The 52000-nt window shown below is 44.8% G+C and overlaps 1 protein-coding gene across 1 annotated transcript; it reads right to left on the reverse strand.

Annotated features, from left to right (window-relative positions):
- Positions 1-1384: 1384 nt before the first annotated feature.
- On the reverse strand, positions 1385-44297 carry LOC129701825 (solute carrier family 22 member 4-like). Its single transcript, XM_055643295.1, has 10 exons — positions 42672-44297; positions 37473-37576; positions 32326-32480; positions 26452-26623; positions 19214-19340; positions 13303-13403; positions 11010-11224; positions 9324-9506; positions 5266-5401; positions 1385-1772 (listed from the first exon to the last, which is right to left on the reverse strand). Exons 1-10 carry the CDS (start codon positions 43056-43058, stop codon positions 1697-1699), a joined length of 1656 nt encoding a protein of 551 aa, XP_055499270.1. The 5' UTR covers positions 43059-44297; the 3' UTR covers positions 1385-1696.
- Between the last annotated feature and the right edge of the window lie 7703 nt (positions 44298-52000).

A 52000-nucleotide genomic window follows, 5' to 3' on the forward strand; every position in this document is an offset into this window, starting at 1 on the left:
TCTGACTCGTCAACTATCCATGTTCTCTAGAGATGCTGCCTGGCCCGCTGAGCTACTCCAGCACTTTCTGTCATTTTAATTAGCTAATTAAGGAGTGAGAATTTTTGAATGTGAATTAGGAAGTGAACTTCTTTGTCTGTGTTATGTGTTGCTATTAGCACTATTTTGGGACTTGTCCAGCTTATAATAATAATAATAATAACTTTATTTATAAAGCACTTTAAACAACTGCAGTTGCCACAAAGTGCTGTACATGAGAACTCATGGACATAAGTTATTACAAACCATTAAAAACCGTAAAACAAAGGACTATAAAACAGTAAAAATTAAAAAATTAAAAGCACTAAAAACAGGAGCAATGTCTCAGCCAGTGTCGAAAGCCAGAGAATAAAAATGAGTTTTTAGTGTGGATTTGAAGATGGACAGTGAGGGGGCCTGTCTGATGTGCAACGGCAAGGTGTTCCAGAGTGCCGGAGCAGCAACAGAAAAGGCTCTATCCCCTCTGAGCTTCCGCTTAGACCTTGGTACCTCAAGGAGCAGCTGATCAGCTGACTTGAGGCACCGGGCAGGAGCGTATGGGTGGAGCAGCTCAGAGAGGTAAGGCGGGGCTTACTTGGAAAGTCTCATTTGCCTTTTCATTAATGTGCATTTTCGTTTTTCAAAAACTGCAAAGCCTTGGCTGCATTTCACTTTGGCTATTGCAGTTTACAAATCCCGACGCCAGATGGTTGTGTTGTCCCTAACATTAGGCTGTTGCAGATTGCTTGTACCGACAGCAGATGGCGGTGTTGTACATCAGCATGGACACTTGCAGTTTACTCACACTGACAGCAGATGGCGGTGTTGTACCTCCATATGGACACTTGCAGTTTACTCGCAGCGACAGCAGATGGCGGTGTTGTACCTATGTATGGACACTTGCAGCTTTCCACATCTACCACCAGAGGGTTGTATTTTACAGCACCAGTTTCCACGGCTATATGATGGTGATATTGGATAAATAAGGAACTGTAGATGCTGGTTTACACCAAAGATAGACATAAAGTGCTGGAGTAACTCAGTGGGACTGGCAGCATCTCTTGGGAGAAGGAATGGGTGATGTTTCAAGTCGAGACATCTCTTCAGACCCGCTGAGTTACTCCGGTGATTTGTATCTATCTTTGGAATAATCCAGCATCTGCAGTTCCTTCCTACATGTTTTGGGTTGGGACACTTATGAAAGGACCTTAAGTGAACATGTTAAGGGTTGGCTCATAGCATTTAATAAATTGCTCTACAAAGAGGAAAATATCCAAGGAATCGGATGTAAGAAAGACATAAAAAGTGTATTTATTTATTTATTTAATTGATTCTTTATTTCGAACAGAATAAAAAGCAAGTGTGAAACAGCATACAAAAACAAAACAAGAATATTTATAAAGTGTCATAAACAATATCTATAAATAAATGAAATTGTATGTGTCCGAAAAGGTGCAGGAAGAAGCCAAAGCTTATTAATTTACACTCCTTATTCAACTGCTTATAATTATCCTAGACAAATATAGCAGCTATATGTACACCAGCAGCTATTAGTACATCAAATCTGTCTCAGTTTCATTCTGTATCAACAGAAGAAGTTGCCACTCCTGAAGAGTTGGAGCCTGACCCAAACGGCAATGAATTCCTCAGTCGCTTGGCTGCTGGTGAAGATCTGTGCTCAAAGCATTTCCTCTTTTAAAATCACCACATTGTTTTCTCTGGTTTGAGTTGAATCAGAGTGAGAACATTTGCACCTGTATATGAAGAAAATAAGCCATGTACCATGGACACATGCGGAATCATTGTCTTGTAACACGCTACAGATGTATCATTTATTTCAAGTCAAGTTATTTTCAATTCAACAAAGTTCAGTGCCAGGGTTTATGATCATGGGCTGTGTGTTTGCAACAATGCATTGTTGTGACACAGATTGCTAGCATGTGGGGTCCCTGCACGCAGGTTTTTGCCAAACCATCCCGTGCATTACTTGAGAGAATTCTACATTCAAATAACTAAAAAAAGGTAAACAAGCAAACAATGAGACGCTCTGGTTTCTACATGTTTCTACATTGTGCACTTATAGTCATAGTGTCATATAGCATGGAAACGGGCTCTTCAGCTCAACTTGTCAACACTGACCAACATGCCCCATCTACACTAGCCCCACCTGCCTGCATTTGACCAATATCCCTCAAAGTCCATCCTATCCATATTCCGAAGACAGACACAAAAATCTGGAGTAACTCAGCAGGTCAGGCAGGATCACCGGACAAAAGTAGTAGGTGAACTTTTGGGTTCAGACCCTACTTCAGACTATCCATGTACCTGTCAAAATGTTTCTTAAATGTTGCGATAGGACCTGCCTCATCTGTTATAACATTCAAAACAGGTGCAAGTAGACGCATTACTGATAGGATAGGAAGGGGATTGAGGACTGGGCCAAATGTAGGCAAATGGAACTCTTCCAGTGTGCAAACTTGGAATTCAGTCCCCCCGTAAATAAACCTGAGACATTTTCTACATTCTTCATGCATACCAAATTAAAGGTGTTGTATTTGAATGCATGCAATATAAGAAATAAAGTGGATGAGCTTGTGACACAGTTAGACATTGGTAGGTATGATGGTGTGAGAATTACAGAGAAGCAAGAGGATCGGAGCTGAATCTTTAAGGTTATACATCCTATCGGAAAGACAGACAGGTGGGCAGAGGGGATGGGGTAACACTGTTGGTAAGGAATGAAATTCAGTCCTTGGCGAGAGGTGACATAGGATCACACGATGTAGAGTCATTGTGGATAGAGCTGAGAAATTATATGGGGACAAAGAACCTAATGGGAATTATTTACAGGACCCCCACATATTACAGGCCAGGATATAGGATACAACTTGCATCAGGAGATACAATTGGCCTGTAAGAAAAGCAATGATACGGCGGTCATGGGAGATTTTAATATGCAGGTAGACTGGGAAAATCAGATTGGTACTGGACCCCAAGAAAGATAAATTGTAGAGTGCCTCCGAGATGGATTCTTAGAGCAGCTTGTAGTGGGGCTCACTAGGGAAAAGGCAATTCTGGATTTACTGAACCAGATTTGATAAGGGATCTCAAGGTAAAGGAACCATTAGGAGGTTGCGACCACAACATGATACGTTGTAACCTGCAATTCGAGAGGGAGAAGGTGAAATCGGATGTGCCGTTATTGCAGCTGAACAAAGGGGACTACAGAGGCATGAGGGAGGAGCTGGCCAAAGTTGTCTGGAAAGGGACCCTAGCAGGGATGATGGTGGACCAGCAATGGCAGGAATATCTGTGAATAATTCGGTGGATGCAAACCTTTTCATTCCAAAGAGGAAGAAAAATTCCAGGGAGAGAAAGAGGCGACCGTGGCTGACAAGAAAAGTCAAGGACAGTATAAAACTAGAAGAGAAGGCATATAACATTGCCAAGATTTCTAGGAAGCCAGAGGATTGGGAAGCTTTAAAGAACGACAGAAGGCAGCTAAAGAGGCAATATGGGGAGAAAAGATGAAATACGAAGATAAGCTAGCTAATAATATCAAAGAGGATAGTATGAGTTTCTTCAGTTATATAGAGGGTAAGAAAGAGGCAAGAGTGGACATTGGACTGCTGTAAAATGATTCAGGAGAAGTGATAATGGAGAATAAAGAAATGACAGAGCAGTTGAATAAAATGTTTGCATCAGTCTTCACAGTGGACGACACCAGCAACATGCCTGAAATTCAAGAGAGTCGGGGGGTGGAAGTTAGTGGAGTGGCTGGTTGGGTCTGACTTTGATGGTTGGTAAGAATTTAGTGTCCATTATAAAGGATGAGGTTACGGAGTACTTAGAAGTTCACAATAAAATAGGCTGAAGTCAGCATGGCTTTGTCAAGAGGCGGGCTTTGTCAAGAGGCAGACTTACCTGACAAATTTGCTGGAATTATTTGAAGAAGTAAATAGCAGGACAGACAAAGGTGATTCAGTAGATGTTGTATACCTAGATTTTCAGAAAGCCTTTGATAAGTTGCCACATGGGAGGCTGCTAAGGAAGACGAGAGCCCATGGTATCAAAGGGCAGATACTGGCATGGATATCAGGTTGGCTGGATGGCAGAAGGCAAAGAGTGGCATTAAAGGGGGCTTTTTCTGGTTGGCTGCCAGTGACTAGTGGAGTTCCGCAGGGGTCGGAGCTGTGGCCGCTGCTCTTCACGTTGTATATTAATGATTTGGATGAGGGGATTGTAGGCCTTGTGGTAAAGTTTGCGGGATGATACAAAAATAGGTGGAGAGGCAGGTAGTGTGGAGAAAGCAGGGTCTCTGCAAAATGACTTGGACAGGTTCATGGAGTGGGCAGAGAAGTGGCCGATAGCATATAGTGTAGAAAAGTGCTGAGTCATGCATTTTGGTAGCAGGAATAAAGGCGTAGATTATTTTTATATTGGGGAGAGAATCCAGAAATCGGAGGTGCAAAGGGAATTGGGAGTGGGGTGCAGGATTCCCAAAAAGTTAATCGGCAAATCGAATCAGTAATAAAGAAAGCAAAGGCAATGCTAGCATTTATTTTGAGTGGGTTTATATACAAAAATAGGGATGCAATGCTGAGGCTCTATAAAGTGCTGATCATACCACATTTGGAATATTGTGAGCAATTTTGGGCACTATATCTGAGGAAGGATGTGCTGGCTCTGGAGAGGGCCCAGAGGAGGTTTACAAGAAAGATCTCAGGAATGAGTAGGTTAACATATGATGAGCGTTTGACGGCAGTGGGCCTGTACTCGCTGGAGTTTAGAAGAATGAGGGGGGACCTCATTAAAACTTATAGAATAGTGAAAGGTTTGGATAGAGTAGATGTGGAGTGTCTAGAACTAGAGTTCATAGCCTCAGAATTAAAGGACATTCTTCTAGGAAGGAGATAGGGAGAATTTCTTTAGTGAGAGGGTGGTGAATCTATGGAATTATTTGCCACAGAAGGCTGTGGAGGCCAAGCCAGTGGATATATTTAAGGCAGAGATAGACAGATTGTTGATTAGTACGGGTGTCAGAGGTTATGGGGAGAAGGCAGAAGAATGGGGTCAGGAGGGAGAAATAGATCAGCCATAATTGAATGGTGGAATAGACTTGATGGGCCGAATGGCTTAATTCTACTCCTATCACATGATCTGATGATCTACACTAAAGCTACTGTCATTTAGGGCATAAGTTATTTTTAAGAAAGGAAAAAAATGAAAAAGACCACATTGACTTACCATTTAATTTTTTGCATTTGGTCAATTGTATCTGGAAGAGGAATATTGAACGTTTCTGGCAGAAACAAGACCACAATTCCTGAGAACACCATCAACACCCCCATCACAATAAACGGCAGGATCTCTTGATAACTACCTGCAAAAAGAAAGCATACATTTACCTACAAGTGAAAATCAACAAATTAATATAAAAAGCCAAAGTATTTCATGTAACTGAGATCAATGTGAAATCAAATGTATATTTAAGACATTTGTCAGCATCCCTGGGTAGAAGGAATGGGTGACATTTCGGGTTGAGGCACTTCTTCAGACTGAGAGTCAGGGAAGAGCGAGACACAGAGGCAAGGAAAGTTAAGATGTGAAAATTAGACATCAAAGGAGAAATAAATCAAGGAACGTGTAGACTAGATCATAGTTAGCTAGGAGAAGGTGAGACCAAAGCACACAGAAACCAGGGCATCGGAGATGTCCTCATTATTTAGGGAACAGGGGTCCCCTCTTCTATTATAGATGAGGCTCTCACCAGGGTCTCCTCCATATCTCGCAGCTCTGCTCTTATTCTCCATCCCCTTCTCGTAACAAGGGCAGAGTCCCTCTTGTCCTCACCTTCCACCCCATCAGCCGCCGCATTCAACATATAATCCGCCGACATTTTCGCCGCTTCCAACAGGATCCCACCACTGGCCACATCTCCCCATCTCCTCCCCTGTCTGGTTCCACAGAGACCGCTCCCTCCGTAACTCCCTGGTCAATTCGTCCCTTCCCACCCAAACCACCCCCTCCCCAAATACCTTCCCTTGCAACCGCAGGAAATGCTACACTTGTCGCTTTACCTCCCCCCTTGACCCAAGCAGTCTTTCCAGGTGAGGCAGAGGTTCACCTGCACCTCCTCCAACCTCATCTACTACATCCGCTGTTCTAGGTGTCAACTTCTCTACATTGGTGAGACCAAGCGCAGGCTCGGTGATCGCTTCACCCAACACCTCCGCTCAGTTCCCACTAACCAAGCTGATCTCCCGGTGGCTCAGCACTTCAACTCCCCCTCCCATTCCGAATCCGACTTTTCTGTCCTGGGCCTCCTTCATTGCCAGAGTGAGGCCCAGCACAAATTGGAGGAACAGCACCTCATATTTCGCTTAGGTCGTTTACACCCCAGCGGTATGAACATTGACTCCTCCAATTTCAGATAGTCCTTGCTTTCTCCCTCCTTCCCCTCCCCTCCCCTCCCCAGCTCGCCTACAAGCCTACTGTCTCCACCTTTTTCTTTCTTTTTCCCTACCGCCCCCCACCCCCCGACATCAGTCTGAAGAAGGGTCTCGACCTGAAACGTCGCCTATTGCTTCTCCATAGATGCTGCCTCACCCACTGAGTTCCTCCAGTATTTTTGTCTACACAGAGATAAAATGTAATAGTGGACAGTCAGACTGGGCGGAGAACTGGGAAGGTGGAGGGATGGAGATAGAGGGAAAGCAAGGGTTACTTGAATTTAGAGTTGATAATCAAAGCATGCACAAGTCATTTCCATTTTCAGGTTTGGGTGATTTGCATTGTTCCTGATCTGGTTACTCTGATATGGCTTCTTGGTGGGGAGAAGGGAAACATGTTTTGAGTTTCAGTTGAATTAGATTTCAGTTGATTCAGATTTAAATTTTGACAGTCACATCAAATCAGTAACAAAATCGGCCTACTATCACCTCAAAAACGTAGCAAGATTAAGAGGACTCGTGTCAGCTCAAGACTTAGAAAAACTTGTACATGCCTTTATTAATAGCAGGCTAGATTATTGTAACGGTCTCCTTGCAGGTCTTCCTAAAAAAACTGTCAGGCAGCTACAGCTTGTTCAGAACGCTGTTGCTAGATTTCTAACAAAGACCAAAAAATGTGAACACATTACACCAATTCTTAAATCCTTACATTGGCTCCCTGTATGTCAGAGAATTGATTTTAAAATCCTGCTGCTCACCTATAAATCACTACATGGTTTAGGACCAAAGTATATCACTGACATGCTTCCACTATATAAGCCTTCTAGATCTTCTGAAACCAATCTGTTAGTGATTCCCAGAGTAAATACAAAACATGGGAAAGCAGGATTTAGTTACTATGCAACAAATAGCTGGAATAAACTTCCTGAAGATTTAAGACTTGCCTCAACTTTGACCACTTTTAAAACAAGACTGAAAACTTTTATGTTTACTTTAGCTTTCAGCTAAATCTTAACTACATTGCACTTTTAACTTTTGCACTTTTTATAATGCATTTTTAATTTTGCTTTTCTTTTCTTTTAGTTCTATTTTTTATTTTATTTTATTATTTCATTTTATTGTATGACATGTTTTTATGTGAAGCACTTTGAGTCTGCCTCGTGTATGAAATGGGCTATATAAATAAAGTTGCCTTGCCTTGCCTTGAAGTTTGAGTTGAGTTTATTGTCACGTGTATCTAGGTACTTTTGTTGCGCTTACCAGTCAGCGGAAAGACGATACATGATTAAGACAACACGTGATTGAGAGAATACATGATTGAGACAATACATGATGAATCATCTGTTTGAGATTGTATGTTTCAGGGGAAATATTACTGAGGGATAATAACTAGTAAATAGGCATGTGGATTGTGCTAATGTGGTGACAGGGAACCACAGACAAAGCCTAAAAAGTAGAGACATGGAATGCAGCAGTGATGACACCCAAGTTTCAAGAACTTCATTGATGATGTTATAGCGTTCACCTATCGTTATAACAGAAAATTGGATCTCCTGTCATCTAGGTTAGATTTGTGGATAATCATTTTATTCTGTAATCAAGACCTAGTTTGTTACTGTCTTTCAGTAACCTCCCTTCTGTAATTAAATGTTTAAGAAATAATTGCAGATGCTGGAAAAATCGAAAATAGACAAAATGTTGGAGAAACTCAGTGGGTGAAGCAGCATCTATGGAGCGAAGGAATAGGTGGGGTTTCGGGTCGAGACCTTTTTTCAGACTGATGTGGGGGTGGGAGGGTGGGGAAGAAGAAAGAAAGAGGCAAAGACAGTGGGTTTGGGAGAGCTGGGAAGGGGAGGGAAAAGAGGGAGAAAGCAAGGACTACCGGAAATTGGAGGTCAATGTTCATACTGCTGGGGTGTAAACTACCCAAGCCAAATATGAGGTGCTGCTCCTTCAATTTACGGTGGGACTCACTCTGGCCATGGAGGAGGCCCAGGACAGAAAGGTCAGATTTGGAATGGGAAGGGGAATTGAAGTGCTGAGCCACTGGGAGATCAGGTTGGTTATTGCGAACTGAGCAGAGGTGCTGGGCGAAGCGATCGCCAAGCCTGCGCTTGGTCTCACCGATGTAGGGCAGTTGACACCTAGAGCAGCGGATGCAATAGATGAGGTTGGAGGAGGTGCAGGTGAACCTCTGCCGCACCTGGAAAGACTGTTTAGGTCCTTGGATGGAGTCAAGGGGGGTTGTAAAGCGACAAGTGTAGTATTTCCTGCGGTTGCAAGGGAAAGTACTCGGGGAGAGAGTGGTTTGGGTGGGAAGGGACAAATTGACCAGGGAGTTACCGAAGGAACGGTCTCTGCGGAAAGCCGAAAGGGGAGGAGATGGGAAGAACTAGGGTGGGGGAGGGACGGAGAGAGAGGGCAAACAAAGGTTACTTGAAGTTAGAGAAATCATCTTTCTTTACTACCTAATCTACCTGTGATCTATGTTGAGATAGTGTAAAAAATCCTCATAACCTACAAGAATAGGGTGGCATGGTGGTGCAGCGGTAGAGTTTCTGACTTACAGCGCCAGAGACCCAGGTTAGAGCGCCATGGGTGCTATCTGTGTGGAGTTTGTATGTTCTCGCCGTGACTTGTGTGGGTTCTCTCTGAGATCTTTAACTTGCTCCCACACTCCAAAGACGTAAAGGTGGCTTTGGTAAATTGTAAATTGTCCCTAGTGTGTGTAGGATAGTGTTAATATATGGGGATCGCTGGTCGGTGCGGACTCGGTGGGCCGAAGGGCCTGTTCGCGTGGTGTATCAGTATATTAAAAAAACGAAACATCAAGAGATGTCATTGTTACCTTACCAAGTAAAACAATGTAAGGAGAAATAATACTGCCAATTCCGGAAGTCATTGAACTCACTCCAAAACCTGTGTTTCTAATGGGGGTTGGATATAGTTCGGAGGTGTAGACATAAAGCATGATTGCAGCACATGTGCTTCCCAGTTTTCCAATTAACACCAGCACTGTAGAAAGTGTTGAATGATCTAGAAAAAGCAGAAAGAGCTGTATTAATGCTATCGGTCTGCAAGCGGCAAGCTGTGTGGATCTGTCACAAACGTAACACAGAGCTTAGTTTTCACCAGTTCAGTTCAGTTTAGTTCATGGTCACTAGGTGCAATGAAAATCTTTTGTTGTGTGCTAGCTAGTCAGTGGAAAGACAATACATGATTACAATCGAGCCATTTACAGTGTACAGATACATGATAAGGGAATAATGTAGAGGAGATGAGTATAGAAACTGATGTAATGTTAAAAATTGTAGGAGGCATTGGTGAGACCAAATCTGGAGTATGGTGTACATTTTGGTCGCCCAATTGTAGGAAGGATGTCAACAAAATAGAGAGAGTACAGAGGAGATTTACTAGAATGTTGCCTGGGTTTCAACAACTAAGTTACAGAGATAGGTTGAATAAGTTAGGTCTTTATTCTCTGGAGCGCAGAAGGTTAAGGGGGGACCTGATAGAGGTCTTTAAAATGATGAGAGGGATAGACAGAGTTGATGTGGACAAGCTTTTCCCTTTGAGAATAGGGAAGATTCAAACAAGAGGACATGACTTCAGAATTAAGGGACAGAAGTTTAGGGGTAATATGAGGGGGAACTTCTTTACTCAGAGTGGTAGCGGTGTGGAATGAGCTTCCAGTGGAAGTGGTGGAGGGAGGTTCATTGGTATCATTTAAAAATAAATTGGATAGGCATATGGATGAGAAGGGAATGGAGGGTTATGGTATGAGTGCAGGCAGGTGGGACTAAGAGGAAAAAAAATTTGTTCGGCACGGACTTGTAGGGCCGAGATGGCCTGTTTCCGTGCTGTAATTGTTATATGGTTATATGGTTATATGAGATTAAGGAGATCATAGTTAATGTAAACAATGTTGTTGTAGGAGTAGAGATTTGAGAGTGTGGAGCGGGTGTAATATGTGATTGTAGATCTGTTTTTGTGGCTAGCATGCTAATAATCGTCTGGGATGGGTGCCATCTTGTGTGCTTCGGTTACATGTACATGTTAGCACCAATCATGTTAGCTCCAAAGAGTAAACATCGGGAAACTTTTGTGTCTTTTCTCTGCCTTTAAAATTGGTTTGTGTGGATTTAATTTTGAAATGAAGGAAGCAATGCAGTGTATTTTATCTTTACAGAACTGACAGGATCTTATGATGTGAATTTTGAAACATTGTTGTAAGAGATGGTTGGCCATTCAATGAAGCTTGTTAATTTGGTAGCTCAGACTGTTAATTGCTTCGATAAATGGCACAGCGGCACACTGGCATAGTGGTAGAGTTGCTGCCTTACAGAGCCAGAACCATGGGGGCTGCCCGTATGGAGTTTGTACGTCCTCCCTGTGACTCCAGTTACGGAGTGATCGCTGGCCGGCACGGACTCGCTGGGCCGTAGGCCCTGTTTCCACGCTGTATCTCTAAAGTAAAGTGCAGTCTAAAGGCTTGTTCACGATTGTCACACTAGGATGTAGAAGTAGTATAAAACTTACTAGATGGTATGAGGTTCATGAAGAGCAGAACACCTCCACTTAGAATAAGAATGCCCGAATGGCTGAGCCTGCGTGGAAATTTCCAGAGGAGAAACCAGGATGCGAAATTGGCCGGAATCTCAATGGCACCAAATAGGAAACAATTCAGATAGTCGTTGCCATGGAGATTGGGTACATTCAGAGACAGACCATAGTATCCAATTACTATAATCATCCTGCAAAATAAAAGGCAAAATACTACTTGTTAAATACTTTTGTTTTTAATGTTCTCCCAACCTGTTTTTGTTGTCTTGTAGAGTCTCATTGTCTGTAACTGATTTTCACCTAGCCCCCAGCCAACAATGGTTGCGTCATCATCGTTACTTCTTTGCATATCTTTCATTCATATCTCTCTACATCACCATCTATATTTCTCATTTTCCCTTCCCCAGATTCTCAGTCTGAAGAATGGTCTTGACCCGAATCGTCACCTATTCCTTTTCTCCAGAGATGCTGTCTGACCCGCTGAGTTACTTCAGCACTTTGTGTCTATCTTCGGTCTCATTTCTAAGATTTCTTCTTCCATTTGATTTCAGGTCGTTTGTAGAACCTGAACATTGTGGCCTTTGCAGCCTTGTTTTAACATCGAACAGTACAGCACAGGAACTAGTGTTGGATGTTTCCATCCTGGAACAAAGGTTCTGACTATCTACCCCTTCTATACCTCTCATAATTTTATATACTTCCATCTAGTCTCCCCTTAACCTCCGACATTCCAGACGAAACAATCCAAGTCTATCCAATCTCTCCCTTGAGCTAAACCCTCGTATCTAAGAAGCATTCTAGTAAACCTCCTCTGCACCCCTTCCAAAGCCTCCTCGTTTCCTGCAATGGGGCGACCAGAACTGTATGCAATGCTCCAAATGTGGCCTAACCAAAGTCCTATAGAGCTGTATCATGACTTCCTGACTCTAATACTCAAAGCCCCTCACAATGAAGGCAAGCAACACCATAACACCATCTTTACCACCCTATCTATGTGCTGCCATCTTCACTGAGCTATGAGCTTGGACTCCTGGATTCCTCTGTACATTAATATTGTTAGGGGTCTTGATATTAACTGTATACTTTTGCCTTCCTTTCATCCTCACAAAATGCAACGCCTCGCAGTTCCTCGGGCTAAACTCCAACTGGCATTTCTCTTCCAATTTCTGCAATTGATCTATATCCATTATATCTCTGACATCCTTCCTCACAGTCTGCAAAACCTCCAATATTGGTGTCATCAGTAAAATTATTCATCCATTCCTCTACATCTACATTCCATAAAAAGGCTGCCAACATCATCAAAGACCCACACCATCATGGCCACTCATCTCTCCACAGCCATCAGATAGAAGGTACAGGAGCCTGAAATCTGGTACATCCAGGTTCAGGAACAGCCTCTTCCCCACAGCCATCAGGCTATTAAACTCACCATCAAACAAACTCTGAACTATAACAGCCTATTGCACTTTATCTGTTTATTTATATGTGTATATATATGGTCTATGGTATATAGACACACTGAACTGTTCTGTATTTAAGTTTACAATATTCTGTTGTGCTGCAGCAAGCAAGAATTTCATTGTCCTATCTGGGACACATGATAATAAACTTTCTTGACTTGACTTGACATTTACGTCCAGGTAAATTATATAAAGCACAAACATCAGAGGTCCCTGCACAAATTATGGTTTGTAGGTTAATTGACCTCTGAAAATTGTCCCCAGTATGTAGGGAGTGGATGAGAAAGTGGATAATATAGAACTAGTGTGAACGGGTGATCAATGGTCAGCATGGATTTGATGGGCAGAAGGGCCTGTTTCCATGCTGTATTTCTAAACTAAAATAAATAATTAAAACCCGGTCAGTGGAAAATATTTAGAGAAATTCTAGTTTAGTTTAGTTTTGACTAGTTTAGAGATACAGTGTGGAAACAGGCCCTTCAGCCCACCAAGTCCGTGTCGACCAACAATCACCCGTCCACTAATTCTGTTAAGCCAGTTTTGCATCCTACGCACTAGGGGTGATTTTACAGAAGCCAATGAACTTACATACTGGCATTCTTCGGAATGTGGAAGAAAACCGGGGCACATGGAAGAAACCTATGCGGTCACATAAGAGAACGTACAAACACTGTACAGACAGCACCCGTAGTCAGGATTGAACTCCGTCTCTGGCGCTGTGAGGCAGCAACTCTACCGCTGTTGCACTGCGCCGATAAAAGAACATATTCCTCACAGATTATTTTTAATAAACAGGTCATACTTACCACACGAGTGCGCTAATGACTGTGATGACTAGGATATTGCAAGATTTTATCAATTGAGTAACTGGAACAGATTTTACTTGTTTATTCTGTATATGTTCAAGCTGGAAGAAAAACAGAAGATTCAACATTGCATCAGCTCAGCGGAAATTGTCAGTATTATTATCCACGTCTCCTGATTCATATTGGACATGGGATGGTCCAGAAACGGATTATTCACAGTTTGTTCTGTGAGCTTGTGAATGTATGAATGAATGATTGAATGAAACAAGTCACAGTGATATTCTTTGTTTTGCACACCAAAGGTATGCAAAGATTCGCCACATAAATACCGCTGAAAAAGTTACAAAGTATCCCAGCTTATATATAGAGGATTGAGCAATGTTGCACAAATTGCAAAGTAGCCTTAAACAACCTTGGCACAACCTCCTAAAGGGGCTGTCCCACTGCGGTGACCTAATCCGCAAGTTAAGAAGAGTGTCTTCGACCTTCAAGCTTGAGAGCACTCGCCTAGAAAACCATGAGCTGGATCGACCACACACACACACACACACACACACACACACACACACACACACACACACACACACACACACACACACACACACACACACACACACACACACACACACACACACACACACACACACACACACACACACACACACACACACACACACACACACACACACACACACACACACACACACACACACACACACACACACACACACACACACACACACACACACACACACACACACACACACACACACACACACACACACACGGCAGGGGCCAGGGAAAGCGGGTGAGCTCTGTCTGAAATTCACACCTATGATATAGGGGAAGGTTTAGAGATGGCTGCACAGTGTATGGTAAGTCCTTTAGAGAGCACAGGGGGGGGGGGGGGGGGGGGGGGGGGGGGGGGGGGGGGGGGGGGGGGGGGGGGGGAGAAGGAGTGGAGAGACTTTTAAGAAATACTAGACTAAGTGGGACCTGTTGGGTCCTAGCTTCACGCGGGAGGGCTGGTATCCCAACATAATATTCCACGTCTCCACCAATTCCAAGATTGCTGGCCGGTGTGGGGGGGAGGGGGGTTTTCTGGAGTGCAAGTATGGGTGTTTTGGGGCCGAAGGGACTGGTTTCCAGAGGGCTAGATGGACATTGTGCACTGAATGGATTCTTGGGCTGGCAGCTCAGTCACTCAGGCCTGGCAGCTCAGTAACTCAAGCCTGGCAGGCTGGCAGCTCTGAAACTGCCAGAAATTCTGCCGAAAACAGGTGAGAGTGTGAGAGATAAGGGGGAGAGGGTGGACAATCAATTTTAGACATTGTCTTTTTTTTTACAGTTGCAAAAGGCACACGCAGTTGCAAAAGGCACACACAGTTGCAAAAGGCACACGCAGTTGCAAACGGGAAGGTTTTTTTTAAATATACTCTTTTATTGGCATTCACAGCAAACACATTTACATAAAAAGGGTTTCAGGTATAATGCTATATGTATACATCATCCACTTAGGTTTGTCTTGAATTACCCCTATTTGAGATTTGTACAAAACAAATATAGAAACAAGAACACAGTAAAAACTACGAACACTTAGGGAGTGATCTTTTCTTTACCATATAATCCAAAATTTGTAAAAATAAAGCCTGGCCTATGAGGCATTACATAGTTAACCCAATGTTCCCAGTGTGTCACAAATAAATCCAGTTTAAAGTCTTGAACCCCTTTCTAGAGAAAAACTCTTTGATAAATATCCGTTAACTTCAATTCTAGCAGTGGGCTTATTATATAGTACCTGTCTGGTTTTAATAATAGTGACATGTAGGCCAAATCTATGCAGAACTCGATAGAGAAAGCTCCAGTTCACAGTCGAATGCCTTTTCAGCGTCCACACTTATCACTATTGCTTCAATTTTGTTTTGTTTAATGTAGTCCCCAATATGTAATGTCCGTCGTATATTGTCCTGTGTTTGACATTGTCGAATAAACCCTGTCTGGTCATTGTGTATTAATTTAGGCAAGAACTGTCCTACCGTTTGGCCATGATAGAAGTGAATAATGTATAAGCTACATTAAGAACTGATATTGGTCTAAATGACCCACACTCTGTTTTATATTTACATTCTTTTGGTATAGCAGAGATAATTGCCTCCCTCCAGCTCGGTGATGTTTGTGTCTTTTTAAAACCCAGTTTAATGTACGGAGTATAATAGGTGTTAACTCATCTTTAAATTCCTTATACCATTCTGTCTTATAACCATCAGATCCTGGTGGCTTGTTTAGCTTCAGCCTACTAATTGCAATTTTTAATTCACCCTCTGTTATGTCTCCAGTCATTATCTTGTTTTGTCCTTCAATTAATATAGGCAAATCTAAGGAATTCAGGTGTCTATTTGAGTTTGGTTACCTCCTGGAACATCAGAATACAGAGTTCTGTAGAATACTTCAAAGGCTTCCTGAATTTCACTTAATTTACTTTTCAATATTTTTGTTCTTGAGTCTTTGATTCTGTGAACTGTATTTTCAGCCATCTTTTTTTTCAGTTTCCACACCAATACGTTCATAGATTTAGAACCATTTTCATAGTGCCTCTGTTTAAGGAACATTAACTTTTTGTTTATTTCTTGTGCAGGCAGATTGTTGATTTCATTCCTAGTATTCCTCATTTCCTGCAATGTATTCCGCACCAGCGTCAATTTGTGTTTCCTTTCTAGTTCCTTCAGCTTATTTTGCAAATCATCAAATCTTTTATTCCTTATTTTTTTCATATATGAAGATATTGCTATAATTTTTCCTTTTAGAACAGCCTTCAAAGCATCCCACAAAATAGGGGAAGAGACCTCTCCGTTATCATTGAATTCTAAATAGAGACTTATCTCCTTTTTAATTTGTTCCTTAAAGTTAAGATCATTGAGTAGGCTCGAGTTCAGTTTCCATGCAGCATTTTTTGGACGTAGGTGCATGGTCACTTAAATCTATTGTTCCAATTCCACAGGTGTGTATTTTATCTTTATCCTTTCCAAATGTTATAAAATAGTCTATTCTTGTGTATAGAGAGTTTGGGGCCGAGTAATGGGTATAATCCCTTCTATTGGGGAAAAGGTCCCGCCATATATCAATTAAACCGACCTCTTTAAAAAGAGTTTTGACTTTCTTATGTAAAGGCTTTGTACCATGAGTTTTTCTACTGGACGAATCTACCTCTGTTTGTAAATGTATATTTAGGTCTCACCCACAACTAAGAAGGCCTTCCGTTTCCATTATCATGATATTAATAATTCTCTGGAAGAAATTAAAATGACTTCCAGGAGGTGCATATCCATTCAGCAACGTAACTTGATTCCCATCTATATTCCCCCTATCTAAAATAAATCTACCCTCCTTATCACTCATTTCAAATACTTTCTCAAAATGTAACTTGCTTGAGATGAGAGTAGCGACTCCTCTCCTACGTCCCAATATATATGAGGAGAAACAGAGGTTACTGAAACCCATTCTTTTAAGTTTTTCGAGTTCTTTGTCATTCAGGTGGGTCTCCTGTAGGTATATTATATGGGCTCGTTCTTTCTTCATTTTAGTTAGAATTTTGCTGCGTTTAATTGGGTTTAACAGTCCATTCACATTAAAAGAGATGAATTTTACCTTGCCAGTAGCCATTTGTATTTAACTTTCTGTGTATCAGTAACATGGTGAAATTAGACATAACAAATCTACTCCCTGAAGAGACAAAAACAAAAGAACATATGAAAAACCAAAGGCATGATTCCAAGGTAGGAGTCTCCTGTTGGATAGGGGGAAACAGTTGAAAGTAACAAATGAAGTAACGCACCGTCATCTTTTAAGTTCTTTTCAGCTCACCAACATTTTTAAAATTAGACATAACTTAAAGCTCGCAAATTAGGTCGCCGCAGTGGGACAGTCCCTTTAATCTTAGCATCATTCCTTTTCCCCAAACTACTAGCAAATGCGGCCTAGTGGAAATGAAATTTCAACACAATTAAATTTGTGGTTTTATAAAAATGTGCTGAATATTTTCCCACCTTTAAATTCCAATTAGATTCTGAAGTTACAAAATCTGAATCTTGATCAATAGTGCAAACCCCATAGATAGTGCTCTGAAATTTAATTAGAATTTTTGTAAAAATGGGCAGTTTTTAAACACATGTGGATACAAGGAACTGCAGATGCTGGTTTACAAACAAAGACACACAGTGCTGGAGCACTACAGTGGGCCAGGCAGCATCTCTGGAGATTTTTAACAAATAACTGTTTCAGTAGAGGAACTACTGTCCAGTATTGGTTAATGTTTGTGGAGATAACTTCTTACAACCAATCATTTCTAGATTGTGACATCTGTGTATTACACAAGGGGCGGCACAGTGCCACAGTGGTAGAGTTGCTGCCTTACAGTGCCAGGGACCTGGGTGCAATCCTGATTACTGGTGCTGTACGGTGTTTGTACGTTCTCCCTGTAACCATGTGGGTTTTCTCCGGCAGTGCTGGTTTCCTCCCACACTCCAAAGACAAAAAGGTTTGTAGGTTAATTGGCTTCAGTAAATTGTCCCTAGTGTGTAGGTGAGTGCTAGTGTATGGGGTGATCGCTGGTTGGCTTGGACGCAGTGGGCCGAAGGGCCTGTTTCCATGCTGTTTCTCAAAAGTCTAATATAAAGTCCAACTCAAAAGCAGAATATTTTTGTTTTCTCAATATTACAAGCAATAGACTAATTTTAGTTTTCCACTAATAAAGTGTTTATAGGATAAAGCGCATGGGAATCGGAGAGAGAATTAGTGAAACAATCTTGTTAATGATCTGAGAGTAATCCCATGTAATGTATATCAAGAACGGTGAGAACTACATTCTGCATTCTGTATCTTTCCCTTTGCTCCACCTATTGTGCTTGAATTTGGTTTTTGAGTGTATTATGTATAACATTATCCGATTTGAATGGAAAACATGCAAAATAAAAATATTCATTCTACTTCTGTCTACGTGACAATAATAAGCCTGAACCTGTCTTTTAATGGAATGAGGCAAATGTGATCTTATCTCCAAAAATAATTTTATCCAGTGAGAAGTTATGACACACTGTTCAAGTTGATCTGGTTTAGTTGAGTTTAGTTTAGGGAGACATCACGGAAACAGGCCCTTCGGCCCACCAAGTTTATGTCGACCAGCGATCCCCATACACTAACACTATCCTACACACCAGGGACAATTTATAATTTTACCAAGCCAATTAACCTACAAACCTGTACGTCTTTGGAGTGTGGGAGGAAACCGGAGCTCCTGGAGAAATCCCATCCAGGTCATGGGGAGAACATATGAACTCTGTACAGACAGCACCCATAGTCAGGATCGAACCCAGGTCTCTGCTGCTGTAAGGTAGCAATCTACCGCTGCGCCACCGCTGCCCTATTTGTGCAGTTGCTGTGGTACAGATGCATATTTGTCAGGATACTCATGCCTAATATTTCTGCAGTGAAGTCGGGTCGAAAATGTACATCCATTCTTTTTTGTGTGAAGTCAGGTTTGCAATATTAAAGTCTTAATGATCGAGTAGCTTGGTGAAGACTTATCATCTTAACACGTGGATAACAAAAACTAACACAAGTGGGACCAACGTCAGACCAAACAATATCAAGGAGTAGTGTAGGAAGGAACTGCAGGTGATGGTTTATACCAAAGATAGACACAAAACGCTGGAGTAACTCAGCGGGTCAGGCAGTATGTCTGGGGAAAAGGAATAGGGGACCTTTCGGGTCCGAACCCTTCTTCAGACTGAAAGATAGAGAAGGCTCAATATCAAGAGGTAATCACCTTCTGAATAAAAGATATATGAAAATAACTGAGCTCTGTGTTAAAGAGCTAAAAAACCACACAATGAAATAAATGGTCTTGCCCCAATACCTCATCGTCAGTGAAAAGTACTGCTGGTGGAGTAATGCCATTTTTCTTTGCCATGAATCGAATTATTGATTCAGCTTCCTTTACCCTTCCCTTGGACAGTAGCCAGCGTGGAGATTCAGGAATAAACCTAGAATTAAACAAGGTATTCTGTAACAGAGTTATTGAACCATCAAAGGATGTGAAATTACTACCATGATATTCTTTAATAATAAGAGTGGCACAGTGGTGCAGATGGTGGAGCTGCTGCCTCACAGCACCAAAGACTTGGGTTTGATCCTGACCTCAGGTGCTGTCTGTGTGGAGTTTGCATGTTCTCCCTGTGACCACGTGGGCTTCCCCTGGGTGCTCCTGTTTCCTTCCACATCCCAAAACACATGCGACTGTAGGTTAATTGGCCTTTGTAAATTGCCCCGAGTATCTAGAGAATGGATTCGAAAGTGGGATAGCACAGAACTGGTGTGAATGGGTGATTGATGGTCAGTGTTGCTTCAGTGGGCTGAAGGGCTATTTACATTTGATGGGCCTATTTACATTTGCACGTTCTCCCCGTGACCGCATGGGTTTTCTACGAGATCTTTATTTTCCTCCCACATTCCAAAGACATACATAGAAATTAGGTGCAGGAGTAGGCCATTCGGCCCTTCGAGCCTGCACCGCCATTCAATATGATCATGGCTGATCATCCAACTCAGTATCCCGTACCTGCCTTCTCTCCATACACTCTGATCCCCTTGGCCACAAGGGCCACATCTAACTCCCTCTTAAATATAGCCAATGAACTGGCCTCAACTACCCTCTGTGGCAGAGAGTTCCAGAGATTCACCACTCTCTGTGTGAAAAAAGTTCTCCTCATCTCGGTTTTAAAGGATTTCCCCCTTATCCTTAAGCTGTGACCCCTTGTCCTGGACTTCCCCAACATCGGGAACAATCTTCCTGCATCTAGCCTGTCCAACCCCTTAAGAATGTTGTAAGTTTCTATAAGATCCCCTCTCAATCTCCTAAATTCTAGAGAGTATAAACCAAGTCTATCCAGTCTTTCTTCATAAGACAGTCCTGACATCCCAGGAATCAGTCTGGTGAACCTTCTCTGCACTCCCTCTATGGCAATAATGTCCTTCCTCAGATTTGGAGACCAAACCTGCACGCAATACTCCAGGTGTGGTCTCACCAAGACCCTGTACAACTGCAGTAGAACCTCCCTGCTCCTATACTCAAATCCTCTTGCTATGAAAGCCAACATACCATTTGCTTTCTTTACTGCCTGCTGCACCTGCATGCCTACCTTCAATGACTGGTGTACCATGACACCCAGGTCTCGCTGCATCTCCCCCTTTCCCAATCGGCCACCATTTAGATAATAGTCTGCTTTCCCGTTTTTGCCACCAAAATGGATAACCTCACATTTATCCACATTATACTGCATCTGCCAAACATTTGCCCACTCACCCAGCCTATCCAAGTCACCTTGCAGTCTCCTAGCATCCTCCTCACACCTAACACTGCCCCCCAGCTTAGTGTCATCCGCAAACTTGGAGATATTGCCTTCAATTCCCTCATCCAGATAATTAATATATATTGTAAATAGCTGGGGTCCCAGTACTGAGCCTTGCGGTACCCCACTAGTCACTGCCTGCCATTGTGAAAAGGACCCGTTTACTCCTACTCTTTGCAATATATACTCTTTGCAAACATACAGGTTTGTAGGTTACACTTTGATTTTCCAGCATCTGCAGTTCCTTCTTAAACAGGTTTGTTGGTTAATTGGCTTTGTATAAATGTAAATTGCCCCTAGTATGTGTAGAATAGTAATAGAGTGCGGGGATCGCTGGTTGGCGTGGACTCGTTGGGCCGAAGGGCTTGTTTCCGTGCTGTAGCTCTAAACTAAAAAAAACAACCCAAAAAAACATTATCTAATTGTATTCAAATTTACTAGTGGATTTAGAAATGACAAAAACATGGGTAGCATGTGCGATGTTCAATGCAGATTTTCACTTTTGACATGTTATGTGAATTCTCAGATGGTGAACAACATTGGCAGATATCTATGACTTAGATACTCTCTCTAAGGCACTAACGAGAAGAAAAGAAAGAGATTAAAGAAACTCCCAAGGCTTTTTATTTCTACATTAACAACAAGTGGGTAACTGGGGTGCAGGTAGGTCAGCTTATGGATAAAGTAGGGAATTTGTGCTTGGGGTCAAGGGGTGTAGGTACGGTACTGAACAAGCTCTTTCCTCTGTTTTCACCAAGGAGAAGGACATGGAGGACAGTGAGATCAGTGTGGAGAATAATAATATGCAAGGACATTTTGAGATTAAAGAGGAGGAGGTGCTGGCGCTATTAAAGAGCATTAAAGTGGATAAATCCTCAGGACCTTTACTTTTAGTTTAGTTTTACTTTAGAGGTACAACATGGAAACAGACCCTACGGTCCATCGAGTCGATGCCGACCAGAGATGCCCGCACACTAACACCATCCAACACACACTAGGGACAATTTACAATTTTTACCAAGCCAATTAGAAAGTACAAACTCCATACCGACAGCACCCAAAGCCAGGATCGAGCCCGGGTCTCTGGTGCTGTAGGGCAGCAACTCTACCGCTGCACCACCATACTGCCCTGATGGCATCTATCCCAGGTTGTTGAGCGAGGCTGGAGAGGAGATTGCAGGAGCCTTGGTGAAGATTATTTTGCATTTTCTGTCGCCACAGGTTAGGTTCCAGAGGACTGGAGAGTAGCTATAGTTGTCGCCTCGCTGCACCAAAGCACCATCTCTAACAACTCCCTCCCATTTCTTGATTTATCTCCTTCCATCACAGTGGACAGACTACCTACTGACATCTACTGCAAACCTACCGACTTCCACAGTTAGCTGGATTAAAAATATTTGGACTTATCTGGACTTCTTCCCACCCTGTCCCTTTGCAAAGATGTTATCCCCGCCTCTCAATTTCTTCTTCTCCGCCGCATCTGCACCCAAAATGGGCATTCTAGGGCATTCGAGATATCCTTGTCCTTTAGTAAACATGGATTCCCCCACTTCTGTCAGGAATGGATCCCTCACACACGTCTCCTCTGTGTCCCATAGTTCTGTTCTCCCTCTCCCAGATGGAACAAGGATAGAGTTCCCCGGTCGTCACCTTTCACCCCGCCAACTTCCACATCTAACACATCATCCTCAAAAATCTCCGTCACCTCCAACGTGATCCCACCACAAGTCACATCTTCCTATCTCCACTACTTTCCGCCTGCAGCAGAGACCACTCCGTCCGCAACTCCTTGGTTCACTCATCTCTTCCCACCCAAACCATCCCCCTCCATATAGTCTCCCCTGCAACCGCAGGAGATGGAACACAAGTCCTTTTACCAAAATGTTCGGAAAGGACTTGCATTGTTGTTCTCTGATTGGAGCTTTTAACAGAAATTTTCAAAACTATCAAATCCATTTCAAATATTAAAGGATCATGTTGTTGCAGTCATTTATAAAATATTAAAAAAAAGACAAAGTGCTGGAGTAACTCAGCCGAAGATTTTCATTGTACCTCGTTACACGTGACAATAAACTAAACTTAATAGAACAGGTAGCATCTCTGGAGAACAGGGACAGGTGATGTTTCAAGTCAGGACTATACTTCAGACTGGTTGTAGAGAGGAAGGGGGAGAAGTGGCGTGCAAAAGTCAAAAGAGCGGAATTAGGCCATTTGGACCATCGAGTCTACATCATTCAATTGGGCTGATCTATGTTTCCCTCCCTAGCCCATTCCCCTGCCTTCTCTTGTAACCTTTGACACCCTTACTAATGAAGAATTTGTCAATCGCTACTTCAAAAATACCGATTGATGGTAAGACAAAGTGTGGCAGGTGATACGATGGAACTGTAGATGCTGGTTTACACCAAAGATAGACACTAAATGCTGGAGTAACTTAGCAGGACAGGCAAAATCTCTGGAGAGAAGGAATGGTAATGTTTCAGTTCGAGACCCTTCTTCAAACTGAGATACAGGTGAGGGGGTTTTTTTCAGTGTGTGGATATATTTTGGTTATCTTGGTCAAAATGAATCTCAGTGACACCAACATTGTAAGGTCATTATGAGAACCTGGATGTTGGCACTAAAAAACTCTGAAATAGGCAGGCAAAATTGCATAATAAAATTACAAAAAGGCATGAAAAAGGCATTTATTGACAAAAAAGGCATGTATTTCCACCACCAAAATATGGTTAAAAATGATAATATAATGATAATATAAAGGTATACTACCTTAAATGACCAAAGTTGCCTGGTTACACATAATTATTAACATTTATTTCAAATTATTTGGTGTTAAACTATGCCAGCTGTCAGACAGAATATGTTTCAGTTGTGAAAAACTTATTTCTACCCTCAGCTGAGGTCACTGGATTATACCCAAAACAAGCTACCGACTCTATATTACAACTGAGAATTGTAGCTATCTATATTACGAAAACTAAGATCTTGACCACTTTCTGACTCTGTTTCGTGATTTCTGAAAGAGCCTGCCACATACTGCCATCATTTTTGGCCACCTCGCTCAGTCCCTCTCCACCGCATTGGACCAGAGGATTTTTCCCATCGATGAAAAATCAGAGAGTTTTTAATGTTTAAAAAAAAATGTCGTCATTCTCTCTGCTGCCCCCACAAGAGACATAACAAGAAATAACTTAATAATTCTCATCTTTAACATTTAAATTGTTCTTATATTTTAAGAGGCATTCACATTTTAAACTTTAATAAATCCTTTTTCCACTTTGCCGCCTTATATGTTCTTCATCACAATGGAAACCTGTGGGAGAGTCACGAAGAGTGCATGGGGGGAGGTTATGGGGAGATGGACTGAATGCGTGCGGGGGAGGAGAATGGCAAGGAGCAGAGTGGGAGAGTGGAGGGAGCAGGGGTGACTGAGTGAACTGCCAGAGTACCAGGCATGAGTGACTGCACTGCCAGCCCACCAGCCGTCAGTGACTGAACTGCAAGCCCACCAGCCGTGAGTGACTGCACTGCCAGCCCACGAGCCGTAAGTGAACTGCCAGCCCACCAGCTGTAAGTGACTGAACTGCCAGCCCACCAGCCGTGAGTGACTGCACTGCCAGTCCACGAGCCACGAATAAGTGAACTGCCAGCCCACCAGCTATGAGTGACAGAACTACCAGCCGAATAATCCATTCAGTCCACCCTCTCCCCCTTCTCTCTCACAGAGTCACCTGTTTTGGGCAGAATTTCTGGCAGTTTCTCAGCTGCCAACCTGCCAGGTCTGAGTGACTGTACTGCCAGGCCTCAGTGCCTGTGCTGCCTGGCCTCAGTGACTGAGCTGCCAGCCCAAGAATCCATTCGGCTCACAATGTCCATACTAGCCCTCTGGAAACCAGTCCCTTGGGCCCACACACCCATACTAGAGCAACAAAGAAAGCCCCCCCCCCCCCCCCCCTCTGGCCAGCAATATTGGAATTGGTGGAGAGGTTGAATATTGCGTTGGGTGACCAGCCTTCCCGTGTGATGCTGGGACCCAACGGGTCCCACTTAGTCTAGTGTTTTGTATTTCGTCAAACCTTCGTTAGCTAAAATCACTCTCTCACATTTTCTTGTATATCTTTACCTACATCGCCAGGAATTTTACGGATATCGTCAGTTACTTTGTTGAAAACCTGCAAGTTATTCACTAATGTTTCGCCATGTTTCTCAAGGGAAGTGATAGCTTGTGGGAAGTTTGCAAAATTGGAAGCAATAAACACAAGATCGCGATGGAGGGACTTTTTCTGCATGATTTCATTGACGATCCTGACTGCAGCAGATTCTTCTTCTTCAAAACAGTTGATGATTTATTTTATCTTTTCAAAATTTGCAGCATAGTAGAGTACAGCAGAGAGCCATGTACCCCACCGAGTAAAAATAAGCTGAGGAGGTAGCGGAATCGCGCGTGCCATTTCCTTGAACAACTGCACATGTGACGGTGCTTTGAGGAAGATTCTCTTGACATTGGAAACTAGGCGATTGACATTTGGAAACAAGCTACGTATGTGCTTGGAAATTTTATGAAGTCCTTTAGCTAAGCATGTCAAATGCAACATTTTGGGGAATAAAATTTTAAGTCACAAATAGAAGAACATTCTTGTGTTTTATACCTTCTGGTCAAAGTACAGCAAGTGAAGATGTAAACAACTGAGCAATAGTAGAGCTGTTTGATTTCTCCAATACTTGCAATGTCAACAAATACTCCTTTGATGGTTGACCTGCCTCCAATGTACCGATGACCACATTGGCAACATATCTCCCCACAGCATTGGTCTCGTCTATTGAGATCCATATTGTGTTGCATGCAACTTCATCTCTAATTTTCTGCACTGCAATGTTGAAGTTGGTGTCAACATAATTTTTCTATAATGACGACTCGTTTGGTATATGTTCCTCTGTGTATTTCTCTAAAAAACTCTGAGAGATTTGTTTTCCAATTTCCACAGTAGAATTCCAGCATCAATGAATGCCTTGCACAGATCACTCAAAACAGATTTGCGACTGGAGCCAGCAGTAAATGAAGTGAGGAGAAAAGCTTGGGTATTTCACTTGAGTAGTCTACACCCCAGCAGTATCAACATTGACTTCTCTAATTTTAGATAGCACTTGTCTTCTCCCTCCTCACCCTCACCCTTCCCAGCTCCCTTTCTAGTCCCACTGTCTCCGCCTCTTCCTTTCTTTTTCCCACCCACCCCCTCCCCACATCAGTCTGAAGAAGGGTCTCCACCCGAAACATAACCTATTCCTTCTCTCCATAGATGCTGCCTCACCCGCTGAGTTTCTCCAGCATTTTTTGTCTACCTTTGATTATTCCAGCATCTGCAGTCTTTCTTAGGTAGATCTTGGAGAAGGCTGAACCAGCGGGCAGCGGCATGAATGAATGAATGACTGATGGTGGTGTCCCCGGTTTTGACCCAATGGTGGACATTTTCTTGTAAGTTATACTATGTTAACACGTTAATAATAAGATTAATATTAACGTGTTAACATAGAATACGTCATTGTAATCACGGTACAACTAGAGAAAATAGCACGACCTTTTAGAAAAACGGCATAAAATAGCTGATTTAGGCATCGTGAAAAAGGCATTATCTTGGTGAAATCATCAAAAAAGGCATGAAAAGGCATTTATGGCATTCCTGGCAAAATCCTGGCTCTAGTCATTACCTACTGATTGAATGGGTTGAAGGTTAAAGGGTCTACATACCACCACAAAGGAATGTACAGCAAACTGATCAGGCTCAGAGTTAATTTCAACATTCTCCATCCTCTCACGAAATAGGCAACAAAAGGCAGCAACATGTAACCCATGGCATAAAAACAGCCAATTCCAAGTGTAGAGTATGCAACACGAATGGATTTCTGTAGAAGTTCAGATCCTGCAAGAAATGTATAACAAGGTTCAGTGATTCATGAATTCATTTTCATTCAGTCACTCTGGAACTTTTAACTATCTATATTTTCTATACTATTACTAAAACTCTCATCTTGTCCTCCGGTTTGCGTTGTTTTTAAATTTTGCAAAAACGGTACCTTGTATCGCTAGGAATTTTTCGCCACCTTACTCACCGTTCTGCTCTGCTCCAAGTACACCGGGTTTTGTTCAGATGGGTGAAATATTACAAAAGTTATTTCCCAGGATGGCGAAGCCCCTTCCGGCACCCGCTGTCAATCACACTGAAGAAGCGTGTGGGCTGGGGTGAGCCGTGTTCATGGGCGGGGGCTGGGATGTGTTCGCAGGCGGGGGCTGGGCTGTGTTCGCGGGCTGGGGTGAGCCGTGTTCACGGGCGGGGGCTGGGTTGTGTTCCTGGGCGGGGGCTGGGCTGTGTTCGCGGGCGGGGGCTGGGCTGTGTTCACGGGCGGGGGCTGGGCTGTGTTCACGGGCAGGGGCGGGGGCTGGGATGTGTTCGCGGGCTGGCTGTGTTCACGGATGGGTTCTATGAGCGCGACATGCTGGGGACGGGAACCGTTGAGTGAATCCAGAGCCTGGTCCTGGAGCCGGTGAGTACGGTAGGAGCCGGGGCCAGGAACCGGTGAGCCCACAACCCTCATCCCTCACCCACCCCTCCCCCACAACCCCCATCCCCCACACCCCCTTCCCCAACACACACACACGCCCATCCACCACTCCCCCCATCTCCCACACCCCCCTCCCCCACACCACCCATCCCCTCCCACCACCCCCCTCCCCCACACACACACGCCCATCCACCACTCCCCCCATCCCCACCCCCCCTCCCCCCACCACCACCCTCCCCCACCCACCCATCCCCCACTCCCCCACACACACACGCCCATCCACCACTCCCCCATCTCCCCCCCCCCCCCCCTCCCCACACCCCCCCCCCACACCCCCATCCCCCACACCCCCTTCCCCAACACACACACGCCCCCCCCACTCCCCCCATCTCCCACACCCCCTCCCCCACACCACCCCTCCCCCACAACCCTCATCCCCCACACCCCCTTCCCCAACACACACACGCCCATCCACCACTCCCCCATCTCCCTCCCACACCCCCCCCTCCCCACACCACCCCTCCCCCACAACCCCCATCCCCCCACACCCCCTTCCCCCACACACACACCGCCATCCCCCACTCCCCCCATCTTTCCCATCCCCCACAACCCCTCCACCACCCCTCCCCCACCCCCCCATCCCCTACATCTCCCTCCCCTACACCACTCCCCTACACTGACCTGCTACCCTCCAGTATAGCCCCCACTACCCTACAAACCGCCCCCTCCCCTACACCGCCCCTCTTCCACACCACCCTCCCACACACCCCCTCCTCCACACACCTCTGACCCCACACCAGTGGGCTGAAGGGCCTATTTCCACACTGTATCTCTAAACTAAACTAAAACTAATGCTAAGGCATTATAAGGCACTGATCAGGCTGTACTTGGGATATTGTAAGATGTATGGCCCATATATGAGGAAGGATGTGCTGAAATTGGAGAGGATGCAGATGAGGTTTATGAGAATGGTCCCAGGACATATAATTAGCGTTTGGCAGCATTGGCATGTACTTGCTAGATTTTAGAAGGATGACTTTCTCGGGTTACTGGGATTTAGCTTTATACCAATCGCAACATAATAAGTGCCCAATACCAATGAAGCGCTTTGAAAGGTTGGTCCTCTCCCACATCAAATCCAGCATCCCTGCCTCACTGGACTCTCATCAATTTGCATACAGGGCAAAGATCAACAGAGGATGCCATCTCTCTGGCTCTTCACACTGTCCTGATTCACCTGGAAAGACAGGCACGTACGTGAGGATGGTCTTCATAGACTATAGCTCTGCATTCAATACGGTCATCCCCACCAAGCTTACCACCAAACTCCACCAGCTAGGCCTCAGCTCGCCGATATGCGATTGGACCCTGAATTATGTGACGGAGCGACCGCAGGCAGTGAGATTGGGCCCGCACCTGTCCTCCACTCTCACCCTGAGCACCGGCACACCACAGGGCTGTGTACTGAGCCCCATGCTCTACTCCCTCTTCACACACGACTGTGTTCCTGCATTCAACACCAACACCATCGTCAAGTTTGCAGATGACACAACAGTGATTGGGCTGATCACCAATGGTGATGAAACAAAATACAGAGCAGAGGTGCAGAACCTGGCGGACTGGTGCGCACGTAATAACTTAATGAACCTTCTCTGTACTCCCTCTAGGGCAAGAATGTCTTTGGGCATTGGGCATTGTGACATCACACGATGGAACGTTCACCAGAGGCTGGGGCTGGTGCAAAGGCATATGTAAATGGATCCATCCCGATTGTACATCTGCGAGCATTGGGCATTGTGACATCACACGATGGAAACGAATCAAAAGGCAGAAAGGCAGCCGGACGGATGGTCGGCGGCAGCCACAGAGTTTTAATATATAACTAGACCAAGTGCAGACCCGTTGGGTCTGCTCCCCCAATGGTGTGATCCCCCAACCCAATATTCCACCATGCACCCGTCTCCTCCATTGGAACTGAGCCCGTTCCCAAATGTAAGATTGCAGCCCTCCCCTGCCTGCTGCAGCAGTGAAAAGTTCAGTGTTCCTCTCTTGCAACTTTGTTTCGAAGTGTGTTGGAAGCTGACATGTAAATGGAGAAGCCTGTTTATTTTTGAAATACTTGGGGGTGAGTGGGGGGGGGGGGGGGGAGAAGGATTTGATTAAAAACATGTACTTCAACACGACGAAATGAAATGAGGAGCGGATACTTAGAAAGAAAAGCGAAATCTCTACCGAAATGGAAAATATCTCGGAGATTGAGCGTCTGGATTGGGCGTGGCAATGAATCAAAGGAAGAAATGCAGCCGGCATCCGTACATGCAAATGAATCCATTCCGATTGGACATCTGCGAGCATCGGCCATTCCGATTGGACATCTGCGAGTATCGGGCACGAATCGAAAGGCAGGAATGGATCCGTACTGCAGGCGGACGGACGGATTTGAGTTTTATATATATATATAGATAGATATAGATAGATAGATAGATAGATAGATAGATTTAAGTTATGACATTGGATGGAATCTGCATACCAAATCTCGTTGTGCTTATGTATTGTATTGTATTGTATATCTTTATTGTCATTTCCTGAGTATTCGCATACCCAGAGGAAACAAAAAAACGTTGCTCAACCAGTGTCCATTCAGTGTGCATGAAAAAATAAATAGAAATAAAAAATACATGTCATGAACAAATTTAACACTCTACTAAACATTCAACAGCCGTTCCGGCCGGCAGCGGCACAACAGTGGCTCTGCTGCAGTGTGGGGGTTTGTGCGCGATATTTGGCAGGGGGCAAAGTCCATTTAACAGTCTTATAGCCCGTGGGAAGAAGCTGAGGAGCATCCTGCTCGTTTTGCAGCTAATGCTCCTGTACCTCTTCCCAGATGGGAGGATGGAGAAAATGTCATGCGATGGGTGGTAAGGGTCTTTGATGATGGAGATGGCTCTGTTGATACATCTCTTCCTGTATATGTCCAGCAGGAAGGGGAGTGGAGCACCAATAATCCTGCTTGCGGTCTTCACTATCCTGTCCAGTTGGTGCCGTTCATACGCCTTGCAGCTCCCGAACCAGGAAGTGATGCCGTATGTCAGTGTGCTCTCGACAGTCCCCCTATAAAAAGTCCGTAGGTGTGTAGTGGGGAGGCCTGCTTTACGTAGTCTTCGGAGAGGGTGAAGTCGCTGCTGGGCTCTCTTGACCAGAGCTGTGGTGTTGGCCGTGGACGTCAGGTCATCAGACAGATGTAATCCTAAGAACTTCATGCTGCTGACCCTTTCCACATCAGCTCCGTCGATGTGCAGAGGTGTATGGTGTTGTTTCCCCGCCCTCCTGAAGTCAACCACCATCTCCTTGGTTTTTCCCACGTTAAGAATGAGGTTGTGGGATTTGCACCAACCTGTGAGCAGCTCCACCTCCATCCTGTACGCCGATTCATCATTGTCACTGATGAGACCCACCACTGTTGTGTCATCAGCGAACTTGTTGATGAAGTTGTTATTGAGTCTGGCAGTACAGTCGTGTGTCAGCAGACTAAACAGAAGGGGGCTTAGGACACAGCCTTGGGGTGAGCCAGTGCTCACGGCTATGGTTTTTGATGTCCTACTGCCCACCCTGACTGTCTGCTGCCGTTGCGACAGAAAGTTCAGGACCCAGTTGCATGTGCCAGCATCAACCCCCAATAGCTTCAACTTCTCCACCAGCTGCTGCGGAATGATTGTATTGAAAGCAGAGCTGAAGTCTATGAAGAGGATCCTGGCATAGGTATTTTTCCGATCGAGATGTGACAATACGAGGTTCAGTGTTGTTGAGACTGCGTCCTCTGTGGATCGGTTGGCTCTGTAGGCGAACTGCAGTGGGTCTAGGTCGGCAGGTAGACTATTTTTGATGTGGTGCATAACTAGTCGCTCAAAACACTTCATTACAATGGGTGTTAGGGCCACTGGTCGAAAGTCATTATGGCAGGCTGGGTTTGGTTTCTTCGGGACAGGGACGATGGTGGCACTCTTAAGACAGTTGGGCACTACTGCCTGACTGAGTGAGATGTTAAAAATGTCTGTGAAGACATCTTTCAGTTGCTCGGCACAGTCTCTTAGAACGCATCCAGGAATGTTGTCCGGCCCTGCAGCTTTGCGTGGATTGACGCTGGCAAAGGCCTTTTTAACTCTGGCTGCGGACAGCCTGAGCGACTGGTCACTGGGAGATGGCAGTAGTGCACGTGTCTGGGTGCTGTTTTTAACCTCAAACCGTGCGTAGAACTCGTTCAGTTCATCTGGTAGGGAGGGGTTGTTTTGGCATATCCGCAGCGGGGGGGGCTTGTAGTCAGTGATGGTCTGAAATCCCTGCCACAAGCGACGTGTGTCTTTGTCATTTGCGAAGTGGCTATTGAGTTTTTGTCCGTACAGCCTCTTCGCTTCCCTGATCCCCCGGGATAGGTTACCCCTTGCCAGTTTGTATGCTTCGTTGTCCCCAGATTTGAATGCCGCATTCCGGATTCTCAGTAGGGAACACACTTCCCCAGTTAGCCAAGGTTTCTGATTGGCACGCCTCCTGATGTTTTTTACCACCGTTACATCCTCAATACATTTATTGATGTATGCGATGACGGATTCTGTATATTCTTGGAGGTTGATGCCACTGTCATCTGTTGCTGCCTCTCTGAAAATGGCCCACTGTGTGGTTTTAAAACAGTCTTGTAGTGCTGCCGTAGCTCCCTGTGGCCATGTTCTGACTTCTTTGACCGTTGGCCTGTCCTGTTTCACCCTGGGTCTGTATGCAGGTGTGAGCATGACCGCTAAGTGGTCAGAGTTGCCGATATGGGGGAGGGGGGCTGCTTTATATACATCTTTAATGTTGGTGTACACCAGGTCTAGTTTGTTCTTCCCCCTGGTTGCAATGTTCACATGCTGGTAGAATTTAGGCAGAACAGATTTAAGACTTGCCTGGTTGAAATCCCCAGCTGCCATGGGATTTATGTGCAATGACAATAAAATATTATTAGTATTATTATATTATTATTATAAATAATTGTAGAAAAGGGCTAAGAAATAGCATGAATGAAACTTACCAAGCACAAAGGCAGTCAAGAAGTTTGAATCCTGACCGATGCCACTGAAGAAATAAATTAGGCAGAAGATTTCCCAGCTTGGTGACAATGTGATAATAAAACTGAATAAAACCTCTAGTGCCATCGTCACAAACAAAACAACCTTCCTCCCAAACCTGGAAAACAGAATAAACCTTTAAATTATATACAGCACTGCACACTTACTGATAAAAACACACATGTAAACATATGCATGATATTAAACACGGTACCCGGACGTGGCACCGACAGACAAGAAGCCGAAGCAAAGAAGCCGAAGCAAAGAAGCCGAATAGTAACGAGTGCGAAATGCCAATGAACCGAGAGAGTCCAAAGATGAAACACCTACTAACCGAAAGGATGGGACGCCTAAATGCAAACTAACCGAAATGGCAGGACGCCTAAACGCCTATGAACCGAAAGGCTACGTCGCCTAAAAGTAAACTTACCGAATGGCCACTCAGTCGAAACGTCACCTACCCAAAAGGCGGTGGCGCCTACAGGCCAAAGGACCGACTGCCGCTCAACAGAACAGTCCAATAACGGACTTGACGTTGCCGGGGGGCGGGACTTGTCCGCTCCACCTGACCCGCTGGTGGCTGTGGAAGAGTGGGGGCTGGCCCGAGGAATGCGCACCTCCAGCCGCTTTCAACTTGGTGTCGGGTTCAGATTGCTCAGTCACCTATGGCTTGAGTGGGAAAATGAACCCCACGCTCCCATCTCCCCCTTCTCTCTCCCCTCTTCTCTCTCTCCCTTCTCTCTCTCCCTTCTCTCTCTCCCTTCTCTCTCCCTTCTCTCTCTCCCTTATCTCTCTCCCTTCTCTCTCCTCCTCTCTCTCTCCTCTCTCTCCCCTCTTCTCTCTTTCATCTCTTTTCTCTCACCCCCTCTCTCTCCCTTCTCTCTCTCACCCTTCACTCTTTCTCCTCGGTGCACCGCCATCGAACCCCAACCTCCACACCAGGGTGATTCCTCACCCGTCCCCCGGTCTTTGACACCAACACCAGGGTGATTCACCCCGGCCACGGGGACAGACGGTTTATATATTACCGTCTCGGTGTTTGCGGAACGCACCCAAGCTCCCACGCACAAACCAGGCAGCATCTCTGGAGAGAAGGAATGAGACCATTCTTCAGAATGCATCTGAAGGGTCTCGACCCGAAACACCACCCATTCCTTCTCTCCAGAGATGCTGCCTCTTCGGCTGAGTTACTCCAACATTTTGTATTTATCTTTGGTGTGACAGTTGTGTCATTTCATCGACTTTGTGTATTGTGTGCCCAGGACAGAAGCTGGACATGCCGCTTGCATCTAATCAAGCAAGTGCGCTCAAATCACCCTGGTGTGGAGGTTGGGGTCCGCTAGCAGTGCATCGAGGTCAGTGACTGTGGGACCCTCCCGCGGGTGGAGACGGAGGAGAGAGAGAGGGGGAGAGGAGAGAGAGAGAGAGAGAGAGAGAGCGAGAGAGAGAGAGAGAGAGAGAGAGAGAGAAGGGGGGGAGAAAGAGGGGGTGAGAGAAAAGAGAGGAGAGAGAGAAGGGAGAGAGAGAAGGGGAGACGGGAGCGTGGGGTTCATTTTCCCACACAAGCCATAGGTGACTGGACAATAGGCGGGCTGCGGGTCGGGTGGAGCGGAGGTTTGGGACAATGTTCATGGCTTCACAGTGATGAGATGGACGCGGGGGTCTGGACCAATCGCTGGCATGTCTCGCACCCCGGCAACGTCAAGTCCATTATTGGACTCTTCTGTTGAGCGGCAGTCGGTCCGTTGGCCTGTAGGCGACGCCGCCTTTCGGGTAGGTGACGTTTCGACTGAGCGGCCATTCGGTAAGTTTGCTTTTAGGCGACGCAGCCTTTCGGTTCGTAGGCGTTTAGGCGTCCTGCCCTTTCAGTTCGTTTGCATTTAGGCGTCCCATCCTTTCGGTTAGTAGGCGTTTCGTCCTCAAACTCTTTCAGTTCATTGGTGTTTCGGCCTCGTTACTATTCGGTTCTTTGGCTTCGGCTTCTTGTCTGTCGGCGCCACATCCGCACACGATTAAACACAATCTAAATCACACATTTAGTTTAGTTTAGTTTAGCTTAGAGATACAGCAAGGAAACAAGCCCACTGGCTTATTTATTCCATGCCGACCTGTAAGGTTGAGGCTCTATAAGGCGCTGGTCAGGCCGCATTTGTAGTATCATGAGCAATTTTGGGCCCCATAATCTGAGGATGTGCTGGCTCTGGAGAAGGTCCAGAAGAGGTTTACGAGAATGATCCCAGAAATGAGTGGGTTAACATACGACGAGCATTTGACAGCACTGTGCCTATACTCGCTAGAGTTTAGAAGGATGGGGAGTAGACCTCATTGAACCTTACCGAATAGTCAAAGGCCTGGATAGAGTGGATGTGGAAAGGATATTTCCACTAGTGGAAGTCAAGGACCAGAAGTCATAACCTCAGAATTAAAGGATGTTCCTTTAGGAAGGAAATGAGGAGGAATTTATTTCCAGGATGCCTAATGAAGCCAATGGGGGAATCATAGGCTCTTCTGTGGACTGGGTGTGTAGGTTGTGAGGTTCACAACTACTTCCTCATCGAAGCATTGAAGCTCAACACCATCTGTAAAGCTGCTGCATCAGGGATCATGCTACCGAGTGGCTGAGTTGAACACTTGTTAAAGAGAATTCTAATGAGGACAATTTATCCTCCTAAAAAACGCGATAATTTTCACTTGATGAGTTAATGGTCGGTTTATTACTTGGTAAGAGGGTAAAACTATCCTGCAGTTATCTGAATGTGAGCAAATGTGTTCAGGCTTGAAGATGCATCTATTCCCAAAGACATGTAGGTTTATTCAACACTACTGTCCACTGACCACATTTCTTGTTTAGACTTTAGAAATACAGCGTGGAAACAGGACTTTCAGCCCAACACATCTGCGCTGACCAGCGATCACCCCGTACACTAGTACTATCCTACTCACCAGGGACATAGAAACATAGAAACATAGAAATTAGGTGCAGGAGTAGGCCATTCGGCCCTTCGAGCCTGCACCGCCATTTAATATGATCATGACTGATCATCCAACTCAGTATCCCGTACCTGCCTTCTCTCCATACCCTCTGATCCCCTTGGCCACAAGGGCCACATCTAACTCCCTCTTAAATATAGCCAATGAACTGGCCTCAACTACCCTCTGTGGCAGAGAGTTCCAGAGATTCACCACTCTCTGTGTGAAAAAAGTTCTCCTCATCTCGGTTTTAAAGGATTTCCCCCTTATCCTTAAGCTGTGACCCCTTGTCCTGGACTTCCCCAACATCGGGAACAATCTTCCTGCATCTAGCCTGTCCAACCCCTTAAGAATTTTGTAAGTTTCTATAAGATCCCCTCTCAATCTCCTAAATTCTAGAGAGTATAAACCAAGTCTATCCAGTCTTTCTTCATAAGAGTCCTGACATCCCAGGAATCAGTCTGGTGAACCTTCTCTGCACTCCCTCTATGGCAATAATGTCCTTCCTCAGATTTGGAGACCAAAACTGCACGCAATACTCCAGGTGTGGTCTCACCAAGACCCTGTACAACTGCAGTAGAACCTCCCTGCTCCTATACTCAAATCCTCTTGCTATGAAAGCCAACATGCCATTCGCTTTCTGTACTGCCTGCTGCACCTGCATGCCTACCTTCAATGACTGGTGTACCATGACACCCAGGTCTCGCTGCATCGCCCCCTTTCCCAATCGGCCACCGTTTAGATAATAATCTGCTTTCCCGTTTTTGCCACCAAAATGGATAACCTCACATTTATCCACAATTTACAATCTTACCCAAGCCAATTAACCTACAAACCTGTAGGTCTTTGGACAGGGCGGAAGCTGGAGCACCCAGGGACAACTCACACGGTCACATGGAGGATGTAAAAACTATATTCAGTTAGCATGTGTAGTCAGGATCGAAACAGGGTTTCTGGCGTGGTAAAGCAGCAACTCTACCGCTGTGCCACCGTGTAATCAGTCCTAAAAAATAATTTTTGGAGTCCAATAATAGTCAAGTAATTGCTCTGCAGCCACGGTCTAAATGGATGGATGATTTCTATCCACTTCTACTCTACTTGGTAGATGGGCTGAATATTAGAGATATTCAAATTACATGTATATCATTTGCATCTTGCTCTTATTCTTTGAAGTGATGCACAGGATAATTATTAAAGAGGTGAAATCTAACTTTCTGCTGGTAACATGTGGAGAGGAATACATCGTGAAAGGGCACTGAGCCCCTTGCCCAGAATAGGGGTATTGTGAACCAGAGGGCATAGGTTCGTGAGGGGTGAAAAGATTTAACAGGAACCGGAGGGGTAACCTTTTTCCACAAAGGGTGGCAGGTTAATGAAACAAGCTGCCGGAGGTGGTTGAGGCAGGTACTATCACAACATTTAAGAAACATTTAGATAGGTACATGGATAGGATAGGTTTAGAAGGGTATGATACGTGGGACTAAAGTAGATGGGACATGTTGGTTGGTGTGGGCACGTTGAGCCTAAGGGCCTGTTTCAACGCCGTATCACTCTATGCTTCCTTGACACAAAAGCATCTTAATGCTGTAAGCCTGTGTCTTGCCTTGGGGTACAAAAGTGATGGTGAAGATTTTTGATAAATATGCCTCTGTCTGCGAATAAAACTGTGAGGCGAATTGTGGACACAGCCCAGACTCACACAAACCAACCTTCCGTCTATTGACTCCATCTACACCTCACGCTGCCTCAGGAAGACCAGTAGCATAATCAGGGACATTGCACTCTGGCAACTCCCCTTTCCCATCAAGCAAAATGTATATAAGTGTGAAACCACCAGATTCAGGGCCAGTTTCGTCCCAGCTGCTATCAGGCAACTGAATCATCCAACCGCAACCAGAGAGCAGTGTTGAACTATATCTACCTCTTTGGTGACCCTCGGACTATTCGTGTTTGGACCATGATGGCTTTACCTTGCACGAAATGTTATTCCCTTATCATGTATCTATACACTGTAAATGGGTTGATTGTAATCATGTATTGTCTTTCCACTGACTGGTTAGCACGCAACAAATGATTTTCACTGTACAGGTACTTCGGTACATGTGACAATAAACTAAACTTAACAAAGGAGAGAGCTCACCTGTCTGATATTACCCCAGAACTTGCAGAACCTATCAATACTCCGAAGAAGTAAAGTGATGTCGTAAATGGCTCTTTCCATGTATCATCACACACTAAGTCCCACTGAAATGCAAAATAAAAACAAATTATCCAAATATATGCTCTTCTTATGTAAAGTTGCAAGCAACATTTAAAACAATTATTTTTACAATCTTCACCATGGAGAGCCTGTCTCTTTGCATGTGCATCGGGAAGATGTCAGGGCTCTGCATTTCTTAGCTCTCCATTTTGTGGTATGCTGCTCCTGTGCGATCTGGCAAATCAGGTTGCTTCCAGTCACCCTGACGACTATGTGTGCGGGAAGTGTGTCCAGCTGCAGCTCCTGGCAAGCCGCATGGCGTTGCTGGAGCTGTGCATGTATACACTTTGGTGCATCCGCGATGCTGAGGGTATGGTGGATAGCACGTTTAGTGCGTTGGTCACACCGCAGATGAAGGTTGCTCGGGCAGAGGGGGAATGGGTGACCACCAGGCGGCCCAAGGGAAGGCGGGTAGTGCAGGAATCCCCTGCGGCCATCTCCCTCCAAAACAGATATACCCTTGTGGATACTGTTGGGGGAGATCGCTTACCAGGGGAAGGCAGCAGCAGCCAAGTTCATGGCACCATGGGTGGCTCTGCTGCGCAGGAGGGCAGGAAAAAGAGTGGGAGAGCTAAAGTGATAGGGGATACCATTGTAAGGGGAATTGATAGGCGTTTCTGTGGTCGCAAAAGAGACTCCAGGATGGTGTGTTGCCTCCTTGGTGCAAGGGTCAAGGATGTCTCCAGGCGGCTGCAGGGCATTCTGGAGGGGGAGGGCGAACAGCCATTTGTTGCGGTGTACATAGGTACCAACGACATAGGATAAAAAACGGGATGAGGTCCGACAAAGCAAATTTAGGGAGTTAGGAGGTAAATTAAAAAGTGGGACCTCAAAGGTAATAATCTCTGGATTACTACCAGTGCCACATGCTAGTCAGAGTAAAAATGACAGGATATTTCGGATTAATACGTGGCTTGAGAGATGGTGCAAGGGGGAGGGGTCATATTCCTGGGGCATTGGAACCGGTTCTAGGAGAGGTGGGACCAGTACACACCGGACGGTCTTCACTTGGGTTGGACCGGAACTAATGTCCTCTGGGGAGTGTTTGCTAGTGCTGTTGGGAAGAGTTTAAACTAATATGGCAGGGGGGTGGGAACCAATACAGGGAGACAGAAGGCCGTAAAATGAGGGCAGAATCAAAAGGTAGAAGGAAGAAAAGTAAAAGTGGAAGGCAGAGAGATCAATGGTAAAAATCAAAAAGGCACACATTACATCATAATTCTATAAGGGCAAAGGATGTTGAAACAAACTTGAGAGCTTTATGCTTTAATGTGGGGAGCATATGTAGTTGGGATTACGGAGTCATGGCTCCAGGGGGACCAAGGCTGGGAGCTCAATATTCAGCTGGGGTATTCAATATTCAGGAAGGATAGACAGAAAGGAAGAGGAGGTGGGGTGGCATTGCTGGTTAAAGAGGATTTTAATGCCATAGTACTGAGGGTTGACAGTGGATATGCAATGGCAAAGATTTAAAGACCGCATGGATGAATTACAAAAATCGTTCATCCCTGTCTGACGTAAAAATAAAACAGGGAAGGCGGCTCAACGATGGCTAATGAGGGAAATTAGGGATAGTGTCAAATCCAAGGAAGAGGCATATAAAGTGGCCTGAGGAAGCAGCAAACCGGATGATTGGAAGAAATTTAGAAATCAACTGAGGAAGACAAAGGGGTTAATTAAGAGGACAAATTTGAAAGAAAGCTGTGGGGAATTTAAAAACTGACTGTAAAAGCTTCTGCAGATATGTGAAGAGTGAAAGATTAGTGAAGACAAATGTAGGTCCCTTATAGTCAGAAACAGGTGAATTTATAATGGGAAACAAGGAAATGGCAGACCAATTAAACCAGTACTTTGGGTCTATCTTATCTAAGGAAGCCATAATCTCTCAGAAATAATAGGGGACCTAATCCACATTATCCACATCTAAAATCTCCATTCGTCATGAAATTGTGTTGTGTAAACTGTTGTGGCTGAAGGCAGATAAATCCCCAGGACCTAATAGTCTGCATTCCAGAGTACTCAAGGAGAAAGCTCTCGAAATCGTGGTTGTATTGGTGATCATTTTCTAATGTTCTATTGATTGGATCAGTTCATGTGGACTGCAGGGTAGCTAATGCAACTCCAATTTATAAGAAAGGGGGGAGAGAGAAAATAGGGAATTATTGACCAGTTAGTGTGACATCGGTAGTGGGGAAGATACTTATGTCGATTATTAAAGATGTAATATCAGTGCATTTGGAAAGCAGTGACAGATTCGGTCAAAGTCAGCATGGATTTATGAAAGGGAAATCATGCTTGAATAATGTTTTGGAATTTTTTGAGGATGTAACAAGTAGAATGGATAAGATGAGAGCCAGTAGATGTGGTGTATCTGAACTTTCAAAAAGCCTTTGACAAGGTCCCACACAAGAGATTAATGTGCAAAATTAGAGCACATGGTATTGGGGGTAGGGTGTTGACATGGATAGAGAACTGGTGGCAGACAGGAAGTAAAGAGTAGGAATTAACCGGTCATATTGAGAATGGCAGGCAGTGACTAGTGGGGTGTTACAAGGCTCCGTGCTGGGACCCCAGTTATTCACAATATATATTAATGATTTAGGCAAAGGAATTAAATGTAACATCTCCAAATTTGCAGATGATACAAAGCTGGGTGGCAGTGTGAGCTGCGAGGAGAATGCTATGAGTCTGCAAGGTGACCTGGATAGGTTGGGTGAGTGGGCAGATGCATGGCAGATGCAGTATAATGTGGATACATGTGAGTTTATCCACTTTGGTGGCAAGAACTAGAAGGCATATTATAAATGAATGAATTAATAAGTTTATTGGCCAAGTATTTACATACAAGGAATTTGCCTTGGTGCTCTGCCCGCAATTGACAACATGACATACAGTGACAGTTAGGAATGACACATAAAACATTAATAATAAAACATTATCAATTAAACATGTGAATTAAATAAAATACCAGAGCGAAAGAAGGCTACAGATTTTTGGTTATTGAGTAGAGCTACTACTCGTGGAAAAAAAGCTGTTTTTATGTCTGGCTACGGCAGCTTTGACAGTTCAGAGTCACCTTCCAGAGGGAAGCGATTCACAGAGTTTGTGGGGTGAGAGGGGTCAGAGATAATCTTACCCGCTCACTTCCTAGCCCTTGCAGTGTACAGTTCATCAATGGAGGGAAGGTTGCAGCCAATAGCCTTCTCAGCTGATCAGACGATTCGCTGCAGCCTCCGGATGTGATGCTTGGTGGCTGAGCCAAACCAGACCACAATGGAGGTGAGGACATACTCTACGATGGCCGTATAGAATTGGACCATCATTGTATGTGGCAGATTGTACTTCCTCAGCTGCCGCAGGAAGTACATCCTCTGTTGTGCCTTTTTGGCTGTGGAGTCGATGGTGGCCCCCCATTTAAGGTCCTTGGAGATGATGGTTCCCAGGAACTTAAAATACTCAACAGATGTGACTGTGGGGTTGTTGATGGTGAGTGAGGTGAGAGGAGGGGGATGGTGTTAGATTAGGAAAAGGGTGGGTGCAACGAGACCTGGGTGTGCTTGTACATCAGTCACTGAAAGTAAGCATGCAGGTACAGCAGGCAGTGAAGAAAGTTAGTGGCATGTTGGCCTTCAGAGCGAGAGGATTTGAGTATAGGATCAAGGAGGTCCGATTGCAGTTCTCCAGGGCCCCGGTGAGACCACACCTGGACTATTGTGTGCAGTTTTGTGCTCTTAATTTTACGAAGGCCATTATTGCTATTAAGGGAGTGCAATGTTGAAAAAATAGAGTGACTGGGCTTGTATGCACTGGAAATAGAAGGATGAGAGGAGATCTTATAGAAACATATACAATTAATAAGGGATTGGGTAGATGCAGGAAACATGTACCCATATTGAGGGAGTACAGATCCAAGGGTCACAGTTTATGAATAAGGGGTAGGCCATTTATAACTGAGATGAGGAAAAACGTTTTCACCCAGAGAGTTGTGAATCTGTGGAATTCTCTGCCATAGAAGGCAGTGGAGATCAATTCACTGGATGTTTTCAAGAGAGTTAGATATAGCTCTTGGGAGAAAGCAGGAACATGGTACTGATTCTGGATTGTGGCTGAACAAGGTACTGATTCTGGCCCTTGTGGCTAAAGGGATCAGGGGGTATGGAGGGATGGCAGGTACAGGATACCGAGTTGGATGATCAGCCATGATCATATTGAATGGCGGTGCAGGCTCGAAGGGCCGAATGGCATACTCCTGCACCTATTTTCTATGTTTCTACTTTTCCCAGATCGGTGGCCACCAGCTTCCCAGAACTAAACACACTCCTCCACCTGGCCGTGTCTATCCTCATCCTCAACAACATTTCTGTTGATTCCTCTAGCTTTCTTTAAATCAAAGGTGAAACCACGGATTTTCACATCGGCCCCGGCTCTGTCTGTCTTTTCCTTGGCTATGATGAATGCTCGTTGTTCCAATTGTACCAGGTAAATGTCCACCTTCTATTTTACGGCACCCTTGGTTCCACAGCCTTGCTGTATTGTCCATTTTCTGGACCAACGGAGGTCACGGCCTGGGGGAGGGGGGGATATTTTTCAGTTTGCGGGAGGGGGAGCAGACCACCAGCAGACCAATCGGTGATGTATTATTACCCAGAAAGACAGGAAATGCTGGTCACGGAGCATCTCTGGAGAAAATTCAATTATGGCTGATCTATTTTTCCCACTTAACCCCTTTCTCCCGCCTTCTCTCTGTAACCACTGACACCCAAACTAATCCCAGTCTGTTCATTTGACCTCACCGGTCTCCGCACCTGAGTCCAGCACTTTGTGCTCTCCATTCATGTTCCACTCCTTCCCCTCAACTCCTTCCGCCAGCTCTCTCCCGCCAAGGTCCCCACACCAAACGCCGTCTGTCCATTCCCCTCCCCAGATGCTGCCCGGCCCGCTGAGATCCTCCAGAATAGCAAGTGCAGGAGTAACTCAGTAAACAAAGTGCACGCAATGTGCTGGAGTAACTCAGGGTCAGGCAGCTTCCCCGGGAGAACACGGACAGGGGACGTTTCAGGTCGTAAGTCTGAATCAAACCTCGGAGACGATGGTGGAGGTGTACTGGTCCTGACTGTAATCCCATCCATCCAAACACGGCTCCTCTTCGATCCCGGACACGTTGAGGAGATCTGGGTCTGGAAACACCTCCGAGAGGTTCCTGATCACATCCAAGCGGTAGCGACTGCATTGGCTGTACTGGACTTGGGTTCCTGGCACCTGTGGAATGGTTCTGTTCATCCAGGCTTGGCTGAGGTTGAGATTCCCGGGAATCGAGCAGCGATGCTTTGGGGTATCCCCGACGAAGATGATAGTGAACGGGGCGAAACCGTTGGGAATAAAGCTGACAGTCAAGAGCAGGAAGATGAGTTTCTGAGCCGGTCCCCATTCTCCCAGGAAGGCAGTAATTTCATCATAATCCCGCATGTTAGTTGCAGACGTGGCGCTGACTGCGCCTTGGTTCCGAAAGCCTGGAGCGCTTCAACCTTGTGGGTGAACCTGAAGTTGTAGAGCAGGATTGTTCCAAAATACTGATCATTTATCCCATTGCACTAATAATGCAACAGGTTCTGGAAACACCGTCCGTATTAAACAGCAACACTTTCTGGTGGAAGTAACTGGGAAGGAACTCCAGATGCCGGTTTACACCGAAGATAGACACAAAACGCTGGAGTAACTCAGCGGGACGGGCAGCATCTCCGGAGAGTGGGAAGGGGTGACGTTTCAGGTCGAGATCCTTCTTCAGACTGAGTAGATTAGTTCTTCAGACTAGTAGAAATAGGGTGGATTAAATGCCTTAGGGCCAAAGTCCATTTAAATATTGCCGACAGCAGACCTGTTTTCGTGCTATATCTCTAACGTCTAAAGTCTAAATTAAATGAAGAAAGAATTAAGATGTGTGCGTTGGGTCAAGGTTTGAGGTTAACCATGTGACATCTTTGATAATCATTTATCTCTGAAACAAGATTGCTCTCTTAAATTTCTCCCATAAAATCTATAATATCTGCCTGTTGAACAAGTTGTACTTTGATACCTACTACGGTTACCCACGATAGACACAGCGCTGGATTAACTCAGCAGCTCAGGCAGCATCTCTGCAGAAAAAGGGATAGGTGACGTTTCAAGTCGCGACCCTTCAGCAACGATACCTGGGAGTCATTGTACACTAGTCATTGAAATTAGGGATGCAGGTGCAGCAGGCAGTGAAGAAAGCGAATGGTATGTTGGCATTCATAGCAAAAGGATTTGAGTATAAGAGCAGGGAGATTCTAGTGTAGTTGTACAGGGTCTTGGTGAGACCACACCTGGAGAATTGCGTACAGTTTTGGTCACCTAATTTGTGGAAAGACATTCTTGCCATAGAGGGAGTACAGAGAAAGTTCACCAGACTGATTCCTGGGATGGCAGGACTTTCATATGAAGAAAGACTGGATAGACTCAGCTTCTAATCGCTAGAATTTAGAAGATTGAGGGGGGATCTTATAGAAACTTTAAAAATTCTTAAGGGGTTGGACAGGCTAGATGCAGGGAAATTATTCCCGATGTTGGGGAAGTCCAGAACAAGGGGTCACAGTTTAAGGATAAGGGGGAAGTCTTTTAGGACCGAGATGAGAAAATCAGAGTGTGGTGAATCTGTGGAATTCTCTGCCACAGAAGGTAGTTGAGGCCAGTTCGTTGGCTATATTTAAGAGGGAGTTAGATGTGGCCTTTGTGACTAAAGGGTCAGAGGGTATGGAGAGAAGGCAGGTACAGGATACTGAGTTGGATGATCAGCCATGATCATTTTGAATGGCGGTACAGGTTCGAAGGGCCGAATGGCCTACTCCTGCACCGATTTTCTATGTTTTTATCAGACTACCATAATCGACACCTGTTCCTTTTTCTACCTGACCCGTTGAGTTACTCCAGCACTTTGTGTCTATTTTCGGTATAAACCAGCATGTGGCACCATCGGCTGAGATCCGGGTTTGATCCTGATTACGGGTGCTGTCTGTATGGAGTTTGTACGTTCTCCGCGACTGGGTGGGGTTTCTCCTGATGCTCCGGTTTCCTCAAACACTCCAAAGACCTGGTGTGTCGGTTATTCAGCTTCTATCAATTGAAAATTGTCCTTAGTGAGTAGGATAATGCTAGTATACGAGGTGATCGCTGGTCGGCGCAGACAGCACACGCAGTTAGTATCGAGCTCAAGTCTCTGCCGCTGTGAAACAGCAGCTGTATCTCTGCACCACTGTGCCGCTCTATTTATTCCACAACAATACAGCAGAACATAACATGACAGAACATAACAGGACAGCATGAATTATAACATAAAAATCATGTGAAAATGCACATTGTAAATAATTACTCGCATCTCAATAGTTTAATGATACTTCATAGGTAAAGAAAAATTATTTTATTTTAAATCATTTCAGTCAAAATCTTCACATACTTCCATAAGCACAATCATACTTAAATGCAAGAATATAAAACTCAATCAGATTTGTGAGACATGTGCAAAACCATGCTGACCAGCATGTATCTGTTCATTGTGGATGGCTCAATTGTAATCATGTATTGTCTTTCCGCTGACTAGTCAGCATGCAACAAAAGCTTTTCACTGTATCTTCGGTACATGTGCCAATCAATTAAACTGATTTGAACTGAATTAAACTAAATGCAGACATATCTTACCCCTCAGATAACTCTCCAGTAATTTGCCCACCACAGATGTTAGGCCCATTGGTCTATAGTTATGGGGCTTTTCTTTGCAGCCCTTGCTAAGCTGAAGTAAAACATTTGCCACCCTCCAGTCATCCGGCACCTCATCTATATTTAATGATGGTTTACGTATCTCAGCCCAGGCACCTGCAATTTCTTCTCTAGCTTCCCACAGTGTGGTTGGATATATTCGGTCTGGCCCAGGAGATTTGTCTATTTTCATATGCCTTACATAGAAACATAGAAACATAGAAATTAGGTGCAGGAGTAGGCCATTCGGCCCTTCGAGCCTGCACCGCCATTCAATATGATCATGGCTGATCATCCAACTCAGTATCCCGTACCTGCCTTCTCTCCATACCCTCTGATCCCCTTGGCCACAAGGGCCACATCTAACTCCCTCTTAAATATAGCCAATGAACTGGCCTCAACCACCCTCTGTGGCAGAGAGTTCCAGAGATTCACCACTCTCTGTGTGAAAAAACTTCTCCTCATCTCGGTTCTAAAGGATTTCCCCCTTATCCTTAAGCTGTGACCCCTTGTCCTGGACTTCCCCAACATTGGGAACAATCTTCCTGCATCTAGCCTGTCCAACCCCTTAAGAATTTTGTAAGTTTCTATAAGATCCCCTCTCAATCTCCTAAATTCTAGAGAGTATAAACCAAGTCTATCCAGTCTTTCTTCATAAGACAGTCCTGACATCCCAGGAATCAGTCTGGTGAACCTTCTCTGCATTCCCTCTATTACAACATTAAGCACCTCTTTGACCGTAATACTGACAGTCCTCAAGAAGATCTCCACTCACCGTTCCAAGTTCCCCAGTCTTCATGCCTTTCTCCAAGGTGAATTACTCATTGGGGACCTTGCCCATCTCCTGCAGCTCCACACAGAGATGGACAAAAATGCTGGAGTAACTCAGTGGGGCAGGCAGCATCTCTGGAAAGAAGGAATGGGTGAAGAAGTCTGAAGAGGGGTCTCCACCCGAAACATCACCCACTTCTTCCCACCGAGCCTGCGACGATCAGCGATCCCTGCTAACTAACACTATCCTACACACCACGGGTACAATTTACAATGTTATCAAAGCCAGGTAACCTATAAACCTGTACATATTCAGAGTGTGGGGGGCAACCGGAGCACCCAGAGAAAACCCACACGGTCACAGGGATGTTGGCGACGATCAACTGGACTCTGACAACTTGCATTTGATTTCCAAACACACTTTATTTACTTGTGCACAAGGAGAGCAGCACAGGCCCAATTGCCGTACTACTCTGAAATTCTACACGGAACGGTCACATTTTTATACAGATTTTGACCCTTGAGATTGTACATCATTTCTAATTTCTTATCATCAATTACAATAAGGTTTCAAAACACTAATACCAATGCAACAACACAAATACAACAAAACTACATGGTATTTAATCCTTTATTTAATTTTCGATATAAAGAACCTAGTTGTGTGCGTCAAGGAATACCAATCCCAAACAGTTGTGGTAGTTCAATGAACACCTATCAGGATCATCGATGTACGTCAATGAATATCTAAAGGTTGTTGTGCTGTAGAGCTATCTCAACCTTTGTCACACTGCAGCTTCCACATTGTGCTGTACAGCTATCTTAACCTTGTGCTGTACAGCTATCTTCACCTTTGTCATACTGCAGCTTCTACAGGGGGTGCGAGGGCTTCTAACACTAAAATGTGGCACCTAGGCCGGGTGAGGCGGCCGATCTCGACCTCATTGAGGCTTCCATGTCGATCAGCGGGTCTGATGTGCCCCCCCGCGGCCCGGGCTCTGGAACGAGCTGCATTAACGAGGGTGCACAGAACGAGCCAATGAGGAGGTACTTGAGGCAGGTACTGTCGGAGCCTTTGTCATTTTTTTACATCTCTTATCTCAGTATTTTGCTGATGTGACTGTGTGATTTCATTTGGCTCAAGTCTCCGAAATGGGAGTTTTACTGAGATGTTGTCACCTTGATGAGCAAAGTTTTGGCACCAGGCGAAATAAATGAGTTGTCAATATAAAATATATCACACACAAAGACTTGGCATACAGGATCTAAATAACAAATCAGAGGAACAGATGTAGATTCATGCTATGAGATGGATGGATCTGTAATGTATATATTTCACAGTATAACATTTTCAGAATGAACAAGGTATTGTAATATGAAGAAGGGTCTCAACCCGAAATATCACCGATTTCTTTTCTCCAGATGCTGCCTGACCCACTCAGTTACTCCGGTATTTTATGTCTATCTGAGTTGGGGAAGAAGCAATGGTCCTGCAGTAATTAGTAGGCGGAATGGAACTGCAGATGCCAGTTTACTAGCAAAGACACAAAGTGCTGGAGTAACCATAAACATTTCCAAAAAAAGCTGCTCCATCACTGAATTCCACATGGAGTCGAGAGAAAGAACACAACTACAAAACATCCAGCTTTCTACCCACTGCTGCAAATAGTCTGAAGATGGGTCACCTCCTTCTTCCAACTCTCCCCCGCCAAGATCCCCACACCAATCATCACCTGTCCATTCCCCTCCCCTGGCACCTCTGAGATCCTTCAGAATAGAAAGTAGAAACAAGGAACTGCAGATGCTGGTTTACCAAGGAAAAGATACAAATGCAGGAGTAACTCAGTGGGTCAGGCAGCATTGTCATTGCCAATCAACTGGACTCTGACCACTTGCATTTGTTTCCAAAACACACTTCATGTACAAGAGGGAAGCACAGGCCCAGCTGCTGAACCACTCGCAACGTCAATTCTTACACAGCTTTTGACCTTTGAAATTGTGCACGATTTCTCATTCCTTATCATCAATAAAAATACGTTCTTTAAACACTAATACAAATGCAATGATACTAATCCAAGTACATACTATTTAATCCTTTATTTAATTTTCAGTGAGGAGGACTATCAAGAACCTTGTAGTGGGCCTCAAGGTTGTTGTGCTGTACAGCTATCATAACCTTTCTCATACTGCAGCTTCCACAGCATCCTTGGTGATGTTTCAGACAGCTGTGCAGACCTTTGTCGAGGCGCTGCGGCTCGCTGGACAATAAAACCCACCCGGAGCTCGCTGGGCGTGGAACTGCCGGAGGCTCCGTCGGAAGGCTGGACAGTTCTTGGTTCTTGGTTTCTTGGTCTTCCAAAATATTCCAAATGGAATTTAAACTGGAGGTGGTGAAGGGAGGGCTTAAGCCAGAAAAGGTTATTGGGAAGAAAGAGCTACTTTAAATGTAGTTGCATCTGGTTCGGTAACTATAGTTGGGTGGAGATTATTCCATGCTTTAATTGTGTGTGCGGGGAAGAACAAATTGCTGTATACATCTGTCTTTGTAGCTGGGATCACAAATTGGATCGAATGCCCTCGTCTGCTCCTAATTGGTTTGGATTTGGTGTAAGTCTTGGAGTCTATGTCGAGCCGACCATTTAACATTTTGTAAAAACAGGGTCTGAATTTCTTTTTACTTTAGAGATACAGTGTGGAAACAGGCCCTTTGGTGCGCCGAGTCTGCACCGTCTAGTGATCACCCCGTCACTACCACGATCCTACACACACACTTGGGACAATTTACAATTTTGGCCAAAGCCAATTAATCTACAAACCTGTATGTCTTTGGAGTGTGGGAGGAAACCGGAGCACCTGGAGAAAACCCAAGTAGACACGGGGAGAAGGTACAAACTCCATACAGACAGCTTCTGTAGTCAGGATCGAACCCAGGCACTGTAAAGCAGCAACTCTATTGCTGTGCCACCGTGCCATCCCTTCTCTCACAGGCTCGGATCCCTGATTCCACCACATGGGCCACCACAATCCCTGATTCCGCCACATGTCTGCAGTTGGTCAATCTCTGTACAGCACTCACATTTTGAGCCGAAGGGCCTGCTCCCGTGCTGCAATGTTCTATGTAATCTGGGGAAAACCCATATAGTCACAGGGAAAAGGTAAAAGGCCATAGAACAACCTCAGGGGTCAGAATCGAACCCGGGAACGTTCTTTATAATTTGGTAAATGTGATTGATGAGTCATTAACACAAATGGCTAACGGGAAGAGTTTGTTGTGGTACATCAATCTTGAACAATTTTGCTATCAAGTAAAAATCACACCAAGCTGTGTGGCCATCAATAATTCCTCTTACTCAAAAACAAACATATCACTTGCTTTCTGCAGTGGTTCCATTGCATTTATGGAATAACTGTGTGGCACGGTGGCGCAGCGAGAGAGTTGCTGCCTTACAGCGCCAGGGACCCGGGTTCGATCTTGACTACGGGTGCTGTCTATATGGAGTTTGTCCGTTCTCTCTGGGCCTGCAGGGGTTTCTCCTGGAGGAGCTCTGCTTTTCTCTCATACTTCAAAGACACACAGGTTTGTAGGCAAATTGGCTTGGTAAAATTGTAAATTGTCCCTAGTGTGTGTAGGATAGTGTTAGTGTGCGGGGATCGCTGGTCGGCGCTGACTCAGTGTATAGTATAGGTTCTTTATTGTCATTATAACATGTAAACATGTACAATGAAATTAAAAATGCCAACCATTCAGTGCACCATTCACACATTATCTAAAAGCTAATGATACGTAAATCTGAAATAAACAACTAAAATAAATAACATGAAAAAAAACAAGCATAAACACACAACCATACATTCTTCTGTCGATTGCACAATCCCTTTGGTATGTAGCGCACCTGCGCTCATTTGGTGGCAATATTAAGTGTAGTTAATGCTGTGGGATAAAAACTGTTTTTGAGTCTGTTTGTCCTTGTCCTCATTGATCTGTACCGTCTGTCTGACGGCAACAGTTCAAACAGGGAGTGTCGGGGGTGCGAAATGTCCTTTATAATGTTCTGGGATTTCTTGAGATGGGCCGAAGGGCCTGTTTCCGCGATGTATCTCTAAACTAAACTAAACTGTTGTTAAGCTGGAAAGGGTGTGGAGAAGATTTAGGAGGATGTTGCCAAGACTCGAGGGTCTGAGCTCTAGGGAGAGGTTGAGCAGGCTAGAAGTCTATTTCTTGGGCAGCAGGAGGATGAGGGGTGATCTTATAGAGGTCATACAAAATTATGATAGAAATAGATTGGGTAAACACACAGTCTTTTACCCAGAGTAGGGGAATCAAGAACCAACGGACATAGGTTAAAGGTGAGGGGGGGAAAGGTTTAATAGTAACATGAGGGGAAACCTTTCTTACAATTAGCATGGTAGGTATATGGGCGAGCTGTTGGAGGAAGTAATTGGAGCACGTATTATCACAACGTTTAAGAAGCATCTGGACAAGCACATGGAGGGGCTGATGCTCAACTTTATTTTACACAAAGAGTGATGGGTAATTTCAACAGTCTATATTATATAAGCTTTGCTGAAGTTGGTAACTCCAAGATGGCTCATGTGGCCACAAACCATCAGCATCAGCCCAGCTCCATGTGAAAAACAGCATTCATTAGACACCTCAGAAATGCAGGGAGCATTCAGTGTTTGACCAACCTTCCTCATTAACAGGGCCTTGGATCGGACATCAGTGGTTCAGTCCACACTGCTGCAGCTAAATTGAAAGCTTTTTCACAAATGGTTTGTGCGGGGTGATTGAACAAGCAGCAGGAGGTTCAGAGACCACTGGCTTATTTTAGCTGTTTAATGCAACAGCTATTTCAGCTGTTTAAGGCGGCACGGTGGCGTAGAGGTAGAGTTGCTGCCTCACAGTGCCAGAGACCCGGGTTCGATCCTGACCTCAGGTTATGTCTGTATGGAGTTTGTACATTCTGATTGAGGCCATTTGTGTTTCCTCCGGGTACTGGTCCTGGTCATTAGATCATAGGTGATAGGAGCAGAATTAGGCCATTTGGCCCATGAAGTCTAATCCGCAATTCAATCATGGCTGATCTATCTCTCTCCTAACCCCATTCTCCTGCTTTCTCTCCATACCCCCTGACACCGGTACTAATCTATCTATCTCTGTTTAAAAAATATCCACAACCTCCTGTGGCAAAGAATTCCACAGATTCACCACCCTCTGATTGAAGAAATTCTTTCTCATCTCCTTCCTAAAGGAACGTCCATTAATTCTGATCCTTTGTTCAAGAAGGAACTGCAGATGCTGGAAAATCGAAGGTAGACAAAATTGCTGAAGAAACTCAGCGGGTGCGGCAGCATCTATGGAGCGAAGGAAATATGCAACGTTTTGGGCCGAAACCCTTCTTCAGACTGATGCAGGGGGGGTGGGGAAGAAGAAAGGAAGAGGAGGAGCCAGAGGGCTGAGGGAGAGGCTATGATCTCTAGTCCTGGACTATCCCACTGGTGGAAACATCCTCTCAACATCCACTCTATCCAAGCCATTCCTTATTCAGTATGTTTCAATGAGGTCCCCCCTCATTCTTCTAAACTTCGGAGGTAGACAAAATTGCTGAAGAATTTTGTACAGTGAGTACAGGCCCAGTGCCGTCTAACGCTCATCATAAGTTAACCCACTCATTCCTGGGATCATTCTTGTAAATCTCCTCTGGCCCTTCTCCTGGGTCTTTAGTATGAAAGAATGAGAATGGATCGGGTGGGCTTATGATGAATGAACAGATCAACTGGGCTTATATTCACTGGGAGGGGATCTTATAGAAACATACAATATTATTAAGGGATTGAACAGGCTAGATGCAGGAAAAAATGTTCCC

The sequence above is a fragment of the Leucoraja erinacea genome, chromosome 11, assembly GCF_028641065.1.
Source record: "Leucoraja erinacea ecotype New England chromosome 11, Leri_hhj_1, whole genome shotgun sequence".
In the NCBI taxonomy this organism is placed as follows: domain Eukaryota; kingdom Metazoa; phylum Chordata; class Chondrichthyes; order Rajiformes; family Rajidae; genus Leucoraja; species Leucoraja erinaceus.

What these genes read in the sequence shown, in the direction of transcription:
- LOC129701825 (XM_055643295.1), bottom strand. Translation starts at nt 43,058, where the DNA reads ATGCGGGATTATGATGAAATTACTGCCTTCCTGGGAGAATGGGGACCG. An exon ending in CATGAACCTCATACCATCTA is followed by an intron (nt 9,507 to 11,009) that starts GTAAGTTTTATA and finishes TGCTTTTTCTAG; the next exon opens with ATCATTCAACACTTTCTACA. An exon ending in CAAATGCAAAAAATTAAATG is followed by an intron (nt 1,773 to 5,265) that starts GTAAGTCAATGT and finishes CTTCATATACAG; the next exon opens with GTGCAAATGTTCTCACTCTG.